General features: G+C 48.4%; 1 protein-coding gene across 1 annotated transcript; it reads left to right on the top strand.

Annotated features, from left to right (window-relative positions):
- Positions 1–3,018: 3,018 nt before the first annotated feature.
- On the top strand, positions 3,019–51,569 carry LOC144929823 (IgGFc-binding protein-like; the record flags this gene model as incomplete). Its single annotated transcript, XM_078850395.1, has 19 exons — positions 3,019–3,036; positions 3,272–3,845; positions 6,114–6,691; positions 7,180–7,660; positions 8,462–9,057; positions 12,239–12,809; positions 13,045–13,238; positions 13,673–13,814; positions 15,703–16,031; positions 16,781–17,357; positions 32,549–32,877; positions 34,112–34,766; positions 37,496–37,824; positions 43,555–44,128; positions 45,246–45,844; positions 47,896–48,460; positions 49,544–50,139; positions 50,697–51,267; positions 51,460–51,569. Coding segments are annotated over exons 1-19 (8,388 nt in total), but the record flags the coding sequence as incomplete, so codon positions are not given.
- Between the last annotated feature and the right edge of the window lie 8,965 nt (positions 51,570–60,534).

Below are 60,534 nucleotides of genomic sequence, written 5' to 3'. Positions count from 1 at the left end.
TGTGAATTTTCCCTATGCTAAGAGGTAGTTTCATTCCTGTTTTGTAACTGTGAAGCAGAGTCAGAGAGGAATCCTCTGTATTTTAAATCTTTTTATTTATCCTGTAAAGTTACCTTCCATCCTGATTTTGCAGGTGTGAGTCTTTTACTTTATATATATATATATAAATAAAATTCTTCTTCTAAGAATCTGATTGATTTCAGTGTCCTGAAGTCAAGGGATCGGGTCTGTGCTCACATTACTAAGGCAACTGGTTGGTATTTATTTCTCAGTCCTCCCCAGGAAAGGGGGTGAAGGGGTTTGGGGGGATAGGGATTCCAAGTGACCCTTTCCTGACTTTTTGGGGAAATCATTTGGTGGTGGCAGCAATACCATCCAAGGACCAGGAAAGGAATTTGTGCCTTGGGGAAGTTTTAAACCTAAGGTGGTAGCATATAAGCTTAGAGGGTCTTTCATAGAATCACAGAATCATAGAATATCAGGGTTGGAAGGGACCCCAGAAGGTCATCTAGTCCAACCCTCTGCTCGAAGCAGGACCAATTCCCAGTTAAATCATCCCAGCCAGGGCTTTGTCAAGCCTGACCTTAAAAACCTCTAAGGAAGGAGATTCTACCACCTCCCTAGGTAACGCATTCCAGTGTTTCACCACCCTCATAGTGAAAAAGTTTTTCCTAATATCCAATCTAAACCTCCCCCACTGCAACTTGAGACCATTACTCCTCGTTCTGTCATCTGCTACCATTGAGAACAGTCTAGAGCCATCCTCTTTGGAACCCCCTTTCAAGTAGTTGAAAGCAGCTATCAAATCCAAATCAAATCACAGCCGCCAATTCCTTCAGCACTCTCGGATGCAACTCGTCCGGCCCCATGGACTTGTGCATGTCCAGCTTTTCTAAATAGTCCCTAACCACCTCTTTCTCCACAGAGGGCTGGCCATCTCTTCCCCATGTTGTGATGCCCAGTGCAGCAGTCTGGGAGCTGACCTTGTTCGTGAAGACAGAGGCAAAAAAAGCATTGAATACATTAGCTTTTTCCACATCCTCTGTCACTAGGTTGCCTCCCTCATTCATTAAGGGGCCCACACTTTCCTTGGCTTTCTTCTTGTTGCCAACATACCTGAAGAAACCCTTCTTGTTACTCTTGACATCTCTTGCTAGCTGCAGCTCCACGTGCGATTTGGCCCTCCTGATATCATTCCTACATGCCCGAGCAATATTTTTATACTCTTCCCTGGTCATATGTCCAACCTTCCACTTCTTGTAAGCTTCTTTTTTATGTTTAAGATCCGCTAGGATTTCAACATTAAGCCAAGCTGGTCGCCTGCCATATTTACTATTCTTTCAACTCATCGGGATGGTTTGTCCCTGTAACCTCAACAGGGATTCCTTGAAATACAGCCAGCTCTCCTGGACTCCTTTCCCCTTCATGTTAGTCCCCCAGGGGATCCTGGCCATCCGTTCCCTGAGGGAGTCGAAGTCTGCTTTCCTGAAGTCCAGGGTCCATATCCTGCTGCTTACCTTTCTTCCCTGCGTCAGGATCCTGAACTCAACCAACTCATGGTCACTGCCTCCCAGATTTCCATCCACTTTTGCTTACCCCACTAATTCTACCCGGTTTGTGAGCAGCAGGTCAAGAAAAGCGCCCCCCCTAGTTGGCTCCTCTAGCACTTGCGCCAGGAAATTGTCCCCTACGCTTTCCAAAAACTTCCTGGATTGTCTATGCACCGCTGTATTGCTCTCCCAGCAGATATCAGGAAAATTAAAGTCACCCATGAGAATCAGGGCATACGATCTAGTAGCTTCCATGAGCTGCCGGAAGAAAGCCTCATCTACCTCATCCCCCTGGTCCAGTGGTCTATAGCAGACTCCCACCACTACATCACTCTTGTTGCACACACTTCTAAACTTAATCCAGAGACACTCAGGTTTTTCTACAGTTTCGTAACGGAGCTCTGAGCAGTCATACTACTCCCTTACATACAGTGCTACTCCCCCACCTTTTCTGCCCTGCCTGTCCTTCCTGAACAGTTTATAACCATCCATGACAGTACTCCAGTCATGTGAGTTATCCCACCAAGTCTCTGTTATTCCAATCACGTCATAGTTCCTTGACATCACCAGGACCTCCAGTTCTCCCTGCTTGTTTCCAAGGCTTTGTGCATTCGTATATAAGCACTTGAGATAACCTGTTGATCGCCCCTCATTCCCAGTATGAGGCAGGAGCCCTCCCCTCACAGACATTCCTGCCTGTGCTTCCTCCCGGTATCCCGCTTTCCCACTTACCTCAGGGCTTTGGTCTCCTTCCCCCGGTGAACCTAGTTTAAAGCCCTCCTCACTAGGTTAGCCAGCCTGCTGGCAAAGATGCTCTTCCCTCTCTTCGTAAGATGGAGCCCGTCTCTGCCCAGCACTCCTCCTTCATGGAACACCATCCCATGGTCAAAGAAACCAAAGCCTTCTCTCCGACACCACCTGCGTAGCCATTCGTTGACTTCCACAATTCGACGCTCCCTACCCAGGCCTTTTCCTTCCACGGGGAGGATGGACGAGAACACCACTTGCGCCTCCAACTCCTTTATCCTTCTTCCTAGAGCCACATAGTCCGCAGTGATCCGCTCAAGGTCATTCTTGGCAGTATCATTGGTGCCCACGTGGAGAAGCAGGAAGGGGTAGCGATCCGAGGGCTTGATGAGTGTCGGCAGTCTCTCCGTCACATCGCGAATCTTAGCCCCTGGCAAGCAGCAGAGTCCCCACATCTGTATCCCAGAGTCCCCACATCATGCGGATCCCCACATCTGTATCCCAGAGTTCAGAGAGGGGAGGAAACCCTGACAGGGCCAAATCACAATTTCCAGTGAATCTGGACACAAACTTTATCCAATTTTGGATTAAAACATCACATTAGATAGAGCTGGCCTGAGAAAGCTAATTCCACTGGCAGAAAGATTTCAATATTTTGAAAATTAGCTTAATTCCAATATGGAATGAAACTCATAAATTACTACATTTTCTATGAAGACGAATGGAGCCCCAGCTCCAGGTCAGTCCGCCCGGCAGGCTGCCGAGGAGCTGGTGACAGGAAAAAGAGACAGGTTTTGAAATTGGCCTTGTTTCCATCAGATCTCCTTGGAAAAGGAACAATCTTCTCAAACCCCTTTTGATGTTGATGAATTGGAAAATACTAGTGAAAAACTATATCAGAGTAGAGCTCCGTAGATAAGTGACAGACCTGTGCACTCGATTGTGACCTTTGCCCTTTCTTTCTCACTGCAAAGGTGAATAACACCAGGGCCCACTTACCCATCTCCCTGAACAATGGGACCCTTCGGCTCTATCAGAGCGGCACCTCCCTCGTCCTCCGCACCGACTTCAACCTCAGCATGTCCTATGACTGGAACAACCACCTGAGGGTCACCGTCCCTAATGACTTCTACAACAGCCTTTGCGGCCTGTGTGGCAACTATAATGGGGACCCCTCCGATGACTTCGAGACCCCAGAGGGGGACCTGGCTCCCAGTGTCGCCGCCCTGGGGAAAAGCTGGGCAGTGGAAGATGAGGATCAGTTTTGCTGGCACGATTGCATTGGAGGTTGCAGGCCCTGTGCCACCAGCATAGCCAGAAAGTACAAGGAAGAGGCCTCATGTGGCCTGATAACCAAGGTCTCAGATGGGCCCTTCAGCCAGTGCCACACCAAGGTGGATCCTACACTCTACTTGGACAACTGCGTGTACGATCTGTGCCACAGCGACGGCTACAGGAAGGCCCTGTGTGAGGCCCTGAAGGCCTACGCGGATGCCTGCCAGCTGGAGGGGGTCAGGATTGGGGAATGGAGACAGCTGGCCAGATGCCGTGAGTATGCCAGGATTTGTATGCCAAGGTCTATGGTCTGCTGGTTAGACCGGGAAGCCTGGGTTCTCATCACTCTTGAGTTCTAGCCCTGGTGTTGGGAGGGGGCGTGATCGAGTGGTTTGGGATTGAGCAGTGATTGGGAAATCAGGACTCTGGGTTCTGTTGTACCCACAGTACTTGTTTGTCCTTGGAATTGCTAAGGTGCCTGTCACTTGGAGTATCTAACGTCCACTGATTACACATGGGAGCGGTGGTAAAATGGTGACAGTTTAAGTCACTGATAAAATCATAGATTCTAAGGCAGTGGTTCTCAACCTATTTCCCATTCTGGGCCGCATATGCAGCTCTCTAGGTGTTATATGTGCTGCATCCACACACTATATATACTACCTGTATGGCTCAGAGGATGTCACATGGGCCACAGAGACCTGTGGACCTTGAGTTGAGAACCACTGCTCTAAGGTCCGAAGGGGCCATCATGTTAATCTAGTCTGACCTCTTGCACGTTGCAGCCCACAGAACCTCGCCCACCCACTCCTGTAACCGACCCCTAACCTCTGGCTGAGTTACTGATGTCCTCAAAACTCCACTATTAACCTTCCTCCAGCCTGACAATTCACTTTTCAGTATGGCCTGTTGTAGTCTCTCCTTTAACCAGTTGCTTATCCACCTTAGAATTCTCATATTAATCCCCATCTTCTCCAATTTAAGTAATAATTTCCCATGTGGACCTGTATCAAATGCCTTACTGAAATTCAGGTACGTAAGATCTACTGCATTTCCTTTATCTAAAAAATCAGTTATCTCCTCAAAGAAGGAGATCAGGTTGGTGGGGCAGGATCTACATTTTGTAAAACCATGTATTTATCCCAATTACCATTTACCTCTGTTTCCTTAACTGCTTTCTCTTTCAAAGACCTGCATACAACTGAGGTCAAACTAACAGGCCTGTAGTTTCCTGGATCACTTTTCTCCCTTTCTTAAAAATAGGACCAATATTAGAAATTCTCCCCCAAGTTTACAGATTCATTAAAAATCCTTGCTATTGGGCTTGCAATTTCATGTGCCAGTTGCCTTAATATTCTTGGATGGAGATTATCCAGGCCCCATGATTTAGTCCCATTAAGCTTTTTGAGTTTGATTTCTACCTCAGATACCATAATTTCTAGTTCCATATACTTGTTCACATTAGCTAGCCTGCCACTACCCCTAAACTCGTCATTACTCTTACTAAAAACTGAGGCAAAGTATTCTTTTAGGTGTTGGGCCATACCTGGATTATCTTTAATCTCCACCCCATCCTCAGTGCTTAGTGGTCCCACTTTTGTGTCCAACTTTGGGCCCCCAGTACAGACAGGATGTGGACAAATTGGAGAGAGTCCAGCAGAGGGCAATGAAAATGATCAGGGAGCTGGGGCACATGACTTACGAGGAGAGGCTGAGGGAACTGAGCTTGTTTAGTCTGCAGAAGAGAACAGTGCGGGGGGGATTTGATAGCAGCCTTTAACTACCTGAAGGGGGGTTCTAAAAAGGACGGAGCTCGGCTGTTCTCGGTGGTGGCAGATGACAGAACAGGGAGCAATGGTCTCAAGTTGCAGTGCGGGAGGTCTAGGTTGGATATTAGTAAAAGAAAAGTACCAGATTTAAGATGGATTTCATTATCAGGTGACATGGTCACAAGTCACTGTAAGACCCCTAGTACCCATTCCCCATGGGCTGGCTCACAGGTACACAAGAAGGCTTTCAAGTAACTAAATCCATTTACAACTGATTGTTTCTGGAATACCCTTAATGGCCTCCACTTAATATGTTTACCTCAGTGATACAAGTTTATATTTTATTCTCCTAACTCCAGATCTAGAAATAATACAGGCAAACAATTAGGATGAACACACTTAGTAGATTACAAGCTTACATTACAACCTAATGACACCATACAAGGGGCATTTAGCATACAGCCTATTCCAGATATGTCATATTCTTAAGCACACTTCCACAAAGCATATGGAGTGCAACGTCACAGTGTTTATTTAATTAAACACATTAAAGAGGTATCTATCCAGTATCCACTCTTCTTAAAAATGGACCTGACCCTGCAAGGTGCTAAGCACCTCCTGCAACGTGCTGAGCACCCTCTGTTCCTGTTGAGGTCACCAGAATTCAAGGGCTCTCGTAGCCCCACAAGATGCATCCCCCTCTGTCTATTTTAAATACTGTTTTTGCTTGGAGAGAATTTGCTGCTAAATCTGTGGGTCCTTCACTCCCCAGCCATGGCGTGCCCCCTGGAGAACAGCCAGTACCAGCTCTGTGGAACAGCCTGCCCAGCCACGTGTGTGGATCAGTCAGCCCCTAGCAGCTGCCAAGACCCCTGCGTGGAAAGCTGCCAGTGCAAGGACGATTTTGTGCTGAGCCAGGGCAAATGCATCCCCAAGAGCAGCTGTGGGTGCCAGTTTGAGGGGCGTCCCTATGTCCCCAATGTGAGTTTCTGGGTCGATGAGGTATGTGGGACACGGTGCATGTGCGATGCAGCCACTAGACAGGTCGAATGCGCGGCTGCTACGTGCAAACACTCGGAGAGGTGCGGGCTAGTGAACGGCGTACGAGGCTGTTACCCCTCCAGCTATGCCACCTGCTCCGTGACAAGGAATCTGCACTACACCACCTTTGATGGACAGAGATACGACTTCCAAGGCACCTGCCGCTACCAGCTCACGGCCCTGTGCAAGAAGGCGGAGGGACTGGTGGACTTTGAGTTCTACTTCCAGGAGAACAATACCGCTCCTCTACAGATCAAGGTTTATCAGACCAACCTCAGGATCAGCAATCAATTCCCTGGGAAAGTCCTGGTGAGTGAATTATCTCTAGTCTCTCTAAAACATTTCTAGAAAGTCACCTGTGGCATCAACACAGGTTACAGACAGTGCATGGAAGGACTGTGAAATATAGACTGAATGGGAACTGGATTCTTCTACGAACAGGGAGCCGATGGAGATATTTAAGGATCGGGGTGCTGCCATTTCACTTGAGATGGGTCAGAAAGTGTCAGTAGCATCCAGTGTTTGTGGGAACCTGGGGAGCTGGGGCTCAGGTAGCACAGAGAGGAGGGAACTGCAATAGCCAAAGCCAGAGGTAATGAAAGTCTGGTTGGAGGATCCTGCCCAGTCTGGAGAGCTGAGATTCAGGCAGGTTGTAGGGAAGGGAGCAAGGCAGACTGGACAAAGAGTTAAACAGAGGTGGATTTTTATTAAAGTTATGGGCTGCAGCTCTGTTCTGGAGTGAGAGGTTCCACCATGAGCGAGCGATGTTTCATATACTGAATGATTTGCACTTACAGATGAACGGTTTCCTGATTAACCTTCCCTTCAACCTCATTGATAAGAAAATCACTTTGTATAGAAAGGGCTGGGCCACAGTGATCCAGACAGACTTTGGTCTCACCGTTACCTATGCCGGGTGGTCAGGACGCATCACGGTCACTCTGCCAGTCACCTACACGGGAGCCATGTGTGGTCTGTGTGGCAACTTCAACAGGGACAGGGAGGACGACTTGCTCATGAGGGATGGCACGCTGGCACCAAGCCCAGTCAGCTTTGGCCAGAGTTGGAAGGTGGGCGACCTCTCAGGATGCTCTGCAGTAACGATACCCCCATGTGCAAGTGTAGAGGCTATTGAAAAACAACAACAAGGTAGCAGAGGACAGTGTGGGCTCATCCTAGACAAGAATGGCCCCTTCAGAGGATGTCACAGCGAAGTGGACCCCCATGGATTCTTCGTAGACTGCGTGTACGGCTATTGCGTCCTCAGTGGGCGGGAGAGTAAGGTCTGCCAGGCAGTTGCTGGCTATTCCGAGGCATGTCAGGAAGCTGGAGCTATGGTGCATCCCTGGAGGACGACAAAGTTCTGCTGTGAGTTGCCTCTGTCCACTACTGATTGCCCCATGGGGCTTGTTAGTTTTTGTTGGCTGGTAGTTGTTGATCTAAATGCTCAGCTTATCCTGTTCTGCAGAATGTTTAAGTGACAAAGAAGCCCTCTCTCCAAACGATGGGTACAGTCATAGGAGCCGCCCCCTCACCATGCCCTATCAATGTGCTGCACCCCAGGCCAGAGAGGCACTGTTTGGGGATGTAATAGTCCATCCAGTCCGTGGCTTCCCTGCTGAGACTGGAAATAATCAGAGCTGGGAGTCAGTGGAGTCTTCGTAATTGAGATGTCGGTCCATTAGGAACTGGTGTGGGAAGCCACCAACTCATCTCCCATAAGCCATCATCTGGGAAGGAGTTTTAGGCACTAGTGCCCTGGACTCAAAGCAAAAAGCTAGTGGTGAAAGCTCTACAGAACAATTCCAGGCCCATGAGCCCTCCACTCCCTACACCCTGATCTTGGACCAGATTAGAAGCCTAACCCTTGGAGAGAGATTGTCTATATCCCATTACCTGGTGTCTCTGGGGCACCCAATCCCCAGACCTGGGACCGAATTAGAGAGGTTGCCCTTTTATTGATTAACCAAATTAAGGAAATAGAAAATTAGGCGCTTGAATGAAATTGCATGTTCTGTGATGGTTCATTGCGCATATTGCTTAGGCACGATGTGACCTAACTCTTTGTTCTAATTACAGCTCCGTCCTGTCCCCCGAACAGTCACTACGAATTCTGCAGCAGCAGCTGCGATCTGACATGCAGCAACCTCTATGCCCCGGTGCAATGCACGACCCAGTGTAAGGAAGGCTGCGTGTGTGACGAGGGCTTTGTTCTCAGTGGTGACCACTGCGTCCCCTTTTCCCAGTGCGGATGCCTCCACAGGGGACTTTACTACCAGGCCGGGGAGACCTTCCACCCGAGCGTTTCATGCGAGGAGCAGTGCGTGTGTCAGGCTGGTGGGGAGGTTGTGTGTAAGGCATTCTCCTGCGGTTCTGGTGAGGAATGCGGGGTCGTGGACGGCATCCAGAAATGTCACCCATTTGGATCTGTGACCTGTTCTGCCTTTGGCCATCCCCACTACCTCTCTTTCGACGGGGTCCCCTTTGACTTCCAAGGCACCTGCACCTACATCCTGGCCAAGACCTGCACTGATGCTAGTCACCTTACACCATTCACTATCAGTGTGGAGAAAGAAGACTGGGTCACCAGGAATGTGTCCATGGCCAAGCTGGTGTCCATCCAGGTGTATGGGATCACACTCACCCTGCTGCAAAGCAAACAGGGGCTCATCATGGTAAGTCCTTCTCCAGATCCTCATTTAGATCATTTTTTATTCCTTTTGACCAGGAGAGATTCTCTTCTGTTCTATACTAGTTTGTCCCCTCATGGCCAGAGGTCACTCTACAGGTGAACTGCCTCAATTTACCCTCTTGGGCCTCTGAATGTATCTTACAAATTCTAATAATAGCAGCCCTCCTAGGGGTCTGGTTTGTTAAATTAACACACATTATGAATAAAGTTTTCACATCCACCCATTTACCTCTTTATCTGGTCACTCCTAGGCTTTTCCTGCCTGTCTTCTCACTTCCCAAGTTGCAGGTTTGCCTGCTGGAGCGTACTGGTCTGTAGCAGCCTCTGCACTCTCTTCTGTTTTCCCTGAGAACTCTTTGTGCTGGACCATCAGCCTGGCTTCCACCATCTGCTCTTATAGGGGACTCATGTGATTGGTGCTCAGGTGTTAAACACCACCCCTGAGTACCTCTAAGAGGCAATACTTCCCCTCTGTCAAATAAAAAGGGAAAAGGACCCAGCATGAATTTGGAAAACACACAAGCACGATTTGAAAGCATGTGACCATGAGCAAACACCCAACCCAAAGTACACTGGGCAGTGCATTTTGCCTCCCTTTTTCACCTTTTAGTGTTTAAGTAAGACAACAAATGTTCCTTTTTTAACACATCACGCCCCTGTCCTCCACTGTGTCTCACTCACAGTTGCTGTCCTTGGTCAGTGAAGACCCAGAGTTCAGAGGTGTGTTCACATGAGTGCACCTCCCACCCCCAGGGGGGAAGTGTCCATCAATACCTCTACTGCTGCAGCCGCGGAGGCTCACAGTTGCTGCCATTCACTCTGCCACCACTGGCTGCTATGCCATCAGCCGCTGCCCCGCTGGTTACTCTGCCACCCCGCTGCCACTGCACCCTGCTCCCTGCTGCCGTCGCACATTCTGAGGTCCCACCGCTTGAGCCAGCTCTCAGTGATTCCGGAGGGTACCAGGGAACCTCACTGCTCGGGCAGGATGTACAGCCTCTTACACTGCACCCCTGTCTGACGCACCGGCGCCAGATTTTCAAAGTGCCCCAGGCTCCACCCCCACTCCACCTGTTCCCCAAGGCCCCCCCACCCCACCTCTTCCCACCCAGTTCCACTCCCTCCCCCCAGCATTCTGCATCCTCGCTCCTCCCTCCCAGCCTCCTGCAGAACACACAACAGCTGTTCGCGGCGGGTGGGTGGTGCGGGGAGAGAGGGGGAGGCACTGATCTGTGGGGCCTACCAATGGAAGGGAGGCAGTGGGAGAGGGAGGGAATTTGGCTGCCAGTGGGTGCTAAGCACCCACCATTTTTTCCCCATGGGCACTCCAGCCTCGGAGCACCCACGGAGTCGGCACCTATGGTCCCACACCAGATCTAAGGCTCAGCGTCTGGTTACCAGTGATTTCAGCTCTAGAGATGATTGAACAATACAGCGGAGAGTCAAATGCTGTCTAGGACTCTCACCGTTCTTTCACTGGGATCTGACCTCTCTACCCCCTGCTTAGCAAATGAGCTTCAGTTTAGGGGAAACTCCTCAATCAGTCAGGCCTGGGTAAGTACCGTTCTGCTCATACAATCAGGATAACCTGATAATCATTACCCCTCCACTCAAATTTAAAAATATTATTAAAGCAGATGTTAAAAAAATTATATAATACACAGGTTAAGAAAAGAGTGTCTGTACAAGTGATTTGTAACCCAACACCAGCCAAAATTGAGCACTTGGGCAAAGCAGCCCCCTCTACTGAATACCTAGACGGAGTAGGTGTGTTTATGCAAATACCATGTGTTCCTGGAGTCCTTTCCCAAAGCTCATTCAGACCCTGCTTACACATGGTTTTCATCCCTGAAGTGTAGCTGATCTTTTAGATACCCTGGGCTCAGGCCATTGAGTACCTTGAAGATAAGGACAGAGAACTTCAGCACTCTCTGGAAAGCCAGCGTAGGGACAGGTTTGATGTCTTCACAGCAGCTGGTGTTGCTGAGGAGATGTGTTGCAGAGGAGTGTACCAGCAGAAGTTTTCTAAGTGCCAAGGGCTTCATGTCTGGTTATATCCCACTGCTGTAATCCTGTCAAGAGTTGACAAAAGCATGAGTAACTGACGACAAGTCATCATCCAGGTGGATGGGACTGAGTATCATAGCCGACAGGAGATGGTGGAGAGCATTACTCATGGATGCTACTATGTGAGAGCTTCTTGTGGGCACAGGGAGCATCCTCCAGCTCAGCTCCATCTTCTCTGCTTCCATTCCTGGTTCATAACTCATGGGTTTTTAGGGGAGGGAGGACCTGGACAAGAAGTAGGAGATAGTTCTGAGTGTAGGTGTGGGCATAAAGCAGAGCTGCAGGCCAAATGTGGGTGAAGGAGATGGGGATGGTAAAGAGAGAGGATCAGGGAGGAGGTGGGTGGTTAGCAAAAGGGGAGCAAAGAGGTAGGCTGGGTGACGAGCTTGGAACATATGGACAAGAAGTTTCCCCTTGAAGATTTGTCTCCATTTTTTCTAACCTGGGTATTGACTTTGAACTTGAACTCTCCTTCTCCTCCTAAACCTCCTCTTGCTGCAAATCTGCCAGTTGGCAATGGCATCATTATCCTTCTCTGCCACTGTTTGTACCCAGCCTGTGCTGAAACCCTTCCTCGGGCCTCCATCTCCTCTCCCCTTGACTCTGTGGGTCTCATCAGCGCAGCAGGATGGGAACAGATCGGTGGGGAGTGATTCGAGTGGGAATAGTGGTGCTGATGATCTCTGAGGACCTAACAAAAATCACATTACACTTGCACAAGGGGAACAACTGAGATGCGGTGAAGTCAGCTCCCAAACAGGTGCAGACGAAGAGCCGGGTAAGGAAATGGAGGGAGTGGGGAAGAGAAAGGATCAGGAATGAGGTGAGGGGCAGAGAGAGATGTGGGCCAGCGTGATCATGTGATACAGTGATCAGGGCTTTTACTGCCTAATTTATTGCAGGCCTGGAACCAGATTCTGATCTCAGTGGCACTGGCGTAAATCTGGCGTAAATTTATTCTAAAGTGAGATCTGGAGTCATACTGGATTTACGCTACAAGTGTCAGTGAGAACAGAATGTCAAAACTCACTGCCCATAACCCAAACCTTACAGTATCCACTCCCCACAGCTCACACAAGATGCTCTGTCTCTCCCAGGTGGACGGGGTGTCCCACAACCTGCCTGTGATTGTGGCCGATGGGCGGCTCCGGGCATATCAGCATGGCGGGAACGTACTGGTGCAAACTGACTTTGGCCTCACTGTGAGCTACGACCTGGTTTACCAGGCCAGAGTCACAGTCCCGGGGAGCTACCATGGCCGGATGTGCGGCCTGTGTGGGAACTACAAAGGGCAGCATGATGATGAGTTCCTGCTCCCTGATGGCAGGGTGGCCCCTGACACTGCATCCTTCGGGTCTGCCTGGGAAGTTCAGATCCCAGAGGCATCCTGTACAGACAACTGTGCTGGGAACAGCTGTCCGGTCTGTGAGGAGGAGAGGAAAGATGTCTTCAAAGAGCACAACTGCGGGCTGCTCACAGCCCCTGACGGCCCCTTCACCGCCTGCCACGGCACGGTCAGCCCCAGCGTGTATTTCAGCAACTGCCTGTATGATGTGTGCCTGGGCAACGGGGACTCCCAGGTCCTGTGCCAGAGCATTCACAGCTACGTGACGGCCTGCCAAGAGGCCAAGGTCATCATCCAGCCGTGGAGGAGCGCCTCCTTCTGCCGTAAGTGCCGTGATGCTGATGGAGCTCTGGGACACACTGGGGACAGTCATAATTTCAAGGCACCTCATTCCAAACCTCTGGGTTTCTTCAGAAATTCTTCTGGATGGAAACCAACCTTAAATAAGTGTCCTTGTCCTCTCCTCCCAGCCCAGCTCTCCTCCCCTTCATGTCTCTGTACCTCTGGTTCATGGTGTGAGATCTTTCCTGCCCTAAATTAATTCTCTCTCTATTTAAGCTCTGACCTGCCCAGCCAACAGCCACTACGAGGTCTGTGCCGACCTCTGCACCACCACCTGCTCTGGAGACATCATGGACTGCCCGGAGACCTGTGCTGAAGGCTGCCAGTGTGACGACGGCTTCTTCTTCGACGGCCAGGGCTGTGTGACTCTGCAGAGCTGTGGGTGCTTCGAGCGTGGGAGATACTACAAGGTACCGCCACATCTTAATCCCTACACTAGCCAGGAATAGGGTTAGCTATAGTGGATCAGAGCTTTGGCCCATCTGCCTTGGCATCCCCACTCTGCTAGTACTCAATGCCCAAAGATCCAAGAAAGGCAAGATTATTTAATTCCCTTTGTCCGTTGTAGGGAAACTGTGGCACAGAGAGGGGCAGTGACTTGCTCACGGACCCATAGTGAGTCAGGAGCAGATGGGAGGTTAAAACCTAGATGCTATTTCTGGCCCTTGGCCCAGTGCTGAGCCCACAAGACAGCCTTTCTCTTTAACATTAAGAGCAAATAATAGAACAGATGTTTTCACACACATCCCCCCACATTTCTGGGCTAAGCACTGACAGAAATGATTATAAATAATCTTTTCCCCATTACATTGTGTTATTTCCCCTTTTCCAAACATCCCCTCAGCCCAGAGAGATCATCCTGACGAACAAGTGCCAGCAGAGCTGCACCTGCGCTCCTGCCCGAGGGGTGACCTGCAAAGCCCACAACTGCACCAGAGAAGAAACCTGCCAGATCAGAGCCGGTATCATGGGCTGCATCAGCAAAGGTGAAGGAGAGTCACTGATTGACATATGCCCCAAGGGGTTACTGTGGGTGGAATAACTGAGGTAGGGATGGGAGAAACCAGTTTACCACAGATTATTTATTAAGCTTATTTTTTCTCAAGAAATACCCTTCTGCTAACTAACCAGCCTGATCCTGCTTAGCTAATCATAGACAGAGATAGCTAGTTTGCAATTCAGCAAGAAGTATGATTGTTACAGAGGTTCCCAGGGTGCAACCTGGACTGTGGGACTGCTGAGCCCTCTGTCCAACCTGGGGTATCCCTCTCGCTGTGTTGCTGTTAGCAAGCTACAAACCTCTGGCGGGTACTACACTTACACAGACATCCACAGGCCGGGGCACATCTAACCGAGTTACATAAATGCTTCTCCTAGCCATTCATGAACCAGCAATAGGGAGGCTCCAGCCTATTCCCCCCAGATCCCCAGAACTGTGCCATCTTGCCTTGGTCAGAAGCCTGACCAGTGTAAGTTCATTACCCTGTCTGCCCCTCCTTCGCTGTGGAGAGGACACACACTAGCCTTTATAAACTGAGCTGGTGGACTTCAGAGTGAAGCAGCATAAGAACTGAATTGTGGGGAGTTAGGAGGGGAGGGATATCTCTGAGATGAACTTTTCCTCCCACGGGAGTCACAGGCGCTTAGCACCTCTTAGCGTTTGACCATTAGCACCTGCAGCTCTCATTGATTTATGGACTGAATTCCCTCTCCCAATGGATCACTGGGAGTTAGCCAATGACAGGGGTGCTGGAACAGTTTTTACAGTGGGATGCTGAGAGCCATTGAACCAAACTAAACGTTACATACACTGGAATCCACTTCAAGCCAGGAGGTGCAGCAGCACCCCCAGCGCTCCTAGTTCCAGCACCTATGGCTAATGACTTCCGTGCCATAGCAATGCGTTATTGAGGGTGTTCAGCACTTTGCTGGATCAGAGCCATAGGCATTTGTGCATATGCATAACTTTAAGCATGTGTGTAGCCTCATTGATTTCAACTGAACTAACTTGATTAAGTGTTTCGATAGAGTGGAACCAGAGCTTCCAGCAAATCAAGTGCCATTGAGTATCCCGGGTTTCCCAATTTCTCAATGTCCTCTGGCTAGTGTGACAAAGTTCCTCCTCTACCTTGGTGGGTCTTGTGCTTATTGGCGGATTTGCTCACCTTGGAGCTTCACGGCAGTCCTTAGTTTGGCCGTTTTCGTGAACCCACAGTCCAGGTCAACTCTTCCTGTGTCTGACCAGGAGCTGGGAGGTTTGGGGGAACCCGGGCCCATCCTCTACTCTGGGTTCCAGCCCAGGGCCCTGTGGAATGCAGCTGTCCAGAGTGCCTCCTGGAACAGCTGTGTGATAGCTACAACTCCCTGGGCTACTTCCCCACGGCCTGCTCCCAACACCTTCTTTATCCTCACCTTCCTTCAGGTGTCTGATAATGCTTGTACTCCTCAGACCTCCAACACTATGCATTCTCACTCTCAGCTCCTAGCTCCTCTTGCTCCCAGCTCCTTATACAAACTGAAGTGAGCTCCTGTTTAAACCCAGGTGGCCTGATTAGCCTGCCTTAATTGATTCTAGCAGCTTCTTGATTGGCTGCAGGTGTTCTAATCAGCCTGTCTGTCTTAATTGTCTCCAGAAGGTTCCTGATTGTTCTGGAACCTTCCCTGTTACCTTACCCAGGGAAAAGGGACCTACTTAACCTGGGGCTAATATATCTGCCTTCTATTACTCTCCTGTAGCCATCTGGCCCAACCCTGTCACACTAGCTCAGCTGGTTCTGCATGAATGCTGTGCCCATGACGGGGCTGGATCTCCCAGCCTAGACACTGGACTTGAGTTCCCTACCCTGTTGATATGACTGGCTTTTCTCCTTTCAGATCCCTGCAAAGCCTTGAAATGCCGGATCAAGGAGACATGCAAAATTGAAGATGGCCAAGAGGCATGTGTTCCTGACTATGCTGGAATCTGCCTGGGCTCAGGGGATGCACAGTACCAAACTTTTGATGGCCTGAAGTTTGACTTGCAGGACACCTGCAAGTACACCATCGCAAAGTACTGTGGCAGCGACCCTACCCTGGAGCCCTTCACCATTGATGAGAAGAACAACAATAGGGGGAACCAGGATATATCCTTTTGGCAGGTGACCAATGTCTACGTCTATGGGTACAACATCTCCATCTATAAGAGGGAAGTTGGCAAAGTCCGGGTGAGTTTCCCAGCTCAGGGCTCTGTGCCTTTTCTACTTATAACAAACAGATTTTTTTTGTCATGTATCAGTGGGTAGCTGTGTTAGTCTGTATCCACAAAAGCAATGAGGAGTGTAGTGTCTCTCACACAAATGGAATCCTAGATACAGGCGACATAAGCTGAAAATATCATATGGGCAATATAAGTACATAAATTACAGGGCAGATTGGAAGAGGCCCTTGAGGTTTTTCGCCTTCCTCTGTAGCATGGGGCATGGATCACTTGCTGGAGGATTCTCTGCTCCTTGAAGTCTTTAAACTACGATTTGAGGACTTCAATAGCACAGATATAGGTGTGAGGGGTTTTTTTGTAGGAATGGTGGGTGAAATTCTGTGGCCTGCATTGTGCAGGAGGTCAGACTAGATGATCATAATGGTCCCTTCTGATCTAAATATCTATGAATCTATAAATGCAACTTGTCTTGTGTTTTTAACATGGTTGTGATAGATAGATAGATAGATAGATAGATAGATAGATAGATAGATAGATAGATAGATAGATAGAAACTGGTAGATAGCATAGCTAGATAAATACTGTGTTTAATCAGGGAAAGTCACATTGATTTCAGTGATTCTTTTACATGCCAATGGTTAAAGTGACAATGATTTACAGCTGAAAAGAGTGGCGAGGTGACAGTTGCAATAAGAACAACTGAGGATGAAAGAGCAATAATACCTATCATACCTCCCCCGTCCTCTCTGTCTCTAGCTGAACAGTGTGATCACCAGTCTCCCAGTGACGCTGAAAGACGGTAAAATCAGACTGTACCAGAAAGACCTCAGCACCGTCCTGCAGACGGATTTTGGCCTCCAGATCACATATGACAAAAATTGGTATGTAGTGATCACCCTCCCCAGCAGCTATTATGGGGCCACGTGCGGCCTATGTGGAAACTTCAACCAGAATCCAGAAGACGACATGACATCATCCAATGGCACCAGAGTCTCCTCCATCGTAGGCTGGGCTGCCAGTTGGAAAGTCCAAGACCGGGATCCCATTTGCTGGGATTATTGCCAAGACAACACTTGTCCAATGTGTGATGAGAACAAGAGAGATCTGTATGGGGATGACAGTCATTGTGGGGTGATCAGTAAAGCACCGGGAGGGCCCTTCAGAGAGTGTCACTCCAGGGTGAGCGCAGATGACTTCTTTGACAGCTGCGTCTATGACATGTGTCTGAATGAGGGGGACAAGAGCATTCTGTGTGAGGCGCTGGAGGCCTACGCGAATGCCTGCAGGAAGCATGGGGTCACTGTTGATGACTGGAGGACGTCGACCAGTTGTGGTGAGTCTGGAAGCTTGGTTTCTTATTGACCGTGGTAGCAGTAGTCAATCTGTTTATCTTGTTGATGAGCATGGGGATGGAAATATCCAGGATCCCTGGGGTACTGGGGTCAGCACTGACTCTTAGGGTTGAGCTCCCTCTAAGCAGTCATTGGGCCAAGAGCTAACCCGCCTGGCCCTGTTAGTTAATGAGATCTAAAACAATCACCGATTCAGGTGGCTAGGGTACATATACACAGCAGCTGGGAGGCATAATTCTCAGCCCAGGTGGACATTCACGCACTCACTCAGCTTGAGATAGATATCTAAAAATACCAGTGTGGATGCAATGTCACAGGTGACAGTGTAGGCTAGCTGCCTAAGTCTCCTATGTATATATACCCTATAAGTGTGATGTATCTGGCAAGCCGACTGTGACGGGTTGGGTCACAGAGATCCCTTGGGGCTGCCACCTGATGTGCTGAGACTAGCTCTGAGCCCATTTTTCCTGCCAGCTTGGGACTTCAGTACCCTGTCTTGTTGAGCCAGACACGGTAGCCTGCTGCAAACACAGACCCAGGTCTCAAACACATCACCCAAAAGCTGCAGGCTTAGCTGAAAACAGCTTAAGACGCGCTCCTGTCTCTAGCACCCAGACATCCAGTTCCCAGTGGGATCCAAACCCCAAATAAATCCGTTTTACTCTGTATAAAGCATTGCTACACAGCAACGGGGTAAACTCATAAATTGTCCGCCCTCTATAACACTGATAGAGAGAGATGCACAGCTGTTTGCTTCCCCAGGAATTAATTACTTCTCTGGGTTAATGAATAAGCAGAAGTGATTTTATTAAGTACAAAAAGTAGGATTTAAATGGTTCCAAATAATAACAGACAGAACAAAGTAAATTACCTAGCAAAATAAAACAAAAACACGCAAATCTAAGCCGAATACAGTAAGAAACTGAGTGCAGGTAAATCTCACCCTCAGAGATGTTTCAATAAGCTTCTTTCACAGACTAGACTCCTTTCTAAACTTGGCCCAATCCTTTCCCCTGGTACAGTCCTTGTTCCAGTTCAGGTGGTAGCTAAGGGATTTCTCATGACTGCAGCCTCCTTTGTTCTATTCCACCCCCTTATATACCTTTGGCACAAGGCGGAAATCTTTTGTCTATTTGGGTCCCCACCACACCTTGTAAATGGAAAAGCACCAGGTTTAAGATGGATTCCGGTACTAGGTGACATGGTCACATGTCCTGTGAGGGTCGGTCCTGGGGCCGGTTTTGTTCAATATCTTCATAAATGATCTGGAGGATGGTGTGGATTGCACTCTCAGAAAATTTGCGGATGATACTAAACTGGGAGGAGTGGTAGATACGCTGGAGGGGAGGGATAGGATACAGAAGGACCTAGACAAATTGGAGGATTGGGCCAAAAGAAATCTGATGAGGTTCAATAAGGATAAGTGCAGGGTCCTGCACTTAGGACGGAAGAATCCAATGCACCGCTACAGACTAGGGACCGAATGGCTAGGCAGCAGTTCTGCGGAAAAGGACCTAGGGGTGACAGTGGACGAGAAGCTGGATATGAGTCAGCAGTGTGCCCTTGTTGCCAAGAAGGCCAATGGCATTTTGGGATGTATAAGTAGGGGCATAGCGAGCAGATCGAGGGACGTGATCGTTCCCCTCTATTCGACATTGGTGAGGCCTCATCTGGAGTACTGTGTCCAGTTTTGGGCCCCACACTACAAGAAGGATGTGGATAAATTGGAGAGAGTCCAGCGAAGGGCAACAAAAATGATTAGGGGTCTAGAACACATGACTTATGAGGAGAGGCTGAGGGAGCTGGGATTGTTTAGCCTGCAGAAGAGAAGAATGAGGGGGGATTTGATAGCTGCTTTCAACTACCTGAAAGGGGGTTCCAAAGAGGATGGCTCTAGACTGTTCTCAATGGTAGCAGATGACAGAACGAGGAGTAATGGTCTCAAGTTGCAGTGGGGGAGGTTTAGATTGGATACTAGGAAAAACTTTTTCACTAAGAGGGTGGTGAAACACTGGAATGCGTTACCTAGGGAAGTGGTAGAATCTCCTTCCTTAGAGGTTTTTAAGGTCAGGCTTGACAAAGCCCTGGCTGGGATGATTTAACTGGGAATTGGTCCTGCTTCAAGCAGGGGGTTGGACTAGATGACCTTCTGGGGTCCCTTCCAACCCTGATATTCTATGATTCTATGACCCCCCCAAGCCTTCATTCTTCCCGGCCTGACTCACAGGAAGGCTCGCAAGTAAACAGAGCCATCTACAGTTAATTGTCCTAGTTGATGGGAGCCATCAAGATTCTAAACCACTATTAATGGCGTACACTTTACATAACTACAATAGGACCTCAGAGTTATATTCTATATTCCTAGTTTCAGATACAAGAATGATATATTCATACAAATAGGATGACCACACTCAGTAGATTATAAACTTAGTAATGATACCTTACAAGAGACCTTTTGCATGAAGCATATTCCAGTTACATTATATTCACACTCATTAGCATATTTTCATAAAATAATATGGAGTGTAACGTCACATAGAGAATGGTGGAGTTCAGTGTTTCTCAGTGTCCATGGAGCATAGGGGGCTGTGGAACCTTTTTGGTGGTCTTCAGAGTGAAGCAGATATAGACAATTGTGGAGTTAAGAAGGGAGGCAGCTCCATGAGATGTTCTTCTCCGATTGAAATGCATGGGATCTGAAGGTGCTTAAGCCTCTCAGAATTTGACTCTTAGCACCTGCAGCCCTTGCTGACTTATGGACTGAAATCCTATTCCCACTGGACTCAATGGGGATTCGCCAATGAATTCAGTGCCACAGAAACAGCTAATTGAGGGTGCTCAGCATGTTGCTGGATCAGAGACTTAATCATAGAATAGAATAATAGAATATTAGGGTTGGAAGAGACCTCAGGAGGTCATCTAGTCCAATCGCCTGCTCAAAGCAGGACCAACACCAACTAAATCATCCCAGCCAAGGCTTTGTCAATCCAGGCCTTAAAAACCTCTAAGAATGGAGATTACACTGCCTCCCTAGGTAACACATTCCAGTGCTTCACCCATCTCCTAGTGAAAAAGTTTTTCCTAATATCCAACCTAAACCTCCCACACTGCAACTTGAGACCATTGCTCCTTGTTCTGTCATCTGCCACCACTGAGAACAGCATAGCTCCATCCTATTTGGAACCCCCCTTCATGTAGTTGAAGGCTGCTATCAAATCCCCTCTCACTCTTCTCTTCTGCAGACTGAGGATATGTCTACACTATGAAATTAGGTCGTATTTATAGAAGTCAGTTTTGTAGAAAGCATTTTTGTACAGTCGATTGTGTGTGTCCCCACACAAATGCTCTAAGTGCATGTAGTCGGCGGAGTGTGTCCACAGTACTGAGGCAACCATCGACTTCCGGAGCGCTGCACTGTGGGTGGCTATCTCACAGTTCCCACAGTCTCTGCCGCCCATTTGCATTCTGGGTAGAAATCCCAGTGCCTGATGGGGCTAAAACATTGTTGCGGGTGGTTCTGGGTACATATCTTCAGGCCCCCCTTCCCTCCCTCCATCCATGAAAGCAAGGGCAGACAATCATTTTGCGCCTTTTTTCTTGAGTTACCTGTGCAGACACCATACCACGGCAAGCATGGAGCCCGCTCAGCTAGTATGTCTCCTGGGTGCTGGCAGACGCGGTACTGCATTGCTACACAGCAACAGTTTATTGCCTTTTGGCAGCAGGCAGTGCAGTATGACTGGTAGCCGTCGTTGACGTAGTCCAGGGTGCTCTTTTAACCGACCTCGATGAGGTCAGGGGCGCCTGGGCAAACATGGGAGTGACTCAGCCAGGTCATTTCCAAATCGCCTGGCCTCTGGTTACACACAGCCAGACACCAGGGCTTTAGAAGACCACAGGAGGGCGCGGTGCGCATCAGAGAAGCTTTGAAAACCAGTTTCATGACTGTCCAGGCTACGGTGTGAAAGTTCTGTTTGTTTCTCCTTGATGAAATCCCCCGCCCCTTGGTTCACTCTACTTCCCTGTAAGCCAACCACCCTCCCCTCCTCCCTTCAATCACTGCTTGCAGAAGCAATAAAGTCATTGTTGCTTCACATTCATGCATTCTTTATTAATTCATCACACAGATAGGGGGTTAGCTACCAAGGTAGCCCAGGAGGGGTGGTGGAGGAGAGAAGCACCAGAAGGGGTGGTGGAGGAGGGAAGGACAAGGCCATACAGCACTTTAAAAGTTTAAAACTTCAAAATTTATTGAATGCTAGCCTTCTGTTGCTTGGGCAAGCCTCTGGGGTGGAGTGGCTGGGTGGCCAGAGGCCCCCCCACTGCATTCTTGGGCATCTGGGTGAGGAGGCTACGGAACTTAGGAAGGAGGGTGGTTGGTTACACAGGGGCTGTAGTGGCAGTCTGTGCTCCAGTTGCCTTTCCTGCAGCTCAACCATATGCTGGAGCATATTAGATTGATCCTCCAGGAGCCTCAAGCATTGAATCCTGCCTCTTCTCATCATGCTGCCGCCACCTTTCAGCTTCAGCCCTCTCTTCAGCCCGCCACTTACTCTCTTCAGCCTGCCACCTCTCCTCCCAGTCATTTTGTGCTTTCCTGCACTCTGACATTGTCTGCCTCCATGCATTCATCTGTGCTCTGTCAGTGTGGGAGGACAGCATAAGCTCAGAGAACATTTCATCACGAGTGCGTTTTTTTCGCCTTCTAATCTTCGCTAGCCTCTGGGAAGGACAAGATCCTGTGATCCTTGAAAAACTTGCAGCTGGTGGAGAAAAAAAAAGGGACAGTGGTATTTAAAAAGATACATTTTATAGAACAATGGGTACACTCTTTCACAGTAAACATTGCTGTTAACATTACATACATAGCACATGTGCTTTCATTCCAAGGTCACATTTTGCCTCCCCCCACCACGTGGCTATCCCCTCATCCCTCCCCCTTCCCCGTGGCTAACAGCGGGGAACATTTCTGTTTAGCTACAGGCAAACAGCCCAGCAGAAACGGGCACCTCTGAATCTCCCCTTAAGAAAAGCAGCCTATTTCAACCAGGTGACCATGTATGATATCACTCTCCTGAGGATAACACAGAGAGATAAAGAACGGATGATGTTTGAATGCCAGCAAACATACACTGCAATGCTTTGTCCTACAATGATTCCCAAGTACGTGCTACTGGCCTGGAGTGGTAAAGTGTTCTACCATGGTTCACGGAATAAGGCTGCCCTACTCAGAAACCTTTTGCAAAGGCTTTGAGAGTACATCCAGGAGAGCCGCGAATGCCAGAGCAAATTAATCATTAAACATGCTTGCTTTTAAACCATGTATAGTATTTTAAAAGGTACACTCACCGGAGGTCCCTTCTCTGCCTGGCGGGTCCAGGAGGCAGCCTTGGGTGGGTTCGGGGGGTACTGGCTCCAGGTCCAGGGTGAGAAACAGTTCCTGGCTCTTGGGAAAAGCGGTTTCTCCGCTTGCTTGCTGTGAGCTATCTACAACTTCATCATCATCATCTTCCTCATCCCCAAAACCTGCTTCCGTGTTGCCTCCATCTCCATTGAAGGAGTCAAATAACACGGCTGGGGTAGTGATGGCTGAACCCCCTAAAATGGCATGCAGCTCATCGTAGAAGCGGCATGTTTGGGGCTCTGACCCGGAGCGGCCATTTGCCTCTCTGGTTTTCTGCTAGACTTGCCTCAGCTCCTTAAGTTTCACGCGGCACTGCTTTGGGTTCCTGTTATGGCCTCTGTCCTTCATGCCCTGGGAGATTTTGACAAATGTTTTGGCATTTCGAAAACTGTAACGTAGTTCTGATAGCACAGATTCCTCTCCCCATACAGCGATCAGATCCCGTACCTCCTGTTCGGTCCATGCTGGAGCTCTTTTGTGATTCTGGGACTCCATCATGGTCACCTCTGCTGATGAGCTCTGCACTCACCTGCAGCTTGCCACGCTGGCCAAACAGGAAATTGAAATTCCAAAAGTTCGCTGGCCTTTTCCTGTCTACCTGGCCAGTGCATCTGAATTGAGAGTGCTGTCCAGAGATGTCACAATGGAGCACTCTGGGATAGCTCCCAGAGGCCAATACCGTCTAATTGTGTCCACAGTACCCCAAATTCGACCCAGCAAGGCCGATTTCAGCACTAATCCCCTTGTCAGGGGTGGAGTAAGGAAATCGATTTTAAGAGCCCTTTAAGTCGAAAAAAGGACTTCATCGTGTGGAAGGGTGCCCGGTTAAATCGATTTAATGCTGCTAAATTCGACCTCAACTCCTAGTGTAGACCAAGGCTAAATTACGCCAGTTCCCTCAGCCTCTCCTCATAAGTCATGTGCCCCAACCCCCTGATCATTTTCATTGCCTTCCACTGGATTCTCTCCAATTTGTCCACATCCTTTCTGTAGTGGGGGGCCCAAAACTGGACTCAATACTTGAGATGTGGCATCACCAGAGCCAAAAAGAGGGTACATATGCACTTAAGCATATGAATAACTTTAAGATTTGAGTAGCCTCATTGATTTCAATGGAACTACTCACATGGCCAAGTTCTTTGGTGGATTGGGATTATAATTTGCAGCAAGCCAAGTTCTGTTGACTATCATGGACTTGCTGTCTGCTCAGCATGCAATGGGCGGCTAAGCTGGTTCTGCGTGAAGGTTGTGCTCATGACCAGTCTGGCTCTCCCATGCTATCATCATTTTTATTAATTGGGCTGGGTTTGCTCTGTGGATGAGGGGAAAGCAGTGGACATGTTATTCCTTGACTTTAGCAAAGCTTTTGACACGGTCTCCCACAGTATTCTTGCCAGCAAGTTAAAAAGAAGTATGGACTGGATGAATGGACTATAAGGTGGATAGAAAGCTGACTAGATCATCGGGCTCAACAGGTAGTGATCAATGGCTCCATGTCTAGTTGGCAGCTAGAATCAAGTGGAGTGCCCCAAGGGTCGGTCCTTGGGCCGGTCTTGTTCAATATCTTCATTAATGATCTGGAAGATGGCATGGATTGCACCCTCAGCAAGTTTGCAGATGACACTCAACTGGGAGGAGTGGTAGATATGCTGTAGAGTAGGGATAGGATTCAGAGGGACTTAGAAAAATTAGAGGATTGGGCCAAAAGAAATCTGAGGAGGTTCAACAAGGACCAGTACAGAGTCCTGCGCTTAGGACGGAAGAATCCCATGCACCGCTACAGACTAGAGACTGAATGGCTAGGCAGCAGTTCTACAGAAAAGGACGTAGGGGTTACAGTGGATGAGAAGCTGGATATGAGTCAACAGTGTGCCCTTGTTGCCAAGAAGGCTAACAGCATTTTGGGCTGTATAAGTAGGAGCATTGCCAGCAGATTGAGGGATGTGATCATTCCCCTCTATTCAGCATTGGGGAGGGATAGCTCAGTGCGGCGGGAGGGATAGCTCAGTGATTTGAGCATTGGCCTGCTAAACCCAGGGTTATGAGTTCAATCCTTGAGGGGGCCATTTAGGGATCTGAGGCAAAAATTGGGGATTGGTCCTGATTTGAGCAGGGGGTTGGACTAGATGACCTCCTGAGGTCCCTTCCAACCCTGATATTCTATGATTCATCTGGAGTACTGCATCCAGTTTTGGGCCCCATACTACAAGAAGGATGTGGAAAAAATCCAGCGGAGGGCAACAAAAATGTTTAGGGGGCTGGAGCACATGACTTATGCGGAGAGGCTGAGGAAACTTGGATTATTTAGTCTGCAGAAAAGAAGAATGAGGGGGGGATTTGATAGCTGCTTTCAGCTACCTGAAAGGGGGTTCCAAAGAGGATGGCTCTAGACTGTTCTCAGTGGTAGCAGATGACAGAACAAGGAGTAATAGTCTCAAGTTGCAGTGGGGGAGGTTTAGGTTGGCTATTAGGAAAAACTTTTTCACTAGGAGGGTGGTGAAGCACTGGAATGCGTTACCTAGGGAGGTGGTGGAATCTCCTTCCCTAGAAGTTTTTAAGGTCAGGCTTAACAAAGCCCTGGCTGGGATGATTTAGTTGGGGATTGGTCCTGCTTTGAGGAAGGGGTTGGACTAGAGATCTCCTGAGGTCCCTTCCAACCCTCATATTCTATGATTCTATGTCCCATACCTGCCCTCATGAGGTGTGAACTGCCCCTCTGTTCCTAAGAGTTTTACCTGGGTTTGTTTTAAGTCATGAGACACATTTTCAGCCTCAAAACTATATACATGACATTACAACCTATAACATTACTATAACAACAATTTTCAGTGCATCATGAGCCTTCCGAAGAGACCCGACATGACAAACTATGCATTGGATATCACACAATCATATTATAAGGATGAACATGAGGGTGTGGGGTGTTTCCCCGAGATACATACCTGCCCCCTTAGTTTACTGCAAGAGGGTTAGTCACTGGCTATCTCAAAGGCAGTTTGTGTTACAGTTCCCTTGGCATCCAGCCATTAAGGCCATGAGGCAGTGTGCCTCAGTTTTCCCATCACCCAGCAAACCAGGTTTTTATGGTTTCTCCGCTGTGATAAGCTTTAAGTCTGTTTGCAGGTATTAATTGAAAAGTAGCATTATCATAAGGTTTAACATCCATGTCAAAATTCTTATCCTGGAAACTTAACATTAATACCAAAATTGTTATCACAGATGTACAATTACAAGTATCTTTATGATACCACGCCCTCTGTTCAAATATTCTAGTTTGAGGTTAGTTTGTTCATTATCCCGGGTGTCGTTTGACTCTCTCCCAAATAATCAGTAACTGGCTTTTCTTTCTCTTCAGTGTTCCACTCTGTGTGGGCTCTTAATTTAATCATGTTTCTGGAATTTTGGTGCCTCTGGGTCTGGCAGATTAGGTGTCCAGGGGGGATCCTGCACATTGACTGGCCCTTTGAGGAGCGGTCTCCCAACCCCAGGACTGTACATATGCAGAAAATCCAGCTCCCCTTTTGGAGTTACCCTGTGTTTCCCCCTCCCAGCACCGAGTCCTTCCCTGCCCCCTAGAGGTCTGTGATCTGTGCTCCCTGGGCTAGGTGTGTTTACCCTTCGATCAGATTTTCCTTTTCCCAGCAGCTTTCCCATAACTGCTCTCTGTGTCTCACCAGCCTGGGGGAAAACACGCCACTCTCTGCCAGTTGGGTCATTTGTGTTCTCACAAACTGCCACCTGGCAATTTCCTGGTCTCAACAATTCTGCTGTCACAGGCGTTGGAGCTGCATCTTGATGTAAAGAGACACAGTTACTTTCCAAAAACGTATCAGAAATAGCATCCTGAAAAACTGGGACCTGGATTGGGGTACCCTCTGCCACCCCTTTCTCTGTCTCTGAGAAGTTAGCTGTGTGACTGCTCCCCTCCAGGAGGTCAGTTACACAGTCCCTTCTCAAACTCTGGGTCACAGGCTGAGTGTCTGGGTGCACAGATGCTGACCCAGCCATCCTCCTAGTGTCCCAGGCATCCTGCCCCAAGTGACTAGTGAGGATACACTCCTGTACCCCCACTATTCCTTCCCCAGTTTCCTCCTCTGGGCCCCATCCTAAGACACATTTCTCTGTGCTCCCTCGGAAGGGTTCTATCCCTTGTTCATCTGCAAAACTCTGCCAGCTAATAACTGGGACAGTTTCCTTAATCACTGACAACACCTCTCCTGCCCTGCACCTGAGGGCATGTTGCCTTTCTGCTGGAAAGGAGCTAGTCTCAGCCCCTCCCATACTTGGAAGCACACTGCTTCCCTGTGTTACAGAGTCACAGGAATCCTCACCCACCTCAGTGGTTTCTGAGGAGGTGGTGTAATCTCCATTCTTAGAGGTTTTTAAGGCCCGGCTTGACAAAGCCCTGGCTGGGATGATTTAGATGGTGTTGGTCCTGCTTTGAGCAGGGGATTGAACTAGATGACCTCCTGAGGTCTCTTCCAACCCTAATAGTCTATGATTCTATGATTCTCTGGGCTCTCCTCTGGGAAACATTTCTTTTGCTCCCTAGAGCCGGGTTTATCTCTGGTTCTGCTGGCAGCTAACAACCTGGACAATTCTCTCCCTGTCAGTCCCTTCCTGATGTGGAGTTGGTCTCAACCACCCTCCCACCTGGAAGCATGTGGCTTCCCCAACAGCAGAAGAATCAAGGAGACTCTCTCCCATTCTCTCAGCCGTTCCTGAGACCTTACCCTTTCCCTCGGGGGTCCCAGCATAAAACTCCTTCCTGCTGCAGGCAAGTACTTTAACCTGAGCTACATGGAAAAAATCATTACCAAGGAGCAGGTCAACTGGGAGGTGTTCTATTACCCCCACAGTCAAAACACTTTCCTAACCTCGCCAAACCACATGGATTTTAGCTAGTGGTACGAGAAATCTGCTTTTGCCCACCCCCACAATCTTTGCCATTTGGCCAGGCAACATACTGGCTTTGGGACCACACTCTGTTTAATCAGAGAGATCTGGGCCCCTGTATCCCTCTGTCCCAAGTATTCCCCGCCATCAGTTTGGACAGCCTTAACAAGCTCCATATCTGGTTCTGCAGAGGCTAATCTCACAAAACCAACATAATAGGTTTCCATTGCTTGGGGGTTTCTGTGCTGAGGACAGCAGAACGAACACGAGCTATTGGTTGCCTGCTTCCTCATAGCACAGGGCATCTATTCCTCAGGTGATCAGTGGAATTACACTGATAGCACCTTTTGGGCTCTTCTGCTTTTACAGGAGATTTGGGATGAGGGTTAGCAGTAGAGGGATGTTTTGGGTAAGAGAATGTTTAGGCTCCCAGCCCCCTTCTCTCTTCACAGAGGCAAAATGGGATCCTCCCTCCCCACAAGCTTTAAACCCCTCTTTCTGGGGCCTGCCCTCAATAGATGCCGGAGTCTGCTCAAAGGCATCAGCTAAAAGAGCCATCTCATCCACAGACTTGACATCTTTGTCCCACAGACACTGCTTCACATCAGCCTGACATATGCTTAGGAAATGCTCTTGAGCAACAAGATCCAACATTCCCTCAAAACTTGCCACCTCCTTACCCCTCACCCATTTTCACAAAAAATCTTTCATTTTATTTACATACTCCCCATTACTCATACCAATATCCCTTTTAAGATACCTAAATTTCACTCTATATGTTTCAGGGGTAATCTGAAAACTTCGCAAAACAGTATCTTTAAATTTACAATAGTCTAAAGCGTTTTCAATAGGCATTCCATTGAAAACATTTTGGGCTTTACCAGTTAATTTCGCAGTCAGGGAAGGAACTCTCTTATCACCAGGGATTTCATGTATTACACACAACCTTTCAAAGGTAGTCAGATATTCAGCAATATCATTCTCCTCACTGTATGCAGGACATAAGTGTTCCCACTTGTGGATTTTTGGACTGATGGGAGCCATTGGGGTCGGGCGCTTTGGTTCTGCTTCTCTAGCAAGTCCAGCTGGTGTTTTCTCTCTCTCTCTCTCTTTTTTTCTTCTCTCTCTCTTTCTTTTTCTTTTATCTCCAGTTGTTTCAGTTGCAATAATCTCTGGTGCTCCCTCTCCTTTTCTGCAACCTGCAGCCTAAAAAGATCCAACTTCTCAATCGCTTCACTGCTTTCACTCATTTTCCAACTTTTTGGTTTCGACTTCCCTTTCCTGAAATAAGCAAACAGAAAATAACGAAACTGTGAGCTCCTCCTGAGTGTTCTTAGCCACTGCACTTAAGACTCACTGAAAATCACAAATACCAGTGCTTCAAGTGTGAACTTCACTTGGGGTAACAAACCACACATACACCCTGCTCTGCTGTGCCACTGTGAGGTTCCCCTGGTGTTATCTGGACCAGTGAGCTGCTAGATCACTCCAAGTTATCTGGACTCTGGGAGCCAGCCTCACCCTGCTCTGCTGTGAGAACCCCCACTCCTGGGCTGTTCACGCACAGCTGCTGGCATGTAAGCTGCTCCTTGGATTGTGCAACCGAATGACACTAGCCAATATCTCCGGTCCCAGACACAACCCTAGGAACCTCCGTCTTGCAGTGCCCAGTTATGCCCACCGGACACCGCAAGCTAAAATGAGTTTATCAATTTAACAAAGAAATTGATATGTACCAGGCTTGTTATCCCAATGGGATTCTCTGACATGCTTCAAACCAAATGCACTGCTTCAGGTAGAATAAACAAACAAATTTATTAACTACAAAGGATAGATTTTAAGTGATTATAAGTCAAAGCATAACCAGTCAGATTTGGTCAAATGAAATAAAAGCAAAATGCATTCTAAGCTGATCTTAACACTTTTCAGTGCCCTTACAAACTTAGATGCTTAGTTGCACTTCAGCCTGGCTCTGCCCTTTGATCCGCACTTCAGTTGTTTGGTGGTGATGCCTGTAGATGGAGGTGGAAGAGAAAGGAAGAGCATGGCAAACATCTCTCCCTTTTATCATGTTCTTTCTTCCCTCTTGGCTTTGCCCTGCCCCCCTTCAGGGTCAGGTGAGCATTACCTCATCATAGTCTCTGACTGACCAAGGGAAGGGGGATGACTTACTCGAGAGTCCAACAGATCTTTTGTTGTTGCCTAGGCCAGTGTCCTTTGTCCCTGTGAGGCTGGGCTGGGTTTGTCCCATACATGCTCTGATGAGGTGTGAACTGCCCCTTTGTTCCTGGAGAGTTTTGCCTGGGCATGTTTTAAGCCATGAGGACACATTTTCAGCCTCATAACTATATACATGAAATTACAACCTATAACATTACTATAACAACAATGCTAAAAGAAAAGGAGGACTTGTGGCACCTTAGAGGCTAACAAATTTATTTGAGCATAAGCTTTCGTGAGCTACAGCTCCCTTCATTGGAGGCATTCAGTGGAAAATACAGTGGGGAGATTTATATACATAGAGAACATGAAACAATGGGTGTTACCATACACACTGTAACCAGAGTGATCACTTAAGGTGAGCTATTACCAGCAGGAGAGCAGGGTGGGGGGGAAACTTTTGTAGTGATAATCAAGGTGGGCCATTTCCAGCAGTTGACAAGAACATCTGAGGAACGGTGGGGGGTGGAATAAACATGGGGAAATAGTTTTACTTTGTGTAATGACCCATCCACTCCCAGTCTCTATTCAAGCCTAAGTTAATTGTATCCAGTTTGCAAATTAATTCCAATTCAGCAGTCTCTCATTGGAGTCTGTTTTTGAAGTTTTTTTTGTTGAAGAATTGCAACTTTTAGGTCTGTAATCGAGTGACCAAAGAGATTGAAGTGTTCTCCAACTGGTTTTTGAATGTTATAATTCTTGACATCTGATTTGTGTCCATTTATTCTTTTGCGTAGAGACTGTCCAGTTTGACCAATGTATATGGCAGAGGGGCATTGCTGTCACATGATGGCATATATCACATTGGTAGATGTGCAGGTGAACGAGCCTCTGATCGTGTAGATGATGTGATTAGGCCCTGTGATGGTGTCCCCTGAATAGATATGTGGACACAGCTGGCAACGGGCTTTGTTGCAAGGATAGGTTCCTGGGTTACTGGTTCTGTTGAGTGGTGTGTGGTTGCTGGTGAGTATTTGCTTCAGGTTGGGGGGTGTCTGTAAGCAAGGACTGGCCTGTCTCCCAAGATCTGTGAGAGTGATGGGTCGTCCATCAGGATAGGTTGTTGCTCCTCGATGATGCGTTGGAGAGGTTTTAGTTGGGGGCTGAAGGTGATGGCTAGTGGCGTTCTGTTATTTTCTTTGTTGGGCCTGTCCTGTAGTAGGTGACTTCTGGGTAATCTTCTGGCTCTTTCAATCTGTTTCTTCACTTCAGCAGGTGGGTATTGTAGTTGTAAGAATGCTTGATAGAGCTCTTGTAGGTGTTTGTCTCTGTCTGAGGGGTTGGAGCAAATGCGGTTGTATCGTAGAGCTTGGCTGTAGACAATGGATCGTGTGGTGTGGTCTGGATGAAAGCTGGAGGCATGTAGGTAGGAATAGTGGTCAGTAGGTTTCCGGTATAGGGTGGTGTTTATGTGACCATCGCTTATTAGCATCGTAGTGTCCAGGAAGTGGATCTCTTGTGTGGACTGGTCCAGGCTGAGGTTGATGGTGGGATGGAAATTGTTGAAATCATGGTGGAATTCCTCAAGGGCTTCTTTTCTATGGGTCCAGATGATGAAGATGTGATCAGTGTAGCGCAAGTAGAGTAGGGGCATTAGGGGACGAAAGCTGAGGAAGCGTTGTTCTTAGTCAGCCATAAAAATGTTGGCATACTGTGGGGCAGAAGGAGAGGCCCCGAGATAGAACAGATTCTTCTGCTGGGGTAAGAGTATAGTTGGATAGATTAACAATATTGCTGGGTGGGTTAAGGGATCACTCTCATTACAGTGTGTATGGTAACACCCATTGTTTCATGTTCTCTATGTATATAAATCTCCCCACTGTATTTTCTACTGAATGCATCCAATGAAGTGAGCTGTAGCTCACGAAAGCTTATGCTCAAATAAATTTGTTAGTTTCTAAGGTGCCACAAGTACTCCTGTTCTTTTTGCGAATACAGACTAACACGGCTGCTACTCTGAAACCTAACAATACTCAGTGCATCATGAGCCTTCCGAAGACACCCAACATGACAAACTTTGCCTTGGATACCACACAATCATATTATAAGGATGAACATGGGGGGTGCAGAGTGTTCCCCCGAGATACAGAGTGTCACAGTTGTGTTGAGAAATTTTGGAAGGTGGTGAAAGAGGAGTGTGTGCTGTGATGAGGAGCTGTGTGTTTGGGGTTATCATATATTGGCTGTGTTGTCATGTTGGTGGTTGTGTTAATTTGTATCAGGGGGACAGGGCTGAAGAATTTTGTGTTGAATTGTGTGGGTGATAAATGAGGGTGTATGTCTGGGGGATCAAGCTTGGGGACTTTGTGTTGATTTGTTTGGGCATGTGGACTGCGTTGGAAAGTTTGTGTTAAGTTGCATGAGAGGTGAATCAATCTTTAAAGAACTGTGGAGCAGTCTCCCTTATATCGCTGACTCATTACAACCAATGAAATTGTTGAATACAAACTAGGGATAGCGTAAGGGTGGTGGTTGGTTGAGATACATCTAAATCACAGTGGGCTAGGACTTTTGGCATGGCATAGCTACATGCCTTACTGCTTTATTATATATAGATTAGTATTATTATTTATACTACTGTAGCACTTAGGAGCCTAGATACTGGACTTGAGTTCCCTGCCATGTTGATATGACCAAGAGTTTTTCTTTCAGATCCCTGCGAAGCTCTGAAATGCCGGACCAAAGAGACATGCCGTACTGAGGATGGCCACACAGCATGTATTCCTGACTACATGGGAACCTGCTTGGGCTCAGGGGACATGCACTACCAAACTTTTGATGGTCTGAAGTTTGACTTCCAGGGCACCTGCACCTACACCCTGGCCAAATACTGTGGGAGCGACGCCACCCTGGAGCCTTTCACCATTGATGAGAAGAATGACAACAGGGGCAGCCAGGCCATCTCCTTTCTGCGGGTGACCAGCATCTACATCTATGGGTACAACATCTCCATCTACAAGAGGGAAGTTGGCAAAGTCCAGGTGAGTCTCCCAGCTCAGGGCTCTGGCACTTTTCGACTTACAAGGCACAGTACTTTTGCGTAGTGTCTCATACAAACAGAATCCCAGACAGATGCCGTCAGCTGAATATGTCATGTGGGCAATACAAGTACATAAATACGTCTGATCTGTATGATCTGTATGTTTGAAAAACTTATGATAGATAGATAGATAGATAGATAGATAGATAGATAGATAGATAGATAGATAGATAGACAGCAAAAACAAGACTTTGTGGCTAGATCTGAGGTGGGCAAACTATGGCCCGTGGGCCACATCTGGCCCATGGGACCGTCCTGCCCGGCCCTTGAGCTCCCGGCTGGGGAGACTAGTCCCTGCCCCTCCACCTCTGTTCCCCCTCCCCTGCAGTTATGCCGCCGTGCGGGCAGCGGGGCTGTGAGGTCCTGCCTCCCTGAGCAGCATGGTAAGGGGGCAGTGGTGGCACGTGCTTGTGCAGCAGTGGGGGGGTTGTGTAGGGGGTCCCGGGGGGCAGTCAGGGGACAGGGAGCAATTGGATGGGGTGGAGGTTCTGGGGCAGTCAGGGGTCGGGGAACAGGGGGGGTTGGATAGGGCGTGGGAGTCCCAGGGGGCCTGTCATGCGGGGGTGGATAGGGGCGGGGGGGCAGTCAGGGGACAGGGAGATGGGGGGGTTGGATTGGGGATGGGATCCCGGGGGGGCGGTTTGCGGCAAGAGGTCCTGGGAGGGGGCTGTCAGGGGAGAAGGAGTGGGGGGGTTGGATGGGTCAGGGGTTCTGAGGGGGGCAGTCAGGGGTAGGAAGTGGGCAAATAGGGGGCAGGGTCCAGGCTGTTTGGGAGGCACAGCCTTCCCTACCCGGCCCTCCATACAGTTTCACACCCCGATGTGGCCCTCGGGCCAAAAAGTTTGACCACCCTAGGGATAGATGGATAGATATTTCAGATAGGTAGAATCTATATAGAGATATAGGGAATTCTGGAAACAGATACCTTAGGTAGATAGTGAAGCTAGATAAATACTGTGTTTATTCCGGGACTTTGGATTGATTTCAGTTGTTCTTCTTGAGTTAGGAATGGGTAAACAGTGATTTAGGATTTGACCAATATTTTACTTGCTGCTGGTTAGAGTGACAATGAATAACAGCCAAAATGAATGGTGAGGCTACATTTGGAGTAAGAGCAAGTGAGGATGAAAGAAGAATAATGCCCATCGTGTTCCTCCCCTCCTGTCTGTCACTAGCTAAATGGTGTGATCACCAGTCTCCCGGTGATGCTGAAAGATGGTAAAATCAGATTGTACCAGAAAGGCCTCAGCACCGTTATGCAGACGGACATTGGTCTCCGGGTGGGGTACAACAAGAACTGGCATCTGGAAATCACCCTCCCCAGCAGCTATTATGGTGCCATGTGCGGTCTTTGTGGGAACTTCAACCAGAACCCAGAAGATGACATGATGTCCTCCAATGGCATCAAAGTCTCCTCCATCGTGGGCTGGGCTGCCAGTTGGAAAGTCCAAGACCGGGACCCCTTTTGCTGGGATTATTGCCAAGAGACTTGCCCAATGTGTGATGAGAACAAGAGAGATCTGTATGGGGATGACAGTCATTGTGGGGTGATCAGTAAAGCACCGGGAGGGCCCTTCAGAGAGTGTCACTCCAGGGTGAGCCCCGACGACGTATTTGACAACTGTATTTATGACGTCTGTCTGAATGAGGGGAACAAGACCATTCTGTGTGAGGCGCTGGAGGGCTACGCAGACTCCTGCAGGGACCATGGAGTCACTGTCTATGACTGGAGGACTCCATCCAGCTGTGATGAATTTGGAGATTGGAATTCTGTCAAAACAAGTGGCAATGGGACTAATTCGACAGTTTACCCTGTTGATGGAGGGGATGGTGAGTGACCTGAGCATGGGGATGGGAATATCCAGGTTCCTGGGGCATTGGGATGTGCATTGAGTCTTAGGGTAGAGCTCCCCCTATTCTGAAGAATTTCCTGTGTTTGGTTAGGTGTACCCTAGTAGTCTCCCCTTGAAGAACTCGCAAGCCTGAAAGAATGACAGACACAGGTAGCTTATCTGCAATTTGGCTATCAGTGCAATGTATCTAGCAAGCAGGCAATGGTGTCGTTCAGTGTCTATGGGCCATAGGAGTCTGTGGAACATTTCTAGTTGTCTTCAGAGTGAAACAGCATAAGAACAAAGCAGTGGGCGATCCAGGAGTTAGGAAGGGAGATCCAGGAGATGAACTTTTTCTCCCATTGAAATACGTGGGCATCAAAGGTGATTAAAACTCTCAGAATTTAGCCCCTAACATGTGTGGCTCTCACTGACAGGCCCACCGACAGCAATTCTGGGACCCAGGGCAGCTGCGCTGCTGGGTACATTCTTCCAGCACAGCCAGACTTCCACATGCCCACCTGGCTGCCTTTGCTGCCACCGGTACCACCCCTCTTGAGCCTAGGAGCCCTGCGGCCCACCTGGACGATTCAAAAGAGCCTGGGACTCCTGGCTGCTACCATGGCAGTGATGGTAGCCGGTGGCTCCCGGGCGATTTTAAATTGCCTGGACCCTAGGCAATATCCCCTTCCCCCCCATGCTGTCAGTGGGCCTGCTCACTGATGTATGGACTGAAATGCCACTCCCAAAGGAGTCAGTGGGAATTAGCCAATCACTTCAGTGCCACAGCAATGGGTTATTGAGGATGTGCTGGATCAGAATCAGGGGCATTTAAGAACATGCATAACTTTAAATGTGTGAGTAACTTCATTGATTTCAATGGAACGGCTCATATGGTTGCATGTTTTGCTGGACTGTGTTAGGGGGCTTATTCCTTCACCCACTTACTTCCCTGGTCCTTCTCGCATGAACAGAGAGCAACAATACCCGAAGTCCAAAGGTGCAAACAATTCGATGTTTATTGGGGTGAACTTCCAGCAAGCATGATTCCAGTTTCCTTCCTTAGTATCCTCCTTCCCAGCTCTGACACCACAAAGCCTTACACCTGTGTCCCTGTTCCCATTCCTACCCTTAGCCAAACATGATTCCAACTTCCTTACTCCCATTCCCTGTTCCCATTTCCCCCTTTAGCAAAACATGATTCCAATTTTCTTACCCCCATTCCCTGTTCCCATCTCACACACCCACATGCCCACCCCCACCCACACCCAGTCACTTCCTCATTGACTACAGATTATATAGTAAAACTTGAGTTCTGCTTAGCTATACCTTAACCAATCATTTTCCTGAAATTTAACTAACCAATCCTAACATATTGTAACATGATTATGTAACCAATTATATCCCACCACCTCAATTAGTTTACATCCAGCAAAATTAATTATACAGCAGACAGGAACAATCACAGAACCAGACAGAGATTATACAGACAAACAACAGCAAAGTGGGAACTATAATGACAAAACAATGCAGAAGTGAGGATTTCACATCCCAGCTATTGATAAGTGAGTTCTTGCCAGACAGGATGCTATCAAACTAAGTTTCCTTTTACATTTTCTAGGCACTTCCCTTTCTCTGGAGGTGATAGGGATACAATCCTGTCCTGATAGTGCCTAACAGCCTGTTGCCGGCACCCAGTGCCGAGAGGCTGAACAACAGCTTGAGTTGGTTCGTTACCCGGTGTGCTACACCCAATAATCACAACGGGGTGGAGAAGCAGAAAAGTTTATTTGAAGCTTCAAAAAGGTACAGGGAGATTTGAATCTCAAATCCTGTACAACAGAGCAGGAAGTTACACAGGCTTTTATACATCCTTTTTCCCAGCATACTTATCCAATAGCAAGCTGCTCCAAGTATCCATATAGCCAGCCAATCCAGTTCCCAGCTAGTTCCCTGATTCTCTGTATCATTTGTTAAACTATACATAAAGCTGCTTTATTCAGCATTGTTCTTCCATATCTCCCCTGTTTGGCCTTGCTTAGTTTCAGGCAGTCTGACTCTGCAACATACTGTTGCAGATTCTCAGCATAACTGCTGTGTGTGCCTCCAGGCGGGGGGGCCAAGGACACTTGGGCCTAGTACGCAGAGCTGCTGCGAGTGCCTCCAGGCAGGAGGCGGGGGGGGCAAGGACACCGGGGCCTAGTGCGAGGGGGCTTCATCGACACTCGTGGTCTTCCATCCCCTCGAGTTACCTAGTGGCCATACCCCAGTGTTCCCAACAAGCCCAATAGCACCTTATTTCAATGTGACTAGTTTGGAATGTGAGGATGTGACCGTTCGCTTCCCAGCTTATGGCTGCCTCTGCTGCTTAGCCAAAGGCCTGAGCCTAAGCACAGGGCCACAAACTGTCACAGTAAGAGAAGGCCCTTACACCAGCATACAGTGATTTTGATTCTTTCTTTTACACCTCTATCACTAGCCAAGTGATAAGAATACACCTAAATTCTTAGAGTACAGGCCTTTGCAGACAGGCCTGAATATCTATATCCTAACAGACTGGAACCAGAGCTCGCAGCAAGCCAAGTTCTGTTAAGTATCCTCAGCACACGTTGGGTGGTTCAGTTGGTTCTGCATGAATGCTGTGCTCATGGCAGATCTTGCTCCCCGGCCTAGACATTTGACTTGAGTCCCCCACTCTGTTGATGTGACTGGGCTTTCTCCTTTCAGAAACCTGCAAATCCCTGAAATGCCGGACCAAGGAGTTATGCAAGACAGAGGATGGCCACGCGACATGTGTTCCCAACTACGTGGGAACTTGCTGGGGCTGGGGGGACCCACATTATCACACCTTTGATGGCCTGAAGTTTGACTTCCAGGGCACCTGCACCTACACCATTGCCAAGTATTGTGGCCATGACCCCTCCCTGGAGCCCTTTACCATTGATGAGAAGAATGATAACAGGGGGAGCCAGGCCATCTCCTTTCTACGTGTGACCAACATCTATGTCTATGGGTACAACATCTCCATCTACAAGAGGGAAGTTGGCAAAGTCCGGGTAAGTCTCCGATTTCAGGACTGCACTTTTTGGACTTATAACACACAGTGATTTGGCATAGTGTCTATCCCGCACAAATGGTATCCTAGAATCAGGGGATGTGAGAGAGAAGGACACAGGCAAATGGGAAGAAATGTGTTTTCAGGTGACGTTTCTAACCTTGACAAGGTGGGGCTGTTGTTTCAGGTGTTAGAAGATGCATGGGAGAAGGCTCTCCCTCCTATAGAAGGGACAGAGAAAGAAAGGAGTGTTCAATAGGTAGATACTGGAGGTGAAATCATGACTCCATTGATATCAATGGAGGTGGCATAGATCACACGTCTCAGTAGAGGACTGAATTCTACATTTAGTTATGGTGCATGTGTCACAGTGTAAATTCAGGACTATATGCTCCCCAATATGCACAGCAGAATGGCCTGTCAGAAGTTTGCACAGAGATCAAAGGGAGAATATAGTCTCCACACCTGGAATACTGTGTGCAGTTCAGAATGCCCCATCTCAAAGAGTTATATTAGAATTGGAAAAGGTACAGAGAAGGGCAACAAAAATTATTAGAAGTATGGAACAGCTTCCAAATGAGGAGCGATTAAAAAGACTGGGACTTTTCATCTTGGAAAAGAGACGACTAAGGGGCGATATGATGGAGGTCTATAAAATCATGACTGGTAGGGAGAAAGTGAATAAGGAAATGTTATTTATTCCTTCACATAACACAAGTACCAGAGGTCACTCAATGAAATTAATAGGCAGCAGGTTTAAAACAAACAAAAGGAAATACTTCTTCACACAGCACAGAGTCAACCTGTAGAACTAATTGCCAGAGGATGTTGTGATGGCCAAAAGTATAATGGGGTTCAAAAAAGAGATAGAAAAATTCCTGGAGTATAGGTCCATCAATGACTATTAGCCAAGATGATCAGGAATGCAACCCCATGCTCTGGGTATCCCTAGCCTCTGACTACCAGAAACTGGGAGTGGACAATGGGATGGATCGCTCAATGATTGCCCTTTTCTTTTCGTTCACTCTGAAGCACCTGGCATTGGCCACTGTGGGAAGACAGGATATCTGGCTAGATGGATCATTGATCTGACTGAGTATGTCTGTTCTGTTCTTAACCAGAGCTGGACAAAATTTTTCATCCAAAACATTTGTTTGGAGAAAAATGCATATTCTGTGCACTGAAACCTTTCATGAATTTGCATCTGTTTCGACGACTTATTTTGGCTGAGAAAAAGAAATCTAAAAAAACTGAAAGGTTTTGTTTCAACATTTTGAAATAAAATGTTTCAATTTTTTAATTTGAAATGACGTTTTGTTTCAAAGCTTCCTTTAATTTTATTTTTTTTTCAAATTTCAAATGTTTTAAAGAATGCTTGAAATTGGACTGAAACTGTTTCACCTGAAACAATTTCCTTTCCACTTTTCACCAAAAAAATTGATTTTTTTTCAGTTCCACTGAAACAATTTTTTCCCAATTTTTTCATAATTACTAATCTATTATTTGCACATCTCTAGAAGGAACTAAATTTTTATTTATGTATTTATTATTCATTTCCTTCTTGTTCCGTTCATTGTACAGTGAGAAAGTCTGCGCTATTTGAGGCTCAGATATATTTCTGCCCTTTTTTCCTCTATTTTCAGCATTTTCCTTTTTCTGATTCTCTTTTCCTGACCTGTCTGTGTGAATATCCTTCATCCTTTTCTTTGTATCTCATTCCCTGTAGCAACCCCTAATTCTCTACACAAGATGCTTCGGCCCCAGTCCTTGCCCAGTCCTTCTGCCTTTAATAATAACATCTTCTGCCAAGATGCTTCTGCCCCAGTCCTTCTGCCTTTAAAATGACCAGGGTGTGATGGGACGCTTATCCCACACGTAGAATCATAGAACCATAGAGTTAGAAGGGACCTCAAGGGTCATCTAGTCTAACCCCCTGCCATGATGCAGGATTTGTTGTGTCTAAACCATCCAAGACAGAGGAAAACTTCCTATGAAGATGCTTCCACAACCTTTGCTAGATAGTCTGTTACATTGTCCTGCACTTCTTTTGGTTAGGGAGTTCTTCCTGATTTAACTTAAATCTGCTCTGCTGTAGTTTGAACCCATTGCCTCTTGTTCTGCCCTCTATGGCAAGAACAACTTTTCTCCATCTTTTTTATGACAGCTTTTCAAGTATTTGAAGACCGCTATGATATCCCCCCTTATCTCCTCTTTTGCAAACTAAACATACCCAGTTCCTTCAGTCTTTGCTCATATGTAAGGCTGCGAATCATTCACGGAGGTCATGGAAGTCATGGCTTTCCATGACCTCCCTGAATTTTGCAGCACTAATGCAGCTGATCCCAGGACCACCCAGCCGCTGGGGAAGCCCTGGGACCAGCTGCACTGGGCGCTGCTCTGGCAGCCCCAGGCAGCTGGTCCCCAGGCCACCCCTGCCCGGACCAGCAGCAGTGTGGCCACGGGCCATCCCTCACCTGGACCAGTGGTGGTGGCCGGGCGGCCCTGGGCTGCCCCCATCCTGGAGCGGCAGCGGGGCTATGGGCCGCCTCCCACCTGGACCAGCGGTGGCGGCAGCCCTGGACACCTTCCACCCAGAGAGGCAGCTCCCAGGGCCCCCTGCTGCCGTCCCCTCCAGCGTCAGAGGGCCCTGGGCCGCCCCTAGCTGCAGCAGGGCCTGGGCTGCCCCACCCCAGCCAAAAACAGTCTTCAGGAGCGTCCCCCTCCCAGCAGGTAAGATTTAGTCACAGGTATTTTTAGTAAAAGTCATGGACAGGTCAGGAGGCCGTGACTTTTTGTTTATTGCCCGTGACCTGTCCATGACTTTTACTAAAAATGCCTGAGACTAAAACGTAGCCTTACTCATATGACTTGCATTCCATCCCTTTGATTATCTTTGTCGCTCGCCTCTGGATCCTTTCCAGTTTCTCTACATCCTTCCTATACAGCGTGACCAAAATTGGATGCAGTACTCCAGCTGAGGCCTAACCAGCGCCAAGTAGAGAGATACTATCCCCGCCCGTGACTTGCATGCTATGCCTCTGTTACTGCAACCCAAAATTGCATTTGTACATGCCACGATTCACTGCTGCAAAAAAAGCAAACACTCTAGGATGTATTAGCAGAAGCATTGTAAGCAAGACACAAGAAGTAATTATTTGGCTCTGTCTACACAGGGAAGTTACTGCGCAGTAAAGCAGCTTTCTGCGATGTAACTCCCAAGCTGTACACACTGCCAAGCCACTTCGTGCGCAGAAACTCCTCAGCTGCAGCATTGCAAAAAAACCGCCTCGATGAGAGTCGTAAGCCTTAAAGCAAAGCAGCTCCAGCGCTGTATTGGCAGTGTAAACACATTACAGCGCAGAAAACAATCGATTGGCCTCTGGAAGTGTCCCATAATCCCTCAAGGGGCCGCTCTCCTCATTGATTTGAACTCGGCTGCCCTGGAGACATGCACCCCTCCCCTTACAAAGCTCCATTTCTGACAGCCCTTGCGTGCTGTGCTGAGCAAACCATTACTGTGGAATGCTCCTGCTGTTGAAGACAGAGGTGTATGTGTGTGTGTGTATGTGTGTGTGTGAGAGAGACAGACAGACAGACAGACAGATTGCTGTGCAGAGAGCTGGGGAGGGAGGCGGGGGCTGATGTCGGTGGTTTCCAGCTGCTGTCTGAACTTACAAGACAGCATGCTGACACACTTTCTGTCCCCCAAAACACACTGTCCCCCCTCCACACACACACACACACACACACACACACTCCCTGTCACACACTCTGCCCTGCCCCCCTTCAGTTGAAAAGCCGCTAGGCTAGTAGGATGCCCATGGAACAATGGGATTGGGAAACCTGCATCATGTGACGCTGTGCCAGCTGCATGAGGCATTGCAAACCCTTCCCAAAGCACCCTCCGGCCAGTTGCACAGTGGGATACAGAGCTGCTAATGTGGATGCACTCCAACGTCACAAAGAGCACAGTGTGGACACGCAACAGTGGTTTAATTCCAGCACTTTAATAAAAGTGGTATAACTTGTTGCGCAGAAACGTGCCAGTGTGGACATTCCCTTACACTCTACTCCACACTGATTAGGCCTCAACTGGAGTATTGTGTCCAGTTCTGGGCACCACATTTCAGGAAAGATGTGGACAAATTGGAGAAAGTCCAGAGAAGAGCAACAAACATGATTAAAGGTCTAGAAAACATGACCTGTGAGGGAAGATTAAAAAAATTGGATTTGTTTAGTCTGGAGAAGAGAAGAGTTGGGGGCAGTGGCCGGGGCAGCATGGTAACTGTTTTCAAGTACATAAAAGGTTGTTAGAAGAAGGAGGGAGATAAATTGTTCTCATCAACATCTGAAGACAGGACAAGAAGCAATGGGTTTAAACAAGGGTGGTTTAGGTTGGACATTAGGAAAAACTTCCTAACTGTCAGGGTGGTTAAATACCGGAATAAATTGCCTAGGGAGGTTGTGAAATCTCCGTCATTAGAGATTTTTAAGAGCAGGTTAAACAAACACCTCTCAGGGATGGTCTAGATAATACTTAGTCCTCCCATGAATGCAGGGGATCACATTAGATGACCTTCGAGGTCCCTTCTAGTCCTATGATTCTATAATACTATGTAGGGGAAGCACTTTTGCCCACAGGGCTTAAATAGCTAGTGTTGTCTCAAGTGTTATCCATGGACTTGACAGTTGATGCTCTGATCCGTTTAGTAGGGGCAGTGTAGTTTACACCATTGGGGGTCATCTTTTCAGGCTCTCTGCAGACTTAGGCAGATGTTGCTGAACTACTCACACTTGGGGCACATTTGGAAGGTTTTCCTTGCAGCCATAAAGGCCAAAAAAATATTTTAAACAAACAAACAATTCAATAAATAAATTAAATTAAATTAAATTGAAAGCTTAGATTCTGGAGATTCCCAATGTGTCATACAAATATATCAGATGGGTTGCATATTAGACACCTCTAGATAATCAGATATTGTAGGTAGATCCTGTGGGTGGGTAAATAATAGAGCTAGGTAATGTGGACAGAGAGATCGGTGGGTGGGTCGGTTGATTGATGGATGGATGGATGGTTAGATTCTTTAGGTGACTAGTCATATAGCTAGGTAGTGTGGATGGGTAGGTAGAGAATTCTGCAGACAGACAGATACTGTAGGTAGATATTGTAGTAGATAAGTGCTCTATATAGAATTCTAAAAATGTAGGGCCAGAAGGCACCTCCAGAGGTCATCTAAGTCCATCTCCCTGGGCTGAGGCAATATTAAGTATAGCGAGACCATCCTTGACAAGTGTTTGTCGAACCTGTTCTTAATATATTCAGGCCAACTCGCATTGATTTCACTGGTTCTTTCTGAGTAAGGAATGGGTAAAAAGTGATGGCTATCAGTCAGGATGAACAGGGATGGTGTCCCTAGCCTCTGTTTGCCAGAAGCTGGGAATGGGCGACAGGGGCGACAGACTTGATGATTCCCTGTTCTGTTCATTCCCGCTGGGGCACCTGGCATTGGCCACTGTCAGAAGACAGGATACTGGGCTAGATGGACCTTTGGTCTGACCCAGTATGGCCATTCTTATGTTCTTATGATGAAGGATGTGGTCCCCCGTACTGTACAAGCCACTGGTTAGAGTGACAATGAGATACAGTCAAAATGGGTGGTGAGGCGACATATGCAATAAGAACAAGTTAGGATGAAAGAGCAATAACACCCCATCCTGTCCTTGTTCCTAGCTAAACGGCGTGATCACCAATCTCCCAGTGACACTGTCAGATGGTAAAATCAGAGTGCACCAGAGCGGCTTCCGCGCCGTCCTGCAGACGGACTTCGGTCTCCGGGTGGCATACAACTGGGACTGGCATCTGGTGATCACCCTCCCCAGCAGTTATTATGGGGCCACGTGTGGCCTATGTGGGAACTTCAACCAGAACCCTGAAGATGAAATAAACTCAGCCAGCGGCACCAGAGTCTCCTCCATCGTGGGCTGGGCTGCCAGTTGGAAAGTCCAAGACCTGGATCCCTTTTGCTGGGATTCCTGTCAAGAGAACTGCCTGACATGTGATGAGAGTACAAGGGAGCTGTACGGGGGCGACAGTCACTGTGGGTTGATCAGCAAAGCACCGGGAGGGCCCTTCAGAGAGTGTCACTCCAGAGTGAACTCCACTGAGTTCTTTGATAGCTGCATCTATGACGTGTGTCTGAACAGGGGCGCTACAAAAATCTTGTGCCAGGCGCTGGAGGCCTACGCAGCAACCTGCAGAGACCACGGGGTCACCGTCTATGACTGGAGGATGCCATCTGGCTGTGGTGAGTCTGACAGTCCTTACTGTCACGGGCATAATCGGGCTAGTCAGTAGAGAAGCCTGGATGTTTTTCATTCCACCAGAGTTTTGAGGAAAAATGCCATTCTTGTCACATTCTGAATGTTTAGAAAAAAGTTCAGATTTTGAAAAAATGTAATTTCAAAAAGTGAGACAAAGCGTGTCAACAACATTTCAGGATGGAGCATTTTGATTTTTCTTTTTGAAACGACTTTTGACAACAAAATTAATTATTTTTAGATATATAAAACATTTTTTAAGTTTTATAAGGTTGAAATCAGACGTTAGTGTTTTGATTTTATCAAAATAAAACACGTTGATTGACCTCCAACAATGTCTGGGACAGGAATTTCATTTCCGTTCCCTTTTGGAACAGAAGAAAATCCAAAATCTTGGTATTTCCAATGAAATGGTAAACCTGGTTTCAGCTCAGTTCCAGTAGCCCATCTGTTCACTCTGTCGGTGGAGGGGATGGTGAATGACCTGAGCATAGAGTTGTGAATGACTGGTTTTCTTGGGCATAGGGATCAACACTGACTCTGAGCACCATCTATTGAGCTCCCTACTCTGCTCCTTGCAGTACAACACCCCCTAGTGTCACCCTTGGGAATTGGGGTCAGCACCGATTCCAAGGATGAGCATCCCCTACTGAGCCTTCCACCCCACTCCCTGAAGCACAGTGCCCCCTAGTGCAACACTGGAGCATTGGAGTCAGCATGGACTCAAGTGGAGAGCACATCCTAATCAGACCCGACTCCTTTGTTTGCAGAACAGTGCCCCCTCGCTCCACACTGTGCCATTAAGGTCAGCACTAACTCAAGGGAGAGTACTCTTACTGAGCACTCCCTGCAGACCCTAAGTGTTCTTTATACCCAAGAGCTGACCCTGATGATTCACTCATGGCTTGTGAGATTTGGCTGCAGACATATATGGCCTTTTGGTTTCTGAATGCAGAAGTTAATTCCACCTCACTTATGGCTGTTTCATGCTGGGTGGACAATGCACTGCGTGTAAGAATTTTTCTGTAGCTCTCACTGCGTTTAGGCAGGTTGTTTCATTCATTTCCTGTATTTTTAAATCTCCCCTTTTCAAACTTGTCCCAGCCCTGCCCTGCCCTGAGAACAGCCACTACGAGGCCTGTGGGAACGCCTGTCCCTCCAGCTGCTCTGACCGAACTGCCCCCTCCTCCTGCCGGGAGCCCTGCGTGGAGACCTGCCAGTGTAATGACGGTTACGTCCTCAGTGCTGACAAGTGCGTCCCCCTGGGGAGCTGCGGCTGTGACTACAACGGCCACTACTACAAACCCAGTGAGGAGTTCTGGGACGACGAGAACTGCCACTCTCGGTGCAGTTGTGACTCCAGCCTGGGCACAGTGGTTTGCAGAAAGACCAGTTGCAAGGCCAAAGAAAGATGCTCCGTGGTCAATGGGGTCCGTGGCTGCCATACGATCAGCTACTCCACCTGCATAGGTACTGGAGACCCTCACTACACCACCTTTGATGGGAAAAAGTATGATTTCATGGGCTCCTGCATCTACCAGTTTGCGGCTCTCTGCTCCGAGGACCCCACACTCACCCCGTTCAATGTCAAAGTGGAGAACAACAACCGAGGCAGTAAGGCCGTGTCCTTCACCAAAAGGGTGACCTTAGAGGTCTACAACGTGACCATCAGTCTGAGCCAGGAGTATCCACGCAAGATCCAGGTAGGGACACAGGATCACTGGGGAACGCAGGAAGTCATTTCAAAGATCTCTTGTCTGGGCTCTTTGTTGTCTTCTTAGCTCTGGGAGGGAGCTGGGGTCTAGTGGTTGGAGTAGGGGGTGGGAACCAGGACTCCTGGATTTCATCCCTGGCTCTGTGAGGGAAGTGGGGTCCAGTGGTTGGTGCGGGGGGTTGGGAGCCAGGACTCCGAGGTTCTATCACAGCTGTGGGGACTAGAAGGTTAGAGCAGAAGGTGCTAAGAACTAGAGCTCCAGCATTCTGCTCCTGGGAAGTAGGGGAAGAGGTTTGAGCTGGGATTCAGACAGTTAGGATTTTATTCTTCTCTCTGCCCCTGACTGGCTTAATAACCTAGGACAAGTCGCTTCCTATCTTTGTACCTCTGTGAGCAGGTCTACACTTAAAACACTGCACTGATGGAGCTGCACCTCTGTAGCGCTTCGTGAAGATGCTAGTACGTTGATGGGAGAGCTTCTCCTGTCGGCGTAGTTAATCTACCACCGCAAGAGGCAGTGGCTATGTTGACAGGAGAAGTCCTCCCATTGCCAGAGCAATGTCTACACCGGGGGTTAGGTCAGTGTAACTGCGTTGCTCAGGGGGTGGATTTTTCACACACCGGAGCGACGTAGTTATACCGATGTAAGATTATAGGGTAGACCTGGCCTATTTCCCCAACTCTAAAGGGGGTAATAAGACCTTTTCACTTCACAGGGCTGTTGTGAGTAGAGCTAGGCAAATAACTGGCTCTTTGACACACTTCAAGTTCTGTAAATATTGACAAAAATTCTGTTCAACCTGAAACGAAACTTTTTGTTTTGTTTCCGGGCAACAAAAAGCCAAGGAAATGATGGGCTAGGTTCATGCAGTCGCCAGCGGTGATAATGACTCCCTTTAGCACTCACCTGGAATGTGGAAGACCTGGATTCCATTCCTCCTTCTGCCTGATGGGGAGAAGGAATTCGAATTTGCTGGAGAGTCCCCTAGCTACTGGACTATAGGATATTCTGGGGCAGGGCTATGCTTAAAATTTTGATCAATCTAAACTATATCTTTCAGGGGAGTGAAAAATCCACCCTCTTCCTCCCCCCACCCCCCGAGCACTGTAGTTAAGTCAACCTAACCCTTGGTGTAGACACAGCTAGGCTGACAAGAAGAATTCTTCCATCAATGTAGCTACCGCTGCCGAGGGAGGTGGATTACCTACCTCCAATGGAAAAACCCCTTCCATCAACGTAGGACATGTTTCGACCTTGACACAACAACGGCACATAGCATCCATAGTGTAGATATGTCCTCAGTCTCTCCTCTTGAAGCTATTCCACTTTGTATGAAATACTTGACTAGTCCGTGGCCCAGAGAGCAAGAATAAGAATGATTCTATTCCCAGCTGTCAAGCACTCAGCTGGGGCAGGGGGAGACCCACATTCAAATTCCTGCTCCATTGACTAGTTAGTTATACAAAGTAGAACAGCTTCAGCAGGAGAGACTGAGAATACCTTTTCCCTAGAGTGGCCTAGTAGGTGCTAAATGTGAGACCAAAATTCAATCCTGCTCTGTATCAGGCAGTGGGGGAATTGAACCCTGGTCTACCACATCCTGGGTGAGTGCCCTAAAGACTGGGCTAACGGTTATAAAGGAAACTGCTCGTGCACATACAGTGCCTTGTGCATCCAGCCTGAATTTTTTTTTCCACCACAGCTATCCCTCCAATTTTTATCAAATATGGAAATAGTTTCTGGTCAACGAAAGCTGCATTTATGAGCAAGTACATTATTTGTGTGAGATTTTTCACCCAGCTCTAGTCTTTAATGCTTCAACTGCATTGCACTCCTTGGATAGAAGGAGCTTTAGAAAAGGAAAGGGCAATAGTAAGGGGCAATGGGATGACATATTAATGCACTGGGTTACCCTCCACCCAATTCAGAAATAGAAATTCTGGAGCCAGACCATCCATGGCAGCTCTGTGGAAATGGAATTATTTCATGTTGAGTGCACTGCGTGAAATCCTTGACAGTCTCTACTGTATGTTTTCCAGGTCAATGGTGTCTTTGTGGACCTGCCCTTTTCCCACCAGCACAAGTTCAAGGCCTACATCAGTGGAGTCCACGGCTTTATCCAGACTGATTTCGACCTGAGAGTGAGCTTTGACTGGTACAGCTATGCTAGGGTCATCCTACCCAATACGTACGCCAACACCGTCTGCGGCCTCTGTGGCAATGCCAATCAGGACCCCAGCGATGATCTGACCATGAAGGATGGAACTCAGACATCTGATGAGATTCAGTTTGCAGAGAGCTGGAAGGTGGGGGAGGTCCCAGGGTGCTCGTCTAGCTGCACCGGGGACTGCTCAGTCTGCAGTGAGGCTCAGAAACAAACCTACAAGGGAGACCAGTACTGCGGGATCCTCACCCGAGGGGACGCGCCATTCAGGCAGTGCCACGGGGCCATCGACCCAGCTCCCTTCTTCGACGATTGTCTCTATGACACGTGCCAGTACAAGGGTCACCAGGACACTCTGTGCAGTGCCATCAGCGCCTATGTCACATCCTGCCAGGCCAGGGGCATCCGGATAGGGCAGTGGAGATCGGCCTCATTCTGCCGTGAGTGTTGCCCGCGGGACTCTGCTTTAGGGACTGGCGACTGCCCATGTGCACCAACTCCCTCTGCAGGGTGGGGTCAGAATTGTTCACCCACCCAGTTCTGAGTTTTAATTTACAGTGCGACATCTTTGTTACAGATTCTAGACCTAGACATTTCCACCATGCAATTAAAATTGTAGTCCCTGAAATATTTTTTTCATTCTGTGTCATGTTACTTAATGTCTAGATGTCCTGTAAACTTTCTCTCAGAGCTCATCTTTTCTGTTCCTGGTGTTTCCATGGCTTGTCTACACTTACAGAGCTGCAGCTTCACAGATGCAGCTGTGCCACTGTAGCGCTTAGTGAAGTCGCTACCTATTCTGATAGGAGAGCTTCTCCCATTGGCGTAGTTCGTCCACCTCCTTAATAGATGGTAGCTATGGCAACGGGAGAAGCCCTCCTGTCGCCATAGCACTGTCTACACCCAGGAGTTCCATCAGTATAACTGTGTGGGTGTGGATTTTCCACAACCCTGAGCGATGTACTTACACTGACATAAGTCTGTAGTGTAGACCAAGCCGTACACTTTGCCTTTCCAGAGTAAATTGAATTAATACTTTGGCATTTAGAGAAGTAGAAACATTTTACACCATTCATTAAGTCTTGTAATCACTTCGAGGTAGGTAAGTATTGTTATCCCCATTCGATTGGTTGGGAAAATTAGGAAAAGAGCTGTCAAATTATTTGGCCAAAGGTGTCCTCCATAAATAAGTAGCAGAGCTAGGAAAAGAACCCAGGAGTTCTGAGCCCCCCTGCTTGCAACATAAAGCAGGAATGCCGACTCCCGCTATTCTAGTCAAGAGGTGACCCTTCATCCCACAGATGGGAATAGAACCCAAGAGTCCTGATGGCCACTCCCCCAATTTAATCGCTAGACTATACTTTTCCCAGAGATGAAGCTAGGACCAGGAGTCCTGATTCCCAGTCCCCTGCTCTAACCATATCCGAACGGATGTGAAAAGAACATTGACCAGATGATCTGTTAGTTCAACCACATTTCTCCTCACACACAAATTCAAATTCTCTCTGATCTTTTTTCTTCAGGACCCACCTGCCCCCTTAACTCTCACTATGAACTCTGTGGAATCAGCTGCCCTTCCAACTGCAACGACCTGTGGGCTCTAGATCAGTGTGAGAAGCCCTGTGCTGAAGGGTGTTTCTGTGACGCTGGATTCACCCTGAGTGGTGAGAAGTGCATCCCCGTCGCACAGTGCGGCTGTGTGCACAAGGCCGTGTATTACAGGAAGGGAGAGGAGTTCTACCCCAGCGCCTCCTGTCAGGAGCGCTGCTTATGCAAAGACAATGGGGTCGTTGAGTGCCAGGAGGCCTCCTGTGGAGCCAATGAGGAGTGCCGGGTGGAGAACGGAGTCCTGGGCTGCCACGCCACGGGATATGGAACATGTGTCGCATCTGGTGGACCTCACTACATCTCCTTTGACGGACGGGCCTTTGACTTCCAGGGCTCCTGTACTTACACCTTGGCCAAGGTTTGCAGCAGAGACTCTGGACTGGGGAACTTCTCTGTGGTGGTGGAGAATGAGAGCCCTGGTGGTGGCCACATGGCTGTGACGAGGACAGTGGTGGTGTCGCTGCATGGTTACACCATCGCCATGGAGAGGGGGAGGAAGTGGAAGATTGCGGTAAGTCAGTGGCGGATTAATGATTTTGCCACCCCAGGCCCTGAAATAATTGCCCCCCCAAGCAGCTCCTGGCCCCCCCGCCGCAGCTCACCTCCGCTCCAACTCCACCTCCTCCCCTGACTGCACCGCCGGGTCCTGCTTCTCCCCGCTCCCTGCCAGTGTGTGTCCGCGAAACAGCTTCGCAAAGGAGGGGGGAAGAGAGGGGAACGCGGTGCGCTCAGGAGACGATGCGGGGTCGGGGCGGGGATTTGGGGAAGGGGACCAATTGGGGGCAGGGAGGGGGTGGGGAATGGGGGCGGGGAAGGGGTGGAGTTGGGGCAGGGCCGGGGCGGAGGGCGCGAACTGGAGCCAGGGGAAGCAGCCTCTGGCTGCTTTTATAAATTTGCCGCCCTAGGCCTCAGCCTTGTCGGCCTAGGCGTTAATATGCCGCTGCGGTAAGTCCCTCCTTGTGATTAGTCTGACATAGCACTGATGGGGTGTGTGTGGGTGTGTGTGAAACACCAGGACACTGCTGAGTCTCCACCAGTGACGGGTGAATTTCTCTCTCATTGGCACAGGTGGGTGATGAGCTCTTCACCCTCCCACTGGCTACAGACGATGGAAAGCTTTGGATCAACCAAGAGGGGAACAGCATCATTGTCCAATCAGCCTCTGGCCTCCAAGTCTTTTATGACACTGCCTCCTACCTCCTAGTGTCCGTCCCCAGCACCTACAAGGGACATGTGTGCGGCTTGTGTGGCAACTTTAACGATGACAAGAACGATGATCTCCTGCTGCCCGGTGTGAAGAGTACCCAGAATGTGGATGAGTTTGTCACCTCCTGGAAGGTGCCTGTTGATGCTGCCACATGCTCCGATGGCTGTGGTGAGAAGTGCCCCGTCTGTGATGCAGCCCAGACAGCGCTGTACCAGACTGAGAGCTCCTGTGGGCTGATCACAGCCACCTCGGGTCCCTTCAGACACTGTCACTCAATAATCAGTCCTGTTGAGTACTTCAACCACTGTCTCTATGACTTGTGTGCCACCAACGGAAGGGGAGAGACCCTCTGCCAGAGTCTGCAGGCCTATGTGGCTGCATGCCAAGCAGCTGGGGCCAAGATGGAGACCTGGAGAACGGCCTCCTTCTGCCGTAAGTCTACAGGACAATCTACAATCTGTACTTCATTAACCCATAGCTGCTGTAGTTTTTGTGCTATTCAACCTCCACAATACCCCTCAGACTTCTAGGCTAAGTAGGAGCTTCTGTTTATTTAGGTGGGAGACCTCAGCTTATCTTGGCTTTCTGTCTGTGATGGTCCCAATTTTTCTTCTGTCCCTCCAGCCCTCGCCTGCCCGGGGAACAGCCACTATGAGCTGTGTACCAGATCCTGCAATTTCACCTGTGCCAGCTTGTTTGCCCCTGCCCAATGCACCGGGAAGTGCTTTGAAGGCTGCTGGTGTGATCCAGAATACGTGTCTGACGGGGAGGCATGTGTCTCCATGGACAGGTGTGGGTGTGTGCACAACGGACGCTACATCAAGGTGGGTGCTGGGTTATTGGTCCCTCCGTTCTCCCCGATTCTGCCATTCTCCTCTGGCAATGGGATTCCCAATGCGGGTTAGAGTGACTGTAGAGTGGCATGTCCTGTATCCTACTATGCAGATATACCTAAAACCTAGAGCCAAATCCTGCCCTCAGGGTCACTCATGTGGCTTCCACTGCAGTCAATGGCAGCTGTGCATACAAAATGTGGGGTCCATCATTTCTATTTCAGGGATCATAGAATCATAGAAGATCAGGCTTGGAAGAGACCTCAGGAGGTCATCTAGTCCAACTCCCTACTCAAAGCAGGACCAATCCCCAACTAAATCATCCCAGTCAGGGCTTTGTCAAGTAGCGCCTTTACAACCTCTAAGGAAGGAGATTCCACCACCTCCGTAGGTAACCCATTCCAGGGCTTCACCACCCTCCTAGTGAAATAGTTTTTCCTAATATCCAACCTAAACCTCCCCCACTGCAATTTGAGACCATTGCTCCTTATTCTGTCATCTGCCACCACTGAAAACAGGGATGGTCTTCTATATTCCAGAACAGGCCTTTGGAATAACCAAAGCAAAGGCTGCTCCCAGAAGATCCTTTCCCAGTTTTACACTGAGCTCAGAGCATCCCATGGGGGTGTCAGGTCTTTGGGAGTTTCATTGGTTCTGTGTAATTGCCCATGCAGGGCAGACTTGATCAACTATGCTCACAGTTTATGGACCTCACTAAGCAGCCTCGGTGGCTTGATATAAAGAATTTACCAGTAACCTGGGATTTAACATGACTGCCAGGAGGTTCTGAGCATGGGCTCAAATCAGACAGGTATCCAGATAGGCAAGTATTGAGATGAAGCTTCTTTGCAGGAGATTGTAAAACAGAGCTGGAAGGAAATACCACGAGGAAATGAAACTGTTCAGCAGGTTGGAGTCTGAACAAGTGTAAAGTGGGGAAGTGTCTAGGGAATGCGAGATGGGGCCTTTCCCCTCCAGGGGATCTAACTCTGATCCAGACTCAGGCTAGGGGGACTGGCTGGCTTAGGGGGACAGGGGATGGGACACCGGGCCTCGCTCTTCTAGGGGTGCCAGCTCTGAGCCAGCCCCAGGTCAGAGGGACTGCCTGGCTTAGTGGGTTGGGGAAATGGGACACAGGGCCTTTCTCCTCTTGGGGCCTCTGACTCTGATCCAGCCCAGGGTGGGGGGATTGGTTGGCTTAGGTGGCTAGGCAATGCGAGATGGGGCCTTTCCCCTCCAGGGGATCAGCTCCGATCCAGCCTTAGTTCAGGGGGGCAGCGAGTGGAATATGAGGCTCTTCCCTCCAGTCTGGCTCCTGGGAAACAAGAGCATTGACTGTGTGTAAAGAAGAGTGTTGGTGGGACTTGGCCTAATTTCTGGTTGGCAAATCTGCCTTTCACATGAAAATCAACACTGCAGCCGCCCCCCTTGTTGTCAGACCTTAGGCAGGGGATGTTGGTAGGTGTTGGGTCTTGATGTTATTAGACCTCAGTGTGGAGACTGGTCAATCCCGCACCTTGCTTTCTTTCTCTCTGCTGTATCCACCTGCTCTTTCTCTCTGTCATCAGCCTTGCTAAGCTATTGCTTCTGAAAGGTCCTTGACACCTTCTCTCTATTGATCCTCTCACGGCAGGGCTTTCCCATAGCTCTATATATTGCTGCTCCCAGTCCCTCCTGCCGAGGGGTGAGTCCCTTTGCATTCACTTAACAAAGTTGTTTGTCTGGGTATTTCCCTGCAGGCCAGGGAGAGCTTTGTCTCCAGCAACTGCTCTGAGAAATGCACCTGCCACGCTTCAGGCGAGGTCATCTGTGAGGAAACAAACTGTACCGAAGAGGAGAAATGCATGCTCAGGAATGGGGTGCGCAGCTGTGTGGAGCAGATGGGCCGGTGCACGCTGGCCCCAGGAATATGGTTCACGTCCTTTGATGGTGTCACGAGGGAAGTCCTCCTTGATGGGGCCTATGAGGTGACTTCCCTCTGCGAAGGGGTAAACCTCCCCTGGTTCCGGATGGTGGTCAGTGTGTTCAGAGAAGGTGGCTTGGCCGTTCCTGAAGACATCTCTGTTTTCTTCGACGAGGGTCTTATCCATGTCAATAAGAAAAAGGAGATTTGGGTAAGAGCAGGCTGGGTTAGCACACCCTAAACCAAGGGGGAGGGGGTGAGTCACTATTAAGATCCCTGCTTTATTGAAGGGAAGTGATCTGCCCAAAGTCATATGGTGAGTCAGTGGCTGAGCTGGGAATAGAGTGCAGGACTCCTATTAGGACCCTGCTCTAACCACTAGACCCAGGGATAGAACCCAGGAGTCCTGGCTTCCAGCTCACCCTATTAGACCCTACTTCTCTCTCAGAGCCACAGATAGAACCCAGGAGTCCTGGCTCCCAGCCCCCCACTCCAACCCACTAGACCCTATTCTCTTCCATGAGCAAGAACCCAGGAGTCTTGACTCCCATCTCACTCCTGCTCTAATCCCACTAGACCCCACTCCCCTCCCAGGGGTGGGACTAGAACCCATGAGTTCTGAATCTTAGCCCACTCATCTAACCAGTGAATTAAGCACCACATGGAGCTGGGAATCCCTAACCTCCTCCTCTAATGGTGAGCTTACGCTGCTACCAATAGCAAGGCTGTTCCTGACATGCCAGCAGTCTCACCTGCAGTAGTTGTAGGAAGCTGTGGTGAGCAAAAGACCTTCACCAGGGTATTTAACCACGCAACCACTGGGAAGAATGTTGACAGAGGAGACCACTCACCTTCGTAAAATGTGTGAGATCTGTGGATCAGGACGATGGTGATTTGAGTAGATCTAGTCCTGATCCCAGCCAGAAACAAGGATGAAAAATGCATATCTGTGCTATGGGCAGGATTTTTGATAAATCGTTTTTGGACAAAAAATGCCTGTTCGTTGAACCCAAAACTTTTTGTGATAGAGGCTTGCGTTTGACAAAGCTCCCAAGTGGAAAAAAACTCTGAAAAAGGAGTTCCAAAATGCTCAAAATTAAACATTTCCATATTTTCAAAATGAATAATTCTGGTTTTCCATTTCAGAATAACTTTGTGTTTCAAATTTTAAATGAATTAGTCTAAAAATAAAGTTAAAAGGAAAAAAGTCAAATAGAAATGACCCAACTGTACTGAAACCAAACATTTCAGTTGACCCAAAACAAACAAATAAACAAAAATTCAGATTGTTTTTTTGCGAAAATTTGAAGACATTCCATACTGATTCAGGATGAGAAAAAATTTCAAACTCTCAAAAACTTGTGGCAATACTGGAAAACCATTCCACCCCTGTCCAGCTCTAATCTGTGTATTTACAGACCTTAAAACAAACGTGGTTTGAGTTTGGTTCTAAAGACTGAAGAAATATGTTCCAAGGGAGCTTTATATTCTCTATACCAGTTATTATTATTATTTCTATTAAAGTACGGGGGTGGAAAACTAGGACTCAGGACACCCAAGTGTGGCAGCACAATGGGCCCCACTGTGATCAGGGCCCCATTATGCCAGGCCTTGCACAGACACACAGTGAGAAACAGTCCCTGCCCCAGCTGAGATCAGGGCCCCATTGTTCTGGGCACTGCCCAGACACACAGCGAGAGGCAGTCCCTGCCCACCTGAGATCAGGGTTTCTATCACACAGAACATACAACTAAAGAGACACAAAGGGAGATAGAAGATACATGGACCAATGTCACACAGGAGGTCAGTAGCAGAGCCATGGACAGAACCCAGGTTTCCTGAGTACCAGTCGAATACTTGTTCTGGGCTGGATCTCCCTGCCTCAGTTGACTGGTGACCCCCATTTATTGCCCTTCACAGTCAATATGATTAGATCTGACCCACATTTCTTTTGGCTGAAAATGAAGCTTTTGGCTGTAAGCTCGTTGGGGGAAAGACTGTGCTTTTGGTCTGTGTTTGTACAGCACTTGGCACAAAGAGGTCCCGAACCACCCCGGGGATTCCTGGGTGCTGTTGCAATCAAAATAAATCCACTAATTACGGAAATGTGAGCTAACGAAGACCATGTTAGTGTCAGAAAAAAAGGAGAACTGACTCCCTTAGTCACCCCATGCAATGAGGAGAAGAACTGGAAAGTGATAGGCTCATCTCCCAGAGTGGAGGGGCAGATCCTGCTCTCAGTTACATGAGTCTCAGTCCAGAGTTACTCCCCTGACTGCAATGGATTTACTCAGGTTTTACACTTGTTTGAGAGCAAGATCTGACCTAGCGTCTCCAGACCCCATTGCCTTGTACTGGGGTCCATAGACTAGCTCTGTCTCACTCCCTCCCATGCTGCCCAGCTTTTCTCTGACCTCCTTGTCTGTGTCTTCCAGGTGAAAGGACAACAAAGGCAGCTCCCAGTGAAGGTATCCGAAACCTTGTCTGTAAGTGAGTCTCAGGGCACCATCATGATTGTCCAGGGCTCTAGAATAAAGATTCTGTTCAGCCTGAGTGGGGAGGTGACAGTGACAGTCAGCGAGAGCCTGGCTAACAATCTGTGTGCACCTTGCGGGAACTTCAACAGCGACATCTCCGATGAGCTGCGGCTGCCCAGCGGGCAGGTCGTGGGGAACATCACGGACGTGTTTGAAGCTTGGAGGGCGTGAAACCTCTCAAGAAGGTAAGGGGCTCTTCAAAGGGCTGCTCCTTCTAAGACAGCATGGCCATTCACTCTCCACAGGTGTGATCCTCTGGTTGGCCTGGTTCATAGATTCCATAAGTTCCAAGGCCAAGAGGGGCCATTGTGATCATCGAGTCCTGCCCTATGCACAGGCCAGAGACCTTCCTCAAAAGAATTCCTGTTAAAGCAGATTTTTTAGAAAAGCATCCAGGCTTGATTACAGAATGTTCAGTGCTGGAGGATCCACCATTGGTTTTTGGATGAAAAAAATCAAAAACGTTCAAGGAAAGCTAATGCTTTTCCTTGACAGTGATCATTTAAAGTGAAAACCCGGTTGGTTGTCTGTTGGCATGTCAGCTTTGAAGGCAAAATTTCAACCAGCCCTACAAAATTGCAGTTCCTCCTGTTGGCCCTGTAGATCCAGTGCGGCAGTGGAAGAGTGAGATGGTCCTGTTCTTGTTCCAACCACTTATGCCTGTGCAACCCCCCTGTACCCAATAGGGTTGAACAGATTCTCCGAGATGAAGCCAGCCTTGATGAACCTGTACTGCTGGTGTAACCCACACACTTCCTCGGTGTGGTGTTCTGTTCCATCTAGTGGCACCGAGACCACTTAGGGAGAGATTAATGAGTGTGCTCTACAGCCTTAGCTGAGGGCCATATGGCTTTTAGCTCATGCAGTAGAAGCTCATGCACCAAGCTCCAGAGATCCTAGGTTCAATACTGCCCACTGATGACAGGGGTCTGTCGGTGTTACGCTGGCATTGGTGCCCAAGAAGGAAAGACCCCAGCTTGACTCTCAGGGTATGTCTACACTGCAGTCAGGTGTGACTGCAGCTCGTTTACGTGTACCTGAGCTGGCTTGGATCGACCTAGCTTGCTAAAAAGAGCAGTGACTGTAAAAGTCGCCTGGACTACCTGCTCAAGCACCTGTCTAGGGTCAGAGACAGGCTAATGGTCAGGCAGCTAGCCGGTGCCACCACCCCGATCAAAGCTAGCTCAGATAGCCCTAGCCATGCTGGAGTCACCTCTCCTGATTGCAGTGTAGATGTACCCTTGGATCCCAGAAGGAACTTTCAGGGCTGGCAGCTAGGAACCCCCCGCCTAGCATTTGTGATACGGAAACCACTGGCCATGGCTACCTGAAGTACCACTTTTCTTGGAGTAAAGACAATGGCTCTGCTTCTGTTCTGTGCCACCTTTGCTCTGTTTCTGCTTCAGCCCCTGGCATATATTAGAGAAGCCATGGGCTGCTTTAGTTTATAACAAGGCTGCTTCACAACCTATATCTGCCCAGTATTGCTGCAGGGCTGCAGACTGTGAAGACTACCCCTCTCACCGTATCCCTGGCATGACCCATACACTGGGGCTTATGAGGTGGACAGCACAGGTCTGCCCCTGCCAGCCCTAAACTGCTCCTTCCCTGGGGTGATTCTTCTTGTGTCACCTTTATGGCCCCAGAGCGAGGTGCGGGGCTGGGGCAGACGCTCTCAGTCATTGTAAGGACTCTGGGGTTCTCGATTATCCCAGTGTCACATGGAGTTCACTGGATTTCATTCCAGTTTGCTGGAGGGAGCCTCATAAAATATTTTGAGGTGGTTGGATGAAAAGTAGTGTCAATCTCGATCTGCTCTGTGACCCAGCAGGAGGGACTAATTTTTGTCTTTCTCTTTATCTCCTAGCGATGTTTAAAAGCCACCTGAGCTGCAATGGACCCCCGCCCCCTTTCCCTTCCCTGCGTTGGACTGGGCTGGCTGGTTACTCAGTAACAGGTCATAGCTTAGCACACAAACATGTGTTCCTTTACGTAGGGCGCTCCCTGCAGCACGGATGAGTTCAGTGGCGCCTGGTGCATGACAGAAAAATCTCATCTGGACTTGTCAATAGAGAAGTTTGCAAAGGAGTGTCTGAAGCAGCAGGCTCTGGCATGCCTCGGGAAATGGCTTTCGCATCCCACTTGGATCTGACTGTGCTAAGGACCCTTCACAACACTCTTTAAGGCCTCTTTATGCGACCAAAGTGGAATAAAGGAGCCTCAGCATAATGCGACTCAGGCTATTTGTCTCTCTTCTCAGCACTAGAGTGGTGTAAAGAGGGCTGGGTAATTGGGAATTCAGGCCTAGGCCTAGTGCTGATACACTTCAGGGACTATGGGCAAAAGTGCCTAACCACAATCTCCCTCTACGTCAGCACTGTGTGATAGGTGATGCCTTTCCTAACCTGCTCTTCCCCCGAGATCCACATGCGGGTCATGCCCACAAATCATCCCCATCACCTCTGGGTTTCCTCACCAGAGAATTAACAACACAGTCACAGAAAGGTCATCCCGCACCTTCTGATCGCTCATAGGGAGGCCAACTGGGTGCTCGTTTACACTGGCATAATTCCAGGGTCATTCCTGATTTACACAGTGGTGAGGAGTGGAGAATCAGGCCAATTTTCCCCATGAAGGAAGATACCAGGAAGTCTTAGCTGTTACCCAGCAAAGAAGTAGCCAGTTCACAAATTCAGCTCAATCTCTTGTCCAAGGTGGTATCAGCTTGTTGAGCTATTGTTCATGTTTAGGGTTAATCTCCTGCTACATCTCCTTCAAAGGTGCTGTCAAGGTTCCTCCCCCACTCTGAACTCTAGGGTACAGATGTGGGGACCTGCATGAAAACCTCCTTAGCTTACTTTCACCAGCTTAGGTTAAAACTTCCCCAAGGTACAAATTAATTTTATCCTTTGTCCCTGGATCTCCACTGCCACCACCAAACTCTAACTGGGTTTACTGGGAAACGTAGTTTGGACACGTCTTTCCCCCAAAAAACCTCCCAACCCTTGCACCCCACTTCCTGGGAAAGGTTTGATAAAAATCCTCACCAATTTGCATAGGTGACCACAGACCCAAACCCTTGGATCTGAGAACAATGAAAAAGCATTCAGTTTTCTTACAAGAAGACTTTTAATAGAAGTAAAGAAATCCCCTCTGTAAAATCAGGATGGTAGATACCTTACAGGGTAATTAGATTCAAAACATAGAGAATCTCTCTACGCAAAACCTTAAGTTACAAAAAAGACAAGCTATTACCAGCAGGAGAGTGGGTTTGTGTGTGTGTTGGGGGGGGGGTGAGAAAACCTAGATTTGTGCTGGAAATGGCCCAACTTGATTATCATACACATTGTAAGGAGAGTGATCACTTTAGATAAGCTATTGCCAGCAGGAGAGTGGAGTGGGGGGAGGTATTTTTTCATGCTTTGTGTGCATAAAAGATCTTCTACACTTTCCACAGTATGCATCCGATGAAGTGAGCTGTAGCTCACAAAAGCTTATGCTCAAATAAATTGGTTAGTCTCTAAGGTGCCACAAGTACTCCTTTTCTTTTTACAGACAGGAATAGTCATTCTATTAAGCACAGTTCCTTTCTCAGCCATTTAAAGAAATCATAATCTAACACATACCTAGCTAGATTACTTACTAAAAGTTCTAAGACTCCATTCCTGTTCTATCCCTGGCAAAAGCAGCATACAGACAGACACAGACCCTTTGTTTCTCTCCCTCCTCCCAGCTTTTGAAAGTATCTTGTCTCCTCATTGGTCATTTTGGTCAGGTGCCAGCGAGGTTACCTTTAGCTTCTTAACCCTTTACAGGTGAGAGGAGCTTTCCCCTGGCCAGGAGGGATTTTAAAGGGGTTTACCCTTCCCTTTATATGTATGACAGATGCAGTGGTACATTCTCCACTCTGCTAAGTCCACCTTGTGCTACGTGGCTGGCCAGAGGTAGCTAGTGGAGAACTCTCCCCATTCAAGCGACCTATCCATGGGCTAATATCTAGCTACATCACTTCCTCCTCCAGCCACCCCCATCCCCAACATATGGGCAAGTGGGGCTGGGCAAGGAGGTGGCATTGTGTGCTTGGGCCAGGGAGGGGAGCAGGTGTGACAGGGTGGAGCTCCACCATTGGATGAACTGTATAGTGCATGTGAGGAATGTTAGCGATAAATACTAGAAACCCGGGGATGTGGAGGAGCTAAAGAATGTGATCTTACTCACAAACACATGCTACACACTAAGAATTGCCATGCTGGATCTGATCAGTGATCCATCTAGTCTGATATCCCAGGCTCTGCCACCCTGGATCCAATCAATGGTCCATCTAACCTTATATCTAGAACTGATCGGAATTTTTTTCCCCTTCCTGCAGACAATTGTAATGAAAATGAAGGGGAAAAAATACCTTTCATTTCAGTTATCTGTGGAA

Source organism: Lepidochelys kempii, chromosome 24, assembly GCF_965140285.1.
Source record: "Lepidochelys kempii isolate rLepKem1 chromosome 24, rLepKem1.hap1, whole genome shotgun sequence".
Classification (NCBI taxonomy): Eukaryota; Metazoa; Chordata; order Testudines; family Cheloniidae; genus Lepidochelys; species Lepidochelys kempii.
The sequence above is the reverse complement of the archived record's forward strand: the minus strand, read 5'-3'. Positions and strand labels throughout refer to the sequence as shown.